General features: G+C 44.8%; 3 protein-coding genes across 5 annotated transcripts; 2 read left to right on the top strand and 1 right to left on the bottom strand.

The window, feature by feature from the left end:
• The first annotated feature begins 11,171 nt into the window (after positions 1-11,171).
• LOC121538602 (mothers against decapentaplegic homolog 5) lies at positions 11,172-39,078 on the top strand. 2 transcript variants are annotated; one of them, XM_041846779.2, is made up of 9 exons: positions 11,172-11,359; positions 16,876-17,552; positions 20,839-21,054; positions 24,479-24,757; positions 27,988-28,092; positions 36,271-36,492; positions 38,013-38,269; positions 38,588-38,733; positions 38,778-39,078. In XM_041846779.2, the coding sequence occupies exons 2-8, from the start codon at positions 17,366-17,368 to the stop codon at positions 38,729-38,731; spliced, it is 1,410 nt and encodes a 469-aa protein (XP_041702713.1). In that variant the 5' UTR covers positions 11,172-11,359; positions 16,876-17,365; the 3' UTR covers positions 38,732-38,733; positions 38,778-39,078. The 2 variants fall into 2 exon arrangements, with proteins under 2 accessions (XP_041702713.1, XP_041702720.1); XM_041846786.2 differs by having other exon boundaries at positions 11,174-11,359; positions 24,479-24,751; positions 38,588-39,078.
• A 2,668-nt stretch (positions 39,079-41,746) lies between these two features.
• Positions 41,747-58,177, top strand: LOC121538596 (E3 ubiquitin-protein ligase synoviolin). Its single transcript, XM_041846757.2, has 16 exons — positions 41,747-42,211; positions 45,692-45,843; positions 45,942-46,034; positions 46,364-46,516; positions 46,680-46,728; positions 50,229-50,332; positions 50,494-50,620; positions 54,468-54,567; positions 54,735-54,800; positions 54,965-55,081; positions 55,283-55,443; positions 55,644-55,793; positions 56,083-56,220; positions 56,426-56,609; positions 56,705-56,808; positions 56,961-58,177. Exons 2-16 carry the CDS (start codon positions 45,712-45,714, stop codon positions 57,155-57,157), a joined length of 1,875 nt encoding a protein of 624 aa, XP_041702691.1. The 5' UTR covers positions 41,747-42,211; positions 45,692-45,711; the 3' UTR covers positions 57,158-58,177.
• Positions 58,178-59,903: 1,726 nt separating this feature from the next.
• On the bottom strand, positions 59,904-68,918 carry gpr137 (G protein-coupled receptor 137). 2 transcript variants are annotated; one of them, XM_041846734.1, is made up of 8 exons: positions 68,830-68,918; positions 64,682-65,324; positions 64,385-64,440; positions 64,030-64,270; positions 63,297-63,446; positions 60,770-60,898; positions 60,498-60,613; positions 59,904-60,287 (listed from the first exon to the last, which is right to left on the bottom strand). In XM_041846734.1, the coding sequence occupies exons 2-8, from the start codon at positions 65,060-65,062 to the stop codon at positions 60,188-60,190; spliced, it is 1,173 nt and encodes a 390-aa protein (XP_041702668.1). In that variant the 5' UTR covers positions 65,063-65,324; positions 68,830-68,918; the 3' UTR covers positions 59,904-60,187. The 2 variants fall into 2 exon arrangements, with proteins under 2 accessions (XP_041702668.1, XP_041702676.1); XM_041846742.1 differs by having other exon boundaries at positions 60,773-60,898.
• Between the last annotated feature and the right edge of the window lie 2,442 nt (positions 68,919-71,360).

The following is a 71,360-nucleotide window of genomic DNA, read 5'->3' as shown; positions in this document are numbered from 1 at the left end:
CCACTGCTTCTAGTGGGGGTGAGCCTGATGTTCCACATGTTCCACTGCTTCTAGTGGGGTGAGCCTGATGTTCCACATGTTCCACTGCTTCTAGTGGGGTGAGCCTGATGTTCCACATGTTCCACTGCTTCTAGTGGGGTGAGCCTGATGTTCCACATGTTCCACTGCTTCTAGTGGGGTGAGCCTGATGTTCCACATGTTCCACTGCTTCTAGTGGGGTGAGCCTGATGTTCCACATGTTCCACTGCTTCTAGTGGGGTGAGCCTGATGTTCCACATGTTCCACTGCTTCTAGTGGGGTGAGCCTGATGTTCCACATGTTCCACTGCTTCTAGTGGGGTGAGCCTGATGTTCCACATGTTCCACTGCTTCTAGTGGGGTGAGCCTGATGTTCCACATGTTCCACTGCTTCTAGTGGGGTGAGCCTGATGTTCCACATGTTCCACTGCTTCTAGTGGGGTGAGCCTGATGTTCCACATGTTCCACTGCTTCTAGTGGGGTGAGCCTGATGTTCCACATGTTCCACTGCTTCTAGTGGGGTGAGCCTGATGTTCCACATGTTCCACTGCTTCTAGTGGGGTGAGCCTGATGTTCCACATGTTCCACTGCTTCTAGTGGGGTGAGCCTGATGTTCCACATGTTCCACTGCTTCTAGTGGGGTGAGCCTGATGTTCCACATGTTCCACTGCTTCTAGTGGGGTGAGCCTGATGTTCCACATGTTCCACTGCTTCTAGTGGGGTGAGCCTGATGTTCCACATGTCACGCCTCATGTCTAGAACATGAGGAAAAGAGGACATCAAGTCAAAATTGATAAGGGGATTGTCTGAAAGGGACTGATATGCAGGGATGTAACATAAGCAAGTGGCGACCCGTCATTCGTGGGGCCTGTTTTGAATGTTATTTTGGCATAAAAAAAAGTTGCCTGTTTTGAAAGTTATTTTGGCATTAATACGTGTCACATATCAGTTTGTGAACAATGTTTTTATTTTTTTATTACTGAGTTAATAAAGTAGTCTATTTTTTGCTTTCTTGAGTAAGGCAGCTCCAAAATGCAGGTGTTTCAGCCTAGCTCAGTGCTTTCTGTGGTGGAGGGGCAGCCAGCGGAAAATACAGTGAGTACGGGTTGGTAATCTTCTCTAGTTGTGCCGTGATTGGCTCAGTGTTCTGTCACTCATGGGGACACTAAGTCACCGCAAAATCTACATGGAGAGCTAGAAAGTTCAACCCCCCTTGGGTGCTGCCATAGATTTACATTAGAAGTGCCCATCCAAGAAGGCTCAAGGTCATTGGCCACTGATAAATCTACCGTAGCTTTGATTGGACTGATCAAGTCAACATCATACTTTCAAAACCTTAGCTAGCAAGCTAGACAAGCAGTCATCATCATAAATCACGTCGACAATCTACTGGCAAATCCTTTTCAATCCTTGTCATATGAAGAGAAATTATAGATAAAACGTATCGGTGCTCATCGGCCATTGGACATAAACATTACAAAACAAGTGGGAAATTGCAAATTCAACAATGAGTGGTTTGGAAGGAATCAGTGTCTAACTGCAAGCGTTGCAAAGTCATCACTATTTTGCTTCCCCTGCTATTCGGTGGAGAGGGTGTGTGGTCCCAGTCTGGGTTTAAGGGTCTCTTTTCCAAGCTCTAAAGGATAAACATTCACACGCAACACCATGGGCCAGAAAAGGTTGAATACATTGGCCATGCTGTCAATCCAGCATGACTTCTGCATGTTCAAAACAACTGGGAACTCTGAAAAAAACGAGCTCCGACTGGGAAAATACGTTTTGAAAGGTCATCCAACTCGGAATTCCAAGTCGGGAACTGGGGCCTCTTTCTAGAGCTCCGACCTGAAGATCACTGATGTCATGATTCAAACTTGTTTTTTTCAGAGTTTCCAGTTGTCTTGAAAGCACCATAAATCCAGAGAATCCCAGACTTTAATGACAAAGTTTCATGACAAAATTTGCTGTCACGCCCTGACTCAGGTGACTCGCAGGGGCGGTGTGTTCATTAGGGCGATATGGGCGACGCACTGCCAAACGGGAAAAGGAAGGGATTTTTTTTCTAATAAATTATATCACGGCAACAGTAGTTATCAGTGTTCTAATCTAGACGTCTGATCTGCCACTAAATGTCCAATCAGGCTAAAGTCGTGCTTCAAATGGCCCCGCCCCTTTTGGGGCGATTTCAGTCAGGTTGAAAATCGCCCAGGGGTCTCTCATAGCCTGTCATGTAAAATCTATTTTTTTCAAATATCAGAGCTTTCAATACAATCTCTATGGGTTTCTGAGGGCTTGCACTTACGCGCTTTCGTCATACGTAACATAACCATGAACGTAACTAAGAAAAGAGCGGGTAGCAGCGTCAATCAATTCACGTACTACTATCAACATGGCTAGCGTTCAGTGCAACTCGATTGTCTCTTTGAAAGAAGTTCACATCAAAGACCATTCAAAACGAGCTTCTGGAGTGTATGCTAGCGGTCATGAGGGAACATATTGTGGAGGAGGTGAAGTCGGCGAACTTCGTAGCTATCCAAGCTGACGAGACCACGGACGTTTCTACACAGACACAGCTGGTGCTTGTGCTGAGGTACATAGATAGCAACCACATAGTGCAGGAGCGCTTTTTGAGTTCCTTCCCATCTCGGAATCAACCTCAGTCTCAATCGCCAGTGTGCTTTTGGAGAGACTGAACGGTCTTTTGCCGACGACGTGAAAGTCAAACTGTGGTGCACTGGCACTGTACCAGGTTCTCATGAGCTACAACCTCCAGGAGACGTTCTCTGAGACTGTGACTCTGTTGAACATCCTCATAACTACTCCCATGACAACAGCTGAAGCTGAGAGATGTTTCTCAACTTTGACACGAGTTAAGACATTCCTGCGAAATTCAATGGGCCAGGAACGTCTGAATGCACTGGCCATGCTTTCCATGGAGAGGGAACTAGTCCTCAGCATGCCTGATTTCAATGAGAAAGTCATTGACCGCTTTGCTGCATTGAAAGAGAGAAGAGAACAGTTTCAGTACAAGTAATGTAGCCTCTCTCTCTCTTTGTCCCTCCCTGTCTGTCTCTTTAACACACACACGCCCAAATCAGTTCACAGTTGATGTTGTTTAAAATAGTTATTTTTCATTTTAAAAAAAGTAAAAAAAAAATAATAATCTGTTCATGTTCATTTTTACAAATCTATACAATTGGCCAGAATATGGTTGTTCATATTTACAAATCTATACAATTGGCCAGAATATGGTTGTTCATTTTTACAAAGCCATACAGATAGCTGTGTTTACCTTTTCTATAAATTATTTTCAAATTCTGTTTTCAGGCAAAATGTCTATCACTGTTCATTTTCACAAATCTATACAAGAGGGCAGAATATGGAAGTCTATAAAAATTTCTTATTACCAATAACTTGCATCAATGTTTTCAGTAGCCTCTATCAAAAGCTCCTGCTTGCTTGTTGTGAATTATGCTCAGGTGCACATATTTCCAATTCAACCATGAGGCAAAAAATGTGGTAAAAGCTCTTGTTGATCCTGCAATCTGAACAAATACCAAGATGCTGTATTTTCAGCTGATATTTCATTTGTTTATGGAAATGCATATTGTTTATGCAGTGTTGAGGAATGTGAAAGAACACCCTTGATTATTTTTACTGTGATAACTTATTTTGCTTTTGTAAGCCAACACTTTTGAGATCAGTCAATAAATGCTTCTGGCATTGACTTATATGCTGCCCCTGTCTTCATGTTGTTGCTGGACATATCTTTTTTTAAATGTGTAGGTCACCTAAATCATCAGAAAAATTGCCCCCCCTGAGAATTTTTTCAGGAGCCGCCACTGGGGACTCGTATATGTTGAGTCAGGGTGTGTATGTTCTATGGTGTGTATTTCTATGTTGATTTTCTAGTATGTCTAGATCTATGTTGGCCGGTGTGGTTCCCAATCAGAGGCAGCTGTCGCTCGTTGTCTCTGATTGGGGACCATACTTAGGCAGCCTATTGGCACTAGTGGGTTGTGGGATCTTGTTCCGTGTTAGGTATGTTTGTTTTGTGTACCTTGGACTTCACGTTTCATTTGTTGTTTTGTCACTGTGTTTATTCGGAAAAATAAACATGTACGCATATCACGCTGCGCCTTGGTCCGTCCCGTCTGTAAGCGTACGTGACAGAAGATCCCACCTAACGAGGACCAAGCAGCGTGCCCAGGAGGAGCGAATAGCCATGTCCCAGGTGGGCGGCCTGTTCCTGCCCCTCGTACAAAGCCAGTGGTGCGCGTCGCCAGCCCGGTCCGGCCTGTTCCTGCCCCTCGCACCAAACCAGTGGTGCGCGTCGCCAGCCCGGTCCGGCCTGTTCCTGCCCCTCGCACCAAGCCAGTGGTGCGCGTCGCCAGCCCGACCCGGCCTGTTCCTGCCCCTCGCACCAAGCCAGTGGTGCGTGTCGCCAGCCCGGTCCGGCCTGTTCCGGTCCCTCGCACCAAGCCAGTGGTGCGCGTAGCCAGCCCGGTCCGGCCTGTTCCTGTCCCTCGCACCAAGCCAGTGGTGCACGTCGCCAGCCCGGTCCGGCCTGTTCCTGTCCCTCGCACCAAGCCAGTGGTGCGTGTGTCCAGTCCGGCACGGCCCGTGCCTGTTCCACCGGTGAGGCACTGGCACCGGTCAGCTGCTCCACTCCGGAGCCAGAGCAGTCCGCTACACCGGTGCTCAGTTCAGCTCCGGTCAGCTGCTCCACTCCAGAGCCAGAGCAATCCGTTCCACCGGGGTCCAGTCCGGCTCCGGTCAGCGGCTCCACTCCGGAGCCAGAGCAGTCCGCTCCACCGGTGCCTGTTCCAGCTCCGGTCAGCGGCTCCACTCCGGAGTCAGAGCAATCCGCTCCACCGGGGTCCAGTCCTGCTCCGGTCGGCGGCTCCACTCCGGAGCCAGAGCAGTCCGCTCCACCGGTGCCTGATCCAGCTCCGGTCAGCGGCTCCACTCCGGAGCCAGAGCAATCCGCTCCACCGGGGTCCAGTCCAGCTCCGGTCAGCGGCTCCACTCCGGAGCCAGAGCAGTCCGCTCCACCGGTGCCTGATCCAGCTCCGGTCAGCGGCTCCACTCCGGAGCCAGAGCAGTTCGCTCCACCGTCGTCGGGTCTTGCTCCAGTCAGCGGTTCCAGTCCAGACCCAGACGTCAGCCCCTCTCCAGGTTCGGGGTCTCCCACACCAGGGTCCAGACAGGGCTTGGTACTTTGTGGGAGGAAGGAGAGGGGAAGCAGCGCGCCGAGGTCCAGACCAGACCAGGGACGCAACAGGGCGGCGGAGAGTAAGAGGTCGTCACGCCCGGAGCCGGATCCGCCTCCGAGGCGGAATGCCCACCCGGCCCCTACCCTGTTATGTTTATGTTGCGCGGTCGGAGTCCGCACCTTTGGGGGGGGGTACTGTCACGCCCTGACTCAGGGGACTCGTATATGTTGAGTGAGGGTGTGTATATTCTATGGTGTGTATTTCTATGTTGGTTTTCTAGTATGTCTAGATCTATGTTGGCCGGTGTGGTTCCCAATCAGAGGCAGCTGTCGCTCGTTGTCTCTGATTGGGGACCATACTTAGGCAGCCTATTGGCACTAGTGGGTTGTGGGATCTTGTTCCGTGTTAGGTATGTTTGTTTTGTGTACCTTGGACTTCACATTTCGTTTGTTGTTTTGTCATTGTGTTTATTTGGAAAAATAAACATGTACGCATATCACGCTGCGCCTTGGTCCGTCCCGTCTGTAAGCGTACGTGACATTTGCCCACAAGAAGGACCGCCGTGCCACCTTCCTGTTCAAGTGAGCACAGCACAACGGTGAGTGTCTTGTATGCTGCTGCATACATTATGTAATATGACAGGGAGATATGTATACTGTAGCTAAGAAAGTAATACTAAGTGTATGTTGTGTAGTAAGCTGTTAGTAGCCCATGTGCCTTATCCTAATCATTCGGTCCCTTTCCCCCTCATAACTTAGCCTACTGTTCAGACTTGGTGGTGCACATGTAGCCTATAGCCTGTTTTAGAGAAATGTCATCATCGAATATTGTAAGAGCTTTCATTGTCTGCTTATATGCCCCCTTTATTTATCCTACGGTTCTGACTTGGTGTACAGGGAGAATACTGTAAGAATTCTGTCGTTGTACATTTCAAAAGTGCTAAACAAATAGTTATATTGACTACGTCCATCTTAGCTCACTCATTAATGTCTTAATCGAAATTACGGATTGCCTCTTAGCCGCACATCGTTCACTTATGCCATAGTTTCAAGTCTCCGCTGATAGCCAGGAGTAGCAGTGGTAAGGTGTTGGGACTCTGCTGTTGGGACGGCTTTATGTAGGACCTAACAGTTTGTGGGCACCGTTTGTCACCGTTATAGTGCAATTAATGTATTGTTTGGTGTTGTGTAGTGGCTTTGCTGGCATGCATCAACAACAAAAAATATTGAGTTTGCCCTACCAAGATTTACATGCTAAAATCACCACTGAAGATAAGGAATTTGGCCACTGGCCAGCAGACCACGATTTCTACATTCAGGTCCTAAATCTGTGGCATGCGATGTTTGTAAAGGCAAAATGTCATTGCTGTGTCAGGCTAGTTTGGCACATTTTCTACTAGCCCAGTCTGAAAAGTACTATACTCGGACTAGCTCAATTCCCATCCCAGCTGACATGTATAACTGACTTCACAGGTCATTTGACTAGTCATGTACAACAGATTAACTTGTGGAACAAAACCATTCGTGTTTTGTATGGGAAAAGTCCTTTGTGAGCTAGCTAGCCAACTTTAGCTAATGTAGCTAACTAGCCAACCAAGGTGCTTAACTAGCTAGCTAGTTAACATTAGCTCACCGTTTGTGTAGTTAGACTTTTCGAAGTGGTGACATGCTAGCTAACCAACTATCCTTGCCATGGCGCCGGCCTGACGTTAGCTAGCAAGTCTGACTACACAAACTGTGAGTTAAGGGCGGCAGGTAGCTTAGTGGTTAGTGGAGTTTAGTGGAGTTAAGGGCGGCAGGTAGCTTAGTGGGTAAGAGCGTTGTGCCAGTAACCGAAAGGTCGCTGGTTCTAATCCCCGAGCCGACTAGGTGAAAAATCTGTCGATGTGCCCTTGAGCAAGGCACTTAACCCTAATTGCTCCTGTAAGTCGCTCTGGATAAGAGCGTCTGCTAAATGACCTATTTATAGTTAACGTTAACTAGCTAGCTAAAGATCCCTTCCATGGTGGGCTAACGCTAGCTAGCATGTCACCACGTGAAAAGGTAGTTGGCTAGCTTACTAAAACTTGTCAATAAAAAGGTCACAATAATCATAATGCTAGCCTATGCTGGTTTTCTTTTTACTTGTAAGGAAGGTATCGTGCGTTATACACTTAACTACAGTCGGTGGGTATCTAGCTCATTTTCATAAGCACCTAGCTAACCACAGATCTTTGACCTAATCAAAATTGCTCGTTAGCAGCTAGCAAACAGGGCTTACCCTATCACACGGCTCCAGCGACGCATCTCGCTTACAGAGGTCAGAAAACAAATAAAAGGCACGTGTGCTTATCGGAGTAGTGGTTACAATCCGGTACATAGCACAGAACCATCCTTGCTTCTGATCGAAGGTGAGACCTAAGAGACAATTTATGCTTATCCGAAAATGTGGTCAGATGGTGTGACAAAATTGTGAAGCCACCGGAAGCACGCAAAGGCCAAATTGAACTCCGTACCATATCGCTGTGCGCCTCTCAATTTTTTTAACAATGTGGAGAGCTCTGTATAGCTCCGCATCGACATGATTGGTTGACGGTAGGTGAGGCGGGCGGGAGGTCCTGTATAAACACAAATTCACTTCCTTTACAACTTCCTTGACAACAGCTCTGCGCTGCTCGGCGAAGCGCTAGAAGTATGAATGCACTGACTTCTGCAGAGGCCATATGACGTCACGCCAGGGTAAGCCTACACGAAACACAGACCATATATGAAGTAGTTCTAAAATCCCCTACGCAAAAATGAATGGGGGAACCATTTCCGGGTTTTACAGCTAGGTTTTATGGGTATTATGACTCATACTGTGGTACTCAATAGTCTGCCTCAACATCGTTGGTGATCAGTCCTACCACCGTTGTGTCGTCAGCAAACTTGATGATGGTGTTAGAGTCGTGCGTGGCCACACACTTGTGGGTGAACAGGGAGTACAGGAGGGGACTAAGCATGCACCCCTGAGGGGCCCCCGTGTTGATGGTCAGTGTGGCGTATGTGTTGTTGCCTACCCTCACCGCCTGGGGGCGGCCCGTCAGGAAGTCCAGGATCAAGTTGCAGAGGGAGGTGTTCAGTCCCAGGGTCCCTAGCTTGGTGATGAGCTTGGAGGGGACTATGGTGTTGAATGGTGTTCCTTTGTCCAGGTGGGTGAGGGCAGTGTGGAGTGCAATAGAGATTGCGCCATCTGTGGATCTGTTGGGGCGGTATGCGAATTGGAATGTGTCCAGGGTGTCTGGGATGATGGTGTTGATGTGAGCCATGACCAGCCTTTCAATGCATTTCATGGCTATAGATGTAAGTGCTACATTTAGGCAGGTTACGTTGGTGTTCTTGGGCACGGGGACTATGGTGGTCTGTTTGAAACAAGTTGGTATTACAGACCGGGTCAGGGATAGGTTGAAAATGTTTGTGAAGACACTTGCCAGCTGGTCAGCGCATGCTCTGAGTACGCGTCCTGGTATTCCATCTGGCCCCGCGGCCTTCCGAATGTTAACCTGTTTAAAGGTCTTACTCACATCGGCTACAGAGAGCAAGATCACACATTCGTCCGGAACAGCTGGTGCTCTCATGAATGGTTCAGTGTTGCCTGCATCGAAGCAAGCGTAGAAGGCATTTCGCTTGTCTGGTAGGCTAGCGTCGCTGAGCAGCTCGCGGCTGAGTGTCCCTTTGTAATTTCGTGGTAGTTTACAAGCCCTGCTGAAAGAGAGCGACCCGGCTCTAGACTCACTGACACCGCCCCCGGATAGAGGGGAATAAAGCAGCCCAAAAGTTAACACACACAGGAACTTTAATCACACACAGGTGAAGATCAACATGGGTATGTACATGGGTATGGTTCTGTAAAGGTACAGAAATTGAGAGAATTAAATGACTAGAGAAGGATGAATGTATGCATATCAAATGGCCTACAACAGAGAATAAAATGGAACAGAACTGCAATTGTCACGATCGTCTAACAGAGATGAGGACCAAGGCGCAGCGTTGCAGGCAAACATACTCTTTATTAGAGACACGATCAAAACCAACAAAACGAAAACGTGACAGTTCACGGTCTAACACAACAGACTAGAAACAAGATCCCACAAACTCTGTGGGGAAACAGGCTGCTAAAGTATGGTTCTCAATCAGAGACAACAAGCAACAGCTGAATCACGTTGCCTCTGATTGAGAACCACACTGGCCAACATAGAACAACAATACTAGAATGTGAAACCTAGAACAAAACACATAGACTTTACACACCCTGGCTCAACATATTAGAGTCCCCAGAGCCAGGGCGTGACAGCAATAGCACAATAGGTAAGGATGGAGAGTTAATGTAAACATCTTACCTAATACCATACAATGAGGCTATACAAATGGGTAACATAAATAACAAGCATTACACTAAAGGTAATAATAGCCAATACTAATAACAACTTCAGCATATAACATTGTAATAGCTACGCAGTGATATACTCTGTGTTCACGCATCTCATGCACATACTGTATGTCCACATACTGTATGTGCACCCACACTGACAGACTGGAATAACACTGTTCAGGTACGGCAATATTTATTACCTTGGAGCGTCTGGGTCAGGCTGGCTAGCCAATCAGGACCTGGAGAGACTGCACGGCTAGAGCGTGCACATGGGTGAGACACATGGCTATTGTCCAGTTGACTGAAGCCATGAGCTGGAGGATATATCAATCTCTCAGGTGAGGGGGGAAAAGGGGTGTGGATGGGTGAGAGTCAGACAGCGTGGCTCCAGAAAGCAAATAAACAAACGCTCACACAAACAGTGATATAGCGTCCTGTAGCGCCCTCGGCAGGGGGATTCTGTAACACCTGCCACATCCATGGAACATCAGAGCCGGCATATTCAATCTTAGTCTTGTATTGATGCTCTGCCTGTTTGATGGCTCATCGATGTACTTATTGATGACTGATGTGGTAAACTCCTCAATGTTATTGGATGAATCCCAGAACATATTCCAGTCTGTGCTAGCGAAACAGTCCTGTACCGTAGCGTCCGCTTCATCGGACCACGGATCACAGCATCTGCTGATGTACGATTATGATCATTTTTCTTTACAATATATTTATTTACACAAACTGCTCATGGGCAATTCCACGGCAATAGAGTGATGCTGAGACTCAGATTTTTCTTTTTTAAAAGGTATGTCAAACAAAGACTAATGATTGTTTTTAAAAAGGTATATCAAACAAAGACCAATGATTGCAAAGTTAAACAAATCATACAACTCTATGCACAAGGGCTGCTTTTAATTATTTCCACAGAAAATTTTACAAAAACACATTTTTATTTTATTATTTATTATTATTTTTTCTATTTTGTTTTTATTTTTTATTTTATGAGCTTTGAGATTATTCTGTATAATGAAAAGCAGTTTACAAATGTAATTAATAATAATTATTATTATTATTTACTTGAAGAGCAGTGCAGATGCAAAGTTTGGTAGCAGAATGACAGCACAAACAGTCATTCTGTTACCAAACTTTGCATCTGTACTGTTCTTCATGTAAATGTGTTTTTGTAGAACCTTCTGTGGAAATTGTTGAAAGTAGTCATTGTGCATAGAGTTGTATGGTTGCAATCATTGGCTTTTGTTTGACATAATCAAAATGTTCACTTTAAAATGTATCAGCATCACTCTGTTAACGTGGAATAGCCCTCATTTGAAGAAGATTCATGACAAAGTGTAAAATAGAAGAAGAAGAAGAAGAAGAAGAAGAAGAAGAAGAAGAAGAAGAAGAAGAAGAAGAAGAAGAAGAAGAAGAAGAAGAAGAAGAAGAAGAAGAAGAAGAAGAAGAAGAAGAAGAAGAAGAAGAAGAAGAAGAAGAAGAAGAAGAAGAAGAAGAAGAAGAAGAAGAAGAAGAAGAAGAAGAAGAAGAAGAAGAAGAGTAAAATCTGTCATTTAGCGGAGGGATATACGCTCCGCCTCCCAGTCTTCTTGACGCTAGGACAGGGGAGTCGGGAGAGCGGGGGAAAGGCATTGGGGGAAAAAAGTACAAAATAAAAAAAACTGCTTCATGTCGGACTGCTTTAAATAGACAAAAGTAATAAGGAAGCGACCAGCCTGCCTCAATTCTTCAAAGGTATGCGATGAAATGATATCTTATCCACTACATAAGCATGTTTCCATGGGTAGGCTACAAAATTACCAAGTTTTAATCAGTGAAGTTAGGCTTGGGTACTTTGCCAGAGGGGGTGGGGTGTAGCTTGCTAGCTAGAGCGAGAAGTGATTGAAAAAGTTATCTCTGGAATGGTGGAGAGGGAGAAGGTAGCTAGCTAGCTAGCTAGAATTGGGGGGGGGGAGTAAAGACGAGATTTGTGGTCAAAATAGGACGTGTTCTCGTTAACGTCAGCCTTGTAAAACCACACGAGGAATTTTGATTGTACCATCAATTTGGTTCAACTTGATAACCAACTGGCTAACTTAATTAACTTGTAGCGTGTTGAGCTAGCTAGCGGTAACGGTAGTTACTTGGCTAGGTTTAGCCAACTAGCTAACGAGCTAGCTAAATTAGCGAAATGAATGAGTTGATTTTCCACTCCTATAGCCATAATCACATAGCTACATACGTAATTATAGATATAGCTCTGTGACACAAAATACGTAGCTAGCTATGTGTATTTCATCAAACGGAATACTTACTAGTTAACTATACTTGCTAGCTAAGCATGCCATGTTATTGTGTACCTTGGAAGTAAGCTACTTTGTCACATTGTTCAATATAATTTTTTTACATTTTAGTCATTTAGCAGACGCTCTTATCCAGAGCGACTTACAGTTAGTGAGTGCATACATGTTTTTTTCTTCAATGTAACTAGCTACGTCTATAAAGTTGTTTCTAGGGAATCGGTACATGTCTTTGTGTTGATTTCAAGCTTCAGTGGTATAATGGTTGTGATTATGGGTCAAGTACCATAACAAACTTTGAATAATGTGTTTTAAGAAGATCCACAAGATGAAAGTCAATAGATTATGTATTCAACCCCATTGCTGAGTTGTTGCCACCCAGTTTAATCCAGTATTCAGGCATTTTGATTTGTCATCCTGCAGTAATGATGATGTCAGACCTCAGGGATAGTGTGGGTGTCTGGTGTCAGATAAATGATCAGCCATTTGGCAATTAGGCAATATTCTCTTGAGGATCACTTTGGTTGGGGATGGGGAGACATCTCATGCTTAGTTATCTAAACCATCCTTTGTCTTCCCCTTCACTTTCACCCTGTAGCCAGAGCATACCATGTCAGAATTGTCTCAACATGATTTAGTATTTTCTCAATCTGTTGAATGTTGCTATACATTTCGCTAAACTTCTTCTCAGCTTAATCTCAACAACATTCTGTTTTTCTGCCCAATGTTTATTGAATTGAGGCACTCTCAACCTGGTACCCATGGTGACTGTCAGACCCTAAAGCCAGACACTGTTTGTGTTGTTGCTTCCTGACCCTGCTACAGGACAGCCAGGCAGGGAAATACTTAGGTGTGAAGTGATGTTATCAGTCGCTGGACTCTGGGATCTGTGCACCTTGTTTCCTGTCGTTAAGGTTATTGCATTGCTGTCATCGCTCACATGGCATTACAGCCTCACAGCAACAGAAACAAGCAGATGATTTAGTCAGGCTGTGTCCAGAGAGCTTGCTTACCTACCTTTAACCTACAGGCATCTTCTAGCATCTGCTACATTTTGTTATCCTTGTATGCCCTGCCGTCTCACTTCATCATCACACATACAAAGCCCCCTCCATTGTAAAACTGAAGCATGAAGCTGTAAACTGCCTGGTACTGTTGGACAGGTGTGTGCTGTAAGGGAGGGATATGATGGGAGACGGGAGAAGGCAGCATTCAGTGGCCTCACATCCTCTCTGCTAGGGCTGTTTTCAACAGCTGTGCGGCCATGCCTGTGTTTCTGTCTCTGTCTTCTTTCTGTCTCTGTCCACCCAGTATGGCTGTCCCCCGACAACAACAAAAAATCTTGGCCGACCGAGAGTCGTCTGTTCTTTCGACCAATCGATTGGTTGAAACTTTTAAAAAGTATTTTTCCATATGTAGACACACCCTATGTTTTGAATAAAATCAACTAGATGTAGGCTACTGAGCTAGTCTGATGCTTTAAGCACTGCGATTTAAAAAATGAAGACCCAAATTACTAAAGAGGGAGCCAGAGATCAATATAGCAAAAATGCCTGTCCCTGACCTGACCCCCCTCCCCCCCGCTGCTGCTGGCCTTTGCAGATTCTGCCGTTACGCTCCTGAAGTTGTCGGTAATAGGCTACACCAACGGTTGGCAACCTTTTCCATTTGAAGTGCCAAGTTATCGTACCATTCCTACTGATCTGCGTGCCCGTTGTGATTTTCACATGCACATTTTCTTGGAACAGTTTAATTTCATTTATAATAGTCTTCCTAGCTCAAAATCAATGTCATGTGGTTAATCAAAATTCTATCTAAATGAAAATGATACAGATCTAAAAGTAACTTCTGTTGCCATGGCCAATATGTAAAAATTTCCAACAAATAAAAACCATTGCAGCCCGCAGGTAGAAAATATCCTGATTTTAAAAATAAATATCCTATAAATCACCTTGGCTACACATGGCCTGTCTTCAAGGAACGTGAAACATTGCATGAACTGTTAATGCCAGTGAGCTCCAGACAGACACACAGCTGTAGGCCGCCTGTGCACCGGATAGTAAGCAATAAGGCCGGCCTATTTTATGACGTTTTCCCCCCGTTTTCTAATGCTGAGTGGTTGTCGAAAGGGAGAGAGCTGGAAAGATTTGTCAAATAGGCTACATTGAGGAACTGTTGTCATTCTCAATGGATGTAAAAAAAAAAAAACATACTTAGTTTACTTGCTGTTTTGAGGCGAAGAACAAATTACTTTGAGAAGCTCCACGGTGATGGTGAGTTAAGACAATCCAGAAATACGATCAGATCCTCAAATGGCCACATTTTATAGGCCTACATCTGCGCGCAGGCCAGGTAGCCTATAGGCCTACTTCTATGCGTAATCAGGTGCGTGTCCTTACTCAAGATTGACAGGAGCGCTCCGAACAAAAGAGGACTAAATTGACAACTCGTAAATGGATGAAATAGACCAAAACTTTTTTTCTCAAAAGTGTAGCCTTAGGTTGTGCGCTCCGCAAACAACTTGTCCACTCCTACAATGACAACGGTCAGACTGTAATCATTATTTATTGAATGCATTAACAGAAATGACCTTAACCAAACAAACATTGTAGATGATAAATGATGGTAATTTAAGGGTAAATGTACTACAGGTGATACTGGTGTGCCTCCACTCAGACAGGTGTGAATCACAGGCGTCTCGTGTGCCATAAATTATAAACTGGGTGGTTCGAGCCCTGAATGCTGATTTGGCTGAAAGCCATGGTATATCAGACCGTATACCACGGGTATGACAAAACATTTATTTTTATTGCTCTAATTTTATTTTTATTTTTATTTTATTTCACCTTTATTTAACCAGGTAAACCAGTTGAGAACAAGTTCTCATTTACAACTGCGACCTGGCCAAGATAAAGCAAAGCAGTGCGATAAAAACAACAACACAGAGTTACATATGGGGTAAAACAAAACAAAGTCAAAAAAATAAATAAAAAATACAACAGAAATACATATATATACAGTGTGTGCAAATTTAGCAAGTTATGGAGGTAAGGCAATAAAATAGGCTATAGTGCAAAATAATTACAATTAGTATTAACACTGGAATGATAGATGTGCAAGAGATGATGTGCAAATAGAGATACTGGGGTACAAATGAGCAAAATAAATAACAATATAGGGATGAGGTAGTTGGGCGGGCTAATTTCAGATGGGCTGTGTACAGGTGCAGTGATCGGTAAGGTGCACTGACAACTGATGCTTAAAGTTAGTGAGGGAGATAAGTGTCTCCAGCTTCAGAGATTTTTGCAATTTGTTCCAGTCATTGGCAGCAGAGAACTGGAAGGAATTGCGGCCAAAGGAGGTGTTGGCTTTGGGGATGACCAGTGAGATATACCCGCTGGAGCGCAGACTACGGGTGGGTGTTGCTATGGTGACCAATGAGCTAAGATAAGGCAGGGATTTGCCTAGCAGTGATTTATAGATGGCCTGGAGCCAGTGGGTTTGGCGACGAATATGTAGTGAGGACCAGCCAACAAGAGCGTACAGGTCACAGTGGTGGGTATTATATGGGGCTTTGGAGACAACGGATGGCACTGTGATAGACTACATCCAATTTGCTGAGTAGAGTGTTGGAGGCTATTTTGTAAATGACATCGCCGAAGTCAAGGATCGGTAGGATAGTCAATTTTACGAGGGCATGTTTGGCAGCATGAGTGAAGGAGGCTTTGTTGCGAAATAGGAAACCGATTCTAGATTTAACTTTGGATTGGAGATTCTTAATGTGAGTCTGGAAGGAGAGTTTACAGTCTAACCAGACACCTAGATATTTGTAGTTGTCCACATACTCTAGGTCAGACCCGTCGAGTGTAGTGATTCTAGTCGGGTGGGCGGGTGCAAGCAGCGTTCGGTTGAAAAGCATGCATTTAGTTTTACTAGTGTTTAAGAGCAGTTGGAGGCTACTGAAGGAGTGTTGTATGGAATTGAAGCTCGTTTGGAGGTTTGTTAACACAGTGTCCAATGAAGGGGCAGATGTATACAAAATGGTGTCGTCTGCGTAGAGGTGGATCTGAGAGTCACCAGCAGCAAGAGCGACGTCATTGATATACACAGAGAAAAGAGTCGGCCCAAGAATTGAACCCTGTGGCACCCCCATAGAGACTGCCATAGGTCCAGACAACAGGCCCTCCGATTTGACACATTGAACTCTATCTGAGAAGTAGTTGGTGAACCAGGAGAGGCAGTCATTTGAGAAACCAAGGCTATTTAGTCTGCCAATAAGAATGCGGTGGTTGACAGAGTCGAAAGCCTTGGCCAGGTCAATGAAAACGGCTGCACAGTACTGTCTATTATCGATTGCGGTTATAATATCGTTTAGGACCTTGAGCGTGGCTGAGGTGCACACATGACCATATTATGACCAGCTCGGAAACCGGATTGCATAGCGGAGAAGGTACGGTGGGATTCGAAATGGTCGGTGATCTGTTTGTTGACTTGGCTTTCAAAAACTTTTGAAAGGCAGGGCAGGATGGATATGGGTCTGTAACATTACATTGGTAACCAGTTTATAATAGCAATAAGGCACCTCAGGGGTTTGTGGTATATGGCCAATATACAACGGGTAAGGGCTGTGTCCAGGTACTGCACATTGCGTCTTGTCTAAGAACAGTCCTTAGCCGTGGTATATTGGCCATATACCACACCCCCTCTTACCTTATTGCTTAACTATTTGCCGATGCTCGACTACAAAAATCTCGATCTACCAACTCTTCGGTCCTTAAAAAGCTGCTTAATGTGAAATATTGTCTGCTATAGCTTGGGAAATAAGTAAATGACATACATTAGGGCTGTTTTTGTTTCCTTGCCACGATACTAAGGAGTATGGTGATACTGGTATCGTCCTAGATGTCACCTAACCTGATGATTCTGTTGTGCAAAATATTTCTAACACAGCTTCTCTTCTTCTTTCCCCAGGTTCCACACGAAACCTTTACCCAGGCTCTGGCCACCTAATCATATGGTATGGACTAAACCAGAGACTCATTGCTCGTGAGTGAGAGAGACAGAACGAAAGAGAGATAATAGGTCCTTTCCTAGTTATATCTGCCTATTGACGACCTACATTTGTAAATCCTCTGGGCTGTTGTGTCCCAGAGGCCTGATCTCAGCTGAACTTGTTCCCCAAACTGCACTCCCCTCAGTGGGGGTTGGTTGTGACCCAGCTCCAGGGTACATCCCACCTCACGGCAGGCTTTCCTTTCCTGAGCGGCTGCGTCCTGCCTGCGTCCTGCCTCTATTTCCTGTCCTTGGTGTGCAAGGCTAAGCCTCCTCTCTCCACTCCCCTACCACCTCCCCACACACACACACACTCCCTCCCTGTTATACGCGATCCAAGAAGAAGAGGACTCCTCAATCCCCTAACTTCCTGGGTACATTTCTCCCTCTCACCCTGGACAGCAGCACCATGACCTCCATGTCCAGCCTGTTCTCCTTCACCAGCCCAGCTGTGAAGCGTCTGCTGGGGTGGAAGCAGGGGGACGAGGAGGAGAAATGGGCTGAGAAGGCTGTTGACGCCCTGGTCAAGAAACTGAAGAAGAAGAAGGGAGCCATGGAGGACCTGGAGAAAGCCCTCAGCAGCCCAGGACAGCCCAGTGAGTGACCCTGTCAGTAGTGTGTGGGTGCGGCGTCATACTTGGTAAAGTCCAGGCCAGGGGTGTGTGTGTGACTGTCTCTCTGGATCAGAGCGTCTGCTAGATGGCTAAGATATAAAGTACCAGTCAAAAGTTTGGACATACCTACTCATTCAAGGGTTTCTTCTTAATTTTTACTATTTTCAATGTTGTAGAATAATAGTGAAGACATCAAAACTATGAAATAACACATATGGAATCATGTAGTAACCAAAAAAGTGTTAAACAAATCAAAATATATTTGAGATTCTTCAAAGTAGCCACCCTTTGCTTTGATGACAGCTTTGCACACTCTTGGCATTCTCTCAACCAGCTTCATGAGGAATGTTTTTCCAACAGTCTTGAAGGAGTTCCCACATATGCTGAGCACTTGTTGGCTGCTTTTCCTTCAGGGGATTGTGGAGCCCAGGTCATCTGATGCAGCACTCCATCACTCTCCTTCTTGGTCAAATAGCCCTTACACAGCCTGGAGGTGTGTTGGGTCATTGTCCTGTTGAAAAACAAATTATAGTCCCACTAAGCGCAAACCAGATGGGATGGCGTATCGCTTCAGAATGCTGTGGTAGCCGTGCTGGTTAAGTGTGCCTTGAATTTTAAATAAATCAATGAGTGTCTACAGCAAAGCACCCCCAAACCATCACACCTCCTCCATGCTTCACGGTGGGAAATACACATGCAGAGATCATCCGTTCACCCACACTGTGTCTCACAAAGACACGGTGGTTTGAACCAAAAATCTCAAATTTGGACTCCAGACCAAAGGACACAATTCCACCGGTCTAATGTTCATTGGTCGTGTTTCTTGGCCCAAGCAGGTCTCTTCTTCTTATTGGTGTCCTTTTAGTAGTGGTTTCTTTGCAGCAATTCGACCATGAAGGCCTGATTCACACAGTCCCCTCTGTACAGTTGATGTTGAGATGTGTCTGTGACTTGAACTCTGTGAAGCATTTATTTGGGCTGCAATTTCTGAGGCTGGAAACTCTAATGAACTTATCCTCTGCAGCAGAGGTAACTCTGGGTCTTCCATTCCTGTGGTGGTCCTCATGAGAGGTGGTTGATGGTTTTTGCGACTGCACCTTCATGTCTTAAAGTAATGATGGACTGTTGTTTCTCTTTGCTTATTTGAGCTGTTCTTGCCATAATATGGACTTGGTCTTTTACCAAATAGGGCTATCTTCTGTATACCCCCCCACCTTGTCACAACACAACTGATTGGCTCAAACGCATTAAGAAGGAAATAAATTCCACAAATGAACTTTTAAGAAGGCACACCTGTTAATTGAAATGCATTCCAGTTGACTACCTAATGAAGCTGGTTGAGAGAATGCCAAGAGTGTGCAAAGCTGTCATCAAGGCAAAGGGTGGCTATTTGAAGAATCTCAAATATAAAATATATTTAGGGTTAAACAAATCAATCTTGGTTACTACATGATTCTATATGTGTTATTTCATAGTTTTGATCTCTTTACTATTATTCTACAATGTCAATTAAAAAATAAATAAAGATAAACCCTTTTGACTGGTAGTGTGTGTGTGTGTGTGTGTGTGTATATATATATATATATATATAGATACAGTGAGGGAAAAAAGTATTTGATCCCCTGCTGATTTTGTACGTTTGCCCACTGACAAAGACATGATCAGTCTATAATTTTAATGGTAGGTTTATTTGAACAATGAGAGACAGAATAACAACAACAAAATCCAGAAAAACGCATGTCAAAAATGTTATAAATTGATTTGCATTTTAATGAGGGAAATAAGTATTTGACCCCTCTGCAAAACATGACTTAGTACTTGGTGGCAAAACCCTTGTTGGCAATCACAGAGGTCAGACGTTTCTTGTAGTTGGCCACCTGGTTTGCACACATCTCAGGAGGGATTTTGTTCCACTCCTCTTTGCAGATCTTCTCCAAGTCATTAAGGTTTCGAGGCTGACATTTGGCAACTCGAACCTTCAGCTCCCTCCACAGATTTTCTATGGGATTAAGGTCTGGAGACTGGCTATGCCACTCCAGGACCTTAATGTGCTTCTTTTTGAGCCACTCCTATGTTGCCTTGGCCGTGTGTTTTGGGTCATTGTCATGCTGGAATACCCATCCACGACCCATTTTTCAATTCCCTGGCTGAGGGAAGGAGGTTCTCACCCAAGATTTGACGGTACATGGCCCCGTCCATCGTCCCTTTGATGCGGTGAAGTTGTCCTGTCCCCTTACCAGAAAAACACCCCCAAAGCATAATGTTTCCACCTCCATGTTTGACGGTGGGGGTGGTGTTCTTGGGGTCATAGGCAGCATTCCTCCTCCTCCAAACACGGCGAGTTGAGTTGATGCCAAAGAGCTCCATTTTGGTCTCATCTGACCACAACACTTTCACCCAGTTCTCCTCTGAATCATTCAGATATTCATTGGCAAACTTCAGACGGCCCTGTATTTGTGCTTTCTTGAGCAGCGGTACCTTGCGGGCGCTGCAGGATTTCAGTCCTTCACGGCGTAGTGTGTTACCAATTGTTTTCTTGGTGACTATGGTCCCAGCTGCCTTGAGATCATTGACAAGATCCTCCCGTGTAGTTCTGGGCTGATTCCTCACCGTTCTCATGATCATTGCAACTCCATGAGGTGAGATCTTGCATGGAGCCCCAGGCCGAGGGAGATTGACAGTTCTATTGTATTTCTTCCATTTGCGAATAATCGCACCAACTGTTGTCACCTTCTCACCAAGCTGCTTGGCGATGGTCTTTTAGCCCATTCCAGCCTTGTGTAGGTCTACAATCTTGTCCCTGACATCCTTGGAGAACTCTTTGGTCTTGGCAATGGTGGAGAGTTTGGAATCTGATTGATTGATTGCTTCTGTGGACAGGTGTCTTTTATACAGGTAACAAACTGAGATTAGGAGCACTCCCTTTAAGAGTGTGCTCCTAATCTCAGCTCGTTACCTGTATTAAAGACACCTGGGAGCCAGAAATCTTTCTGATTGAGAGGGGGTCAAATACTTATTTCCCTCATTAAAATGCAAATCAATTTATAACATTTTTACATGCGTTTTTCTGGATGTTTTTTTTGTTATTCTGTCTCTCACTGTTCAAATAAACCTACCATTAAAATTATAGACTGATCATTTCTTTGTCAGTGGGCAAACGTACAAATCAGCAGGGGATCAAATACTTTTTTCCCTCACTGTATATAGATATGTATCATCATACTTGGTCCAGATATTGCCTAACCCCTCTCTCTATCTGCCCTGCCAGGTAAGTGTGTGACCATTCCTCGGTCTCTGGACGGTCGTCTCCAGGTGTCCCACAGGAAGGGTCTCCCCCACGTTATCTACTGCAGGGTGTGGCGCTGGCCCGACCTGCAGTCTCACCATGAGCTCAAGCCCCTGGAGATGTGTGAATACCCCTTCGGCTCCAAACAGAAGGAGGTCTGCATTAACCCCTACCACTACAAGAGGGTAGAGAGCCCAGGTATGTAACGTGTTCATTCCGACTACAGTATTGACTCGATCTAAGGCATTGCCGGACCCAGCCTATACATTTGTGGCTGTTGTGCACGTCCTTGTACAATAAATGTATATGACACAGTAAGGCTGAGCTGACTTAAGTTACCATTTAGCCAAGTGAGGGAGAGTACTGCATCCTTGACCATTTAGCCAAGTGAGGGAGAGTACTGCATCCTTGACCATTTAGCCAAGTGAGGGAGAGTACTGCATCCTTGACCATTTAGCCAAGTGAGGGAGAGTACTGCATCCTTGACCATTTAGCCAAGTGAGGGAGAGTACTGCATCCTTGACCATTTAGCCAAGTGAGGGAGAGTACTGCATCCTTGACCATTTAGCCAAGTGAGGGAGAGTACTGCATCCTTGACCATTTAGCCAAGTGAGGGAGAGTACTGCATCCTTGACCATTTAGCCAAGTGAGGGAGAGTACTGCATCCTTGACCATTTAGCCAAGCGAGGGAGAGTACTGCATCCTTGACTATTCATACTATATAGATTTAGAGTTTCCAAGAAATATATGCCTCAAGGTGATTTCACCAAAACAATATGGGAAATTCTGGCTGCTTCCCTGGAGATAGTTGTCTTGTCTCCTCTGAGTGACGTGATATCTGCCCTTGAATTGGTTAATACAGAGCCGTCGTCAGGGAGGAAGAGGAGGATAGGGGGAGGAGCAGAGTACAGGTCAAGGACTTTCAAAATGACCTGATCAATAGGATCTGCATCATATAGCACGTTTTTAGAATGTAGTGGGAAAAAACAACTGGTATTGAAAGCACTTTCGTTAAAATGTAAAGGCTAGAGGAAATCCTTGCAATTGACATGCACAACAGCCACAAATGACAACACAGGTCATGCAGATGAGAAGATTCCTTCATTAAATCAAATCAATCAAATTTTATTGGTCACATGCGCCGAATACAACAGGTGCAGACATTACAGTGAAATGCTTACTTACAGCCCTTAACCAACAGTGCATTTATTTTAAACAAAAAAAGTAAGAATAAAACAACAACAAAAAAAGTGTTGAGAAAAAAAGAGCAGAAGTAAAATAAAGTGACAGTAGGGAGGCTATATATACAGGGGGGTACCGTTGCAGAGTCAATGTGCGGGGGCACCGGCTAGTTGAGGTAGTTGAGGTAATATGTACATGTGGGTAGAGTTAAAGTGACTATGCATAAATACTTAACAGAGTAGCAGCAGCGTAAAAGGATGGGGTGGGGGGCAGTGCAAATAGTCCGGGTAGCCATGATTAGCTGTTCAGGAGTCTTATGGCTTGGGGGTAGAAGCTGTTGAGAAGTCTTTTGGACCTAGACTTGGCACTCCGGTACCGCTTGCCGTGCGGTAGCAGAGAGAACAGTCTATGACTAGGGTGGCTGGAGTCTTTGACAATTTTGAGGGCCTTCCTCTGACACCGCCTGGTATAGAGGTCCTGGATGGCAGGAAGCTTTGCCCCAGTGATGTACTGGGCCGTACGCACTACCCTCTGTAGTGCCTTGCGGTCAGAGGCCAAGCAGTTGCCATACCAGGCGGTGATGCAACCAGTCAGGATGCTCTCGATGGTGCAGCTGTAGAATTTTTTTGAGGATCTGAGGACCCATGCCAAATCTTTTTAGTCTCCTGAGGGGGAATAGGCTTTGTCGTGCCCTCTTCACGACTGTCTTGGTGTGTTTGGACCATGATAGTTCGTTGGTGATGTGGACACCAAGGAACTTGAAGCTCTCAACCTGTTCCACTACAGCCCCGTCGATGAGAATGGGGGCGTGCTCAGTCCTTTTTTTTTCCCCTGTAGTCCACAATCATCTCCTTTGTCTTGGTCACGTTGAGGGAGAGGTTGTTGTCCTGGCACCACACGGCCAGATCTCTGACCTCCTCCCTATAGGCTGTCTCATCGTTGTCGGTGATCAGGCCTACCACTGTTGTGTCGTCGGCAAACTTAATGATGGTGTTGGAGTCGTGCCTGGCCATGCAGTCATGGGTGAACAGAGAGTACAGGAGGGGACTGAGCACGCACCCCCTGAGGGGCCCCCGTGTTGAGGATCAGTGTGGCAGATGTGTTGTTACCTACCCTTACCACCTGGGGCGGCCCGTCAGGAAGTCCAGGATCCAGTTGCAGAGGGAGGTGTTTAGTCCCAGGATCCTTAGCTTAGTGATGAGCTTAGAGGGCACTATGGTGTTGAATGCTGAGCTGTAGTCAATGAATAGCATTCTCACATAGGTGTTCCTCTTGTCCAGGTGGGAAAGGGCAGTGTGGAGTGCGATAGATATTGCATCATCTGTGGATCTGTTGGGGCGGTATGCAAATTGGAGTGGGTCTAGGGTTTCTGGGATTATGCTGTTGATGTGAGCCATGACCAGTCTTTCAAAGCACTTCATGGCTACAGACGTCAGTGCTACGGGTCGGTAGTCATTTAGGCAGGTTATCTTAGAGTTCTTGGGCACGGGGACTATGGTGGTCTGCTTGAAACATGTTGGTATTACAGACTCAGTCAGGGACATGTTGAAAATGTCAGTGAAGACACTTGCCAGTTGGTCAGCACATGCTCGGAGTACACGTCCTGGTAATCCGTCTGGCCCTGCGGCCTTGTGAATGTTGACCTGCTTAAAAGTCTTACTCACATCGGCTACGGAGAGCGTGATCACATAGTCATCCGGAACAGCTGGTGCTCTCATGCATGCTTCAGTGTTGCTTGCCTCGAGCGAGCATAGAAGTGGTTTAGCTCGTCTGGTAGGCTTGTGTCACTGGGCAGCTCGCGGCTGTGCTTCCCTTTGTAGTCTGTAATAGTTTTCAAGCCCTGCCACATCCGACGAGCGTCCAGAGCCAGTGTAGTATGATTCAATCTTAGACCTGTATTGACTCTTTGCCTGTTTGATGGTTCGTCGGAGGTCATAGCGGGATTTCTTATAAGCGTCCGGGTTAGAGTCCCGTTCCTTGAAAGCGGCAGCTCTACCCTTTAGCTCAGTGCGGATGTTTCCTGTAATCCATGGCTTCTGGTTGGGGTATGTACGTACGGTCACTGTGGGGACGACATCATCGATGCACTTATTGATGAAGCCAGTGACTGATGTGGTGTACTCCTCAATGCTGTCTGAAGAATCCCGAACATGTTCCAGTCTGTGCTAGCAAAACAGTCCTGTAGCTTAGCATCTGCGTCATCTGACCACTTTTTTATTAACCGAATCACTGGTGCTTCCTGCTTCAGTTTTTGCTTATAAGCAGGAATCAGGAGGATAGAGTTATGGTCAGATTTGCCAAATGGAGGGCGAGGGTAGTACCTATGTGTAGTACCTATGTTTTCACTGGTTTCAGATGAAATACTGTACAGTGTCCCAATGTTTCTTTAAAGGCTCTTCAAATCCAATGTATATTTATTTAATAATCTCTTCTCCACCAGTTCTCCCTCCGGTGTTGGTGCCTCGCCACAGTGAGTTCAACCCACAACACAGTCTCCTGGTCCAGTTTAGGAACATGACTCACAACGAGCCCCACATGCCCCTGAACGCCACCTTCCCAGAGTCCTTCCAGCAGCACAGTGGGGGCAGCGGTACCTCCTTCCCCATCTCCCCTAACTCCCCCTACCCCCCCTCCCCAGCCTCCAGCGGAGGGGTGGGCACCTACCCCAACTCTCCTGCCAGCTCCGGACCCTCCAGCCCCTTCCAGCTTCCAGGTAGATGTCAGTATACACTTCTATCATATATCATGCACCTATGTGTTTATTGGTAGTCAGTTACCATGGCTGCTATTACAATATCATATACTGTTAGCCTATGTCATATATTCCCACTGGGTTTTCACATTTGTACACTTCACCTGGTCACACACTGCCTTTGGCCTCTATGTGAGAATGTAAAAGGGAAGTAACATTGCCATTAAAAGAAAAGTGTTTTCCTGATGAAAAATGGGATTCGAAATTAGTGGAGGACAATTTGGTTTGATTTCTAACTATATGGAATGATAGTCCATGATACAAACCAGGATTTTCTGACAGCCAGGGGGGACAATCAAAATGCCAACTAAAGAGTGTACCAAAGCCCTGCATCAGGGTGACTGGTGAGTGCCAGTCAGTGTGCCCATCGCTGGGCACAGCATAGGCCTGGCCTGGCCTCCGGCTCCTATTCTGGTGGATATATCCCCAGTCAGTGTGCCCATCGCTGGGCACAGCATAGGCCTGGCCTGGCCTCCGGCTCCTATTCTGGTGGATATATCCCCAGTCAGTGTGCCCATCGCTGGGCACAGCATAGGCCTGGCCTGGCCTCCGGCTCCTATTCTGGTGGATATATCCCCAGCCAGTGTGCCCATCGCTGGGCACAGCATAGGCCTGGCCTGGCCTCCGGCTCCTATTCTGGTGGATATATCCCCAGCCAGTGTGCCCATCGCTGGGCACAGCATAGGCCTGGCCTGGCCACCGGCTCCTATTCTGGTGGATATATCCCCAGCCAGTGTACCCATCGCTGGGCACAGCATAGGCCTGGCCTGGCCACCGGCTCCTATTCTGGTGGATATATCCCCAGCCAGTGTACCCATCGCTGGGCACAGCATAGGCCTGGCCTGGCCACCGGCTCCTATTCTGGTGGATATATCCCCAGCCAGTGTACCCATCGCTGGGCACAGCATAGGCCTGGCCTGGCCTCCGGCTCCTATTCTGGTGGATATATCCCCAGCCAGTGTACCCATCGCTGGGCACAGCATAGGCCTGGCCTGGCCTCCGGCTCCTATTCTGGTGGATATATCCCCAGCCAGTGTACCCATCGCTGGGCACAGCATAGGCCTGGCCTGGCCTCCGGCTCCTATTCTGGTGGATATATCCCCAGCCAGTGTACCCATCGCTGGGCACAGCATAGGCCTGGCCTGGCCTCCGGCTCCTATTCTGGTGGATATATCCCCAGCCAGTGTACCCATCGCTGGGTACAGCATAGGCCTGGCCTGGCCTCCGGCTCCTATTCTGGTGGATATATCCCCAGCCAGTGTACCCATCGCTGGGTACAGCATAGGCCTGGCCTGGCCTCCGGCTCCTATTCTGGTGGATATATCCCCAGCCAGTGTACCCATCGCTGGGTACAGCATAGGCCTGGCCTGGCCTCCGGCTCCTATTCTGGTGGATATATCCCCAGCCAGTGTACCCATCGCTGGGTACAGCATAGGCCTGGCCTGGCCTCCGGCTCCTATTCTGGTGGATATATCCCCAGCCAGTGTACCCATCGCTGGGTACAGCATAGGCCTGGCCTGGCCTCCGGCTCCTATTCTGGTGGATATATCCCCAGCCAGTGTACCCATCGCTGGGTACAGCATAGGCCTGGCCTGGCCTCCGGCTCCTATTCTGGTGGATATATCCCCAGCCAGTGTACCCATCGCTGGGTACAGCATAGGCCTGGCCTGGCCTCCGGCTCCTATTCTGGTGGATATATCCCCAGCCAGTGTACCCATCGCTGGGTACAGCATAGGCCTGGCCTGGCCTCCGGCTCCTATTCTGGTGGATATATCCCCAGCCAGTGTACCCATCGCTGGGTACAGCATAGGCCTGGCCTGGCCTCCGGCTCCTATTCTGGTGGATATATCCCCAGCCAGTGTACCCATCGCTGGGTACAGCATAGGCCTGGCCTGGCCTCCGGCTCCTATTCTGGTGGATATATCCCCAGCCAGTGTACCCATCGCTGGGTACAGCATAGGCCTGGCCTGGCCTCCGGCTCCTATTCTGGTGGATATATCCCCAGCCAGTGTACCCATCGCTGGGTACAGCATAGGCCTGGCCTGGCCTCCGGCTCCTATTCTGGTGGATATATCCCCAGCCAGTGTACCCATCGCTGGGTACAGCATAGGCCTGGCCTGGCCTCCGGCTCCTATTCTGGTGGATATATCCCCAGCCAGTGTACCCATCGCTGGGTACAGCATAGGCCTGGCCTGGCCTCCGGCTCCTATTCTGGTGGATATATCCCCAGCCAGTGTACCCATCGCTGGGTACAGCATAGGCCTGGCCTGGCCTCCGGCTCCTATTCTGGTGGATATATCCCCAGCCAGTGTACCCATCGCTGGGTACAGCATAGGCCTGGCCTGGCCTCCGGCTCCTATTCTGGTGGATATATCCCCAGCCAGTGTACCCATCGCTGGGTACAGCATAGGCCTGGCCTGGCCTCCGGCTCCTATTCTGGTGGATATATCCCCAGCCAGTGAGGTTTGCTGATGCACAGATCCACAACAGATCCACAACAGATCCACAACAGATTCATGGGCTGCTGTAGTCAGTCAGGGATAATGGCAGCAGGGAAAAGAGGCTTGAGACTTTTGTCTTTTTTAATTGTGCTGAATTGCCCCCAGGCTTGAATCACTGTAGTGCTAGTGCCATCACTTCTATGTGGTCTATCTTGGTGTAACCGGAGGAAAGCCGAGTTATTATTCAGAAATAGGGATACATCTCCAGAGAAATCCCTCTAAGCAAGGTAGTAACCTGTAAATGTTTGGTCTGTAGGAAGACCAGTCTTCTTCATAAAAAAAAAACATTACCAACTGTCCCCACCCACACCCCACTTGAAATGTTTCTCCATTTCTCTGTAATACAACACTTATAGGACTGGCCATAGATTAGTGTTCCATTTGATGGATGTGTGTGAAACCCTACACCTGTTTCCGGGTAGAGAAAGATCCTGTGGTGGTGGAGGGGTTTTAACTCCTCTTGGGAGTTGTGTATGTGTCCATCCGCTGTGAGTGTGTGTGTGTGTGTGTCCATCCGCTGTGAGTGTGTGTGTGTGTGTGTCCATCCGCTGTGAGTGTGTGTGTGTGTGTGTGTGTGTGTGTGTGTGTCCATCCGCTGTGAGTGTGTGTGTGTGTGTGTGTGTGGACAACCATTTGTCATCAGCAGCAGCAGCTGGTCTCCTAACTATCCGTCCATTGTGGTGTTTTCTCCTCCAGCTGACACCCCACCCCCGGCCTACATGCCCCCTGACGAGCAGATGGGACAGGAGGGGTCCATGGAGACCACCAGCAGCAGCGGGCCCAGGAACATGCCTAGTGGGGGTGAGGAGTCTGACCTTCAATTTTACACTTTATTTTACCAGGGATTATTTTTTTCCCCCACCCTAATCAATCAGGAATTCCTGCTTTCCGACATTATCCTCCATTAATTGGAACTGATTTTTATCCTAATTGTCTACGTTGTCCTGATCACATAGCAGTCAATACTAACTGAAATCGTAACGTTATGACTATAACTACTGTTCCCTGAAGGAGGGAAACGAGGTACAACATACTATGGGGAGTTCGGATGGAGGATCTATACTGAACAAAAATATAAATGCAGCATGTAAAGGGTTGGTGCCATGTTTCATGAGCTGAAATAAAAGATCCCAGAAATGTTCCATACGCACAAAAAGCTGATTTCTCTCAAATGTTGTGCACAAATTTGTTTACATCCCTGTTAGTGAGTATTTCTCCTTTGCCAAAATAATCCATCCACCTGACAGGTGTGGCATATCAAGAAGCTGATTAAACAGCATGATCACCTTGTGCTGGGGACAATAAAAGACCACTCTAAAATGTGCAGTTTTGTCACCCAGCTGGAAAAGGGACAGACCGCTTTGAAAAACAGACCAATGCAGTAAAGAGGTAAATTGAACTTGACCAAAACAATGGAATTGCCATGGAAACGCGTGGGGGACATGGACAAGTTTACAAATGTGAGACTGTATAGCCTGGATAAGCCAGACCCCTTATAGATGCAGTAAAGAGGTCTATCGAACTAGACCAAAACAATGGAATTGCCATGGAAACGCTTGGGGGAAATATCCAGAGTCTCCTCATTGCCCCCCAGCAAAACGAGCCTACATGTAGGCTATTGTTTGTGTATTTCACACTATGTTGAGGTAAAAATCTGAGTATAATGCTTGTATGGATGTCAACCCCAACACATGTTCATGTTATCGTCACCAATCAACTGCATTACAGTTAAAAATGACTTTGACTACCACCACAGAGGTCTGTATGCTAGCTATGCTAACCAGTTTATACGAACGGGAGTTAGCATTTAGCAGCCACTTCTTCTAAACCTGAAAAGGGATAACACCTACATTAGGGGGTGTGCTGAGTAGTTGGACAAAACTAGTATCGTAACGGATATGGGCAATTTTCTGTATACGATTATGATCACTGATAATTACAAAAAAATACTCTGATCGGGGGGGAAAAAGTCATTTTCGGGTGCCAGCATGCATCTTTCTCATGTCTGTCAGTCGTGCAAGGTTTTACGTGGTCTAAATAACTCAACTGGCTAGTTTGCCTGTCTGTAAAGAGAAGGGTGGGCTGTACGTTGATCCTATTGCTCTGGTTGGGTAGAGTGAAGCTGTATTTCTCCATCCACTCGCTTCATAATTTCACCCGATCACTTTTCCTTGCATGTTTTCGGGTCTGATCATTTAGATTGCTGCTGCCTGCTACTATGATAAATCACATGGCGAGGATGTTTGCTATCAAGCGATCAATATGCATCATATCTAATAAGCATGGGCAAGGGTAGGAAAAAAAAAAGATGAAACGCTGATGTGCAATCTGACTGAGTGACAGCAAACTTGTCTGCCCGCTGCAAATTGAGGACACACAAAGACCCACCCCTCCGCGTGCTGCTCCTAATCTGCAGCTGTTTTGCAGTGAGAATGTGCAGGGAGGTATTTTGCCAAAATCTATTTAGGCATATTATATTATAAGTATCATCCTATCCGACTCAACTTTCAATTTACTGATATGAGTACGGGCATGTCTGCACACCCCTATTCTAAATGTTATGCAGCGAAAACTCGGATTTAAGTAACCACATTGTGGGCCTGTTACAACGTCTGCGTTCCATTGACTCCTTTGCCGCTTCTATGGACACGGGGCTCCGGCAATGGCTGACGTAGCAAAAAAAGTGGCCATAACCAAAGTGGGGGCACTGACGTAACCGTAATGTTTTTGTGGAGAGGCTCACCCGTCGCTCAGATCCGTGCTAAGGCCCCTCGCTCCGGGGGTTACCACAGCCAAGCGCTCGGAGGCTGCTTCCTCATTGGAGGTGCCCGCAAACCCCGCTTCCTCCACTCCCTCCAACTCCAGGAATTGGAAGTAGAAATGTGATTGCCATAACGCCGGGGGAAAGCTTGTAAGCTGCAATCGCCGGGAGTTATGTATGCCAGCTGATGTTAGCCATGATAAGGCTTCTAGTCTAAGCTAGGCTAGCTAGCCTCTTTGACCGCAGCACGGTCCGTTTAGAATAACCAAGCAATTTAACGCTAACTATGTATACTAAACAAGGGAGCTACCCAAGCAATTCCACCGATAGGAATAGCAGCAGTAGCTAGCTTGCCTCGGCAAGTTGGCTAACCTGGCTAGCAAGCTATGCAGCGCTTGTTAGCTAGCTTGGTCTCAAATCTACGTAGGACCGGATCACCAAGGTGGGATCCGGACCCTTACATTTACATTTACGTCATTTAGCAGACGCTCTTATCCAGAGCGACTTACAAATAGGTGCATTCACCCTATAGCCAGTGGGAGAACCACTTTACAATATCTTTTTTTTTTTTTTTTTTTTTTTAGGGGTGGGGGGGTAGAAGGATTACTTTATCCTATCCCAGGTATTCCTTAAAAAGGTGGGGTTTCAAATGTCTCCGGAAGGTGGTGAGTGACTCCGCTGTCCTGGCGTCGTGAGGGAGCTTGTTCCACCATTGGGGTGCCAGAGCAGCGAACAGTTTTGACTGGGCTGAGCGGGAACTATGCTTCCGCAGAGGAAGGGAGCCAGCAGGCCAGAGGTGGATGAACGCAATGCCCTCGTTTGGATGTAGGGACTGATCAGAGCCTGAAGGTACAGAGGTGCCGATCCCCTCACAGCTCCATAGGCAAGCACCATGGTCTTGTAACAGATGCGAGCTTCAACTGGAAGCCAGTGGAGTGTGCGGAGGAGCGGGGTGACGTGAGAGAACTTGGGAAGGTTGAACACCAGACGGGCTGCGGCATTCTGGATGAGTTGTAGGGGTTTAATGGCACAGGCAGGGAGCCCAGCCAACAGCGAGTTGCAGTAATCCAGACGGGAGATGACACGTGCCTGGATTAGGACCTGTGCCGCTTCCTGTGTAAGGCAGGGTCGTACTCTCCGAATGTTGTAGAGCATGAACCTGCAGGATCGGGTCACCGCCTTGATGTTAGCGGAGAACGACAGGGTGTTGTCCAGGGTCACGCCAAGGCTCTTCGCACTCTGGGAGGAGGACACAACGGAGTTGTCAACCGTGATGTCTTCCCTTCTGGGAAGAGAGTCAAGCGGTGCTTAACCAAGGCAGACACAGGCAGCGGGGGGGATACCCACAGAACCTGGTCGCCCTCTCTCTTCGAGTAGCCTCCCCGTAACCGGAGACAGAACATACAGGAGCCTGGGAGGCGTCCCTCAATTTAGACTCAACTGAGGTATGGACACCTGGGAACAGTGTTGCCAACTCCTCAGTAAGGAAAGTAGCTATTGGCTGTCCTAAAAGTCGGAATAACATTTTACATTTACATTTTAGTCATTTAGCAGACGCTCTTATCCAGAGCGACTTACAGTTAGTGAATACATATTTTATTTTAATTTTTATACTGGCCCCCCGTGGGAATCAAACCCACAACCCTGGCGTTGCAAACGCCATGCTCTATCAACTGAGCTACATCCCTGCCGGCCATTCCCTCCCCTACCCTGGACGACGCTGGGCCAATTGTGCGCCGCCCATGAGTCTCCCGGTCGCGGCCGGCTGCGACAGAGCCTGGATTCGAACCAGGATCTCTAGTGGCACAGTTAGCACTGCGATGCAGTGCCTTAGACCACTGCGCCACTCACTGCGCCACTGCGCCACGTTGTGGGAGAGACAAAAAGTGAGTGAAAAACACCCTACATTTACATGAATGTAAGCCAGGGCGGGTTCAGCCAGTGGTGGCTTCCCGCATGCGAGATTCATTTGCAGTCTGGACCCGGAGTGGTGAACATCTCCTGCTCTGACTGCAGCTGGGAGGGAGTGCTGCGCGAGGGCCGCCTGTGAGTGCTTTGGGACGGGGGTGCCCCGCTGCTCGTTGAGAAGAGTAAGAACGATAGGTGATTTCATGTCAGTCTCCAATAACACCAGAAAAAGTAGCTAGATTTGTCGCTAGTCTCTTTTTTTGAAAATGTGTCGCTAGAGGGGTCTGAATATTCGCTAAATATAGCGACAACGTCGCTAAGTTGGCAACACTGACACCAAGCCCCCTAAAGAATGCTACACGATTGTCAAGAGAACCTGCGTCGCGGACTAGTATGGGAACAGTGCCAGCCGTCCCCTAGTCTCGCACACTAACTGATTGGAGCGAGGGCAGCCTGAGCATGCGCCGAGACATACAAGATGACAAACGTGAGTGTCTTTTAATTCATAGGGGCATGGTTCCGAACCCAGTTTATTAGTGTAACCCCTCGATTCTTGGCTGTCGCTACTTTGCAGGACTGATACGCACACACAGGATCATCGGGTTCAGGCAAGTGCCCCGTTTATTATAGTCTGGCAATAAAGCACACAACGTAGGTGTCCGCCAGACTCATAAATGAAAGGGAACTAAAATATGACTATAATAAAACAATGTGATCGTATAGTTTTACATAATAATTTCAAAGAATACACATCAACTTTGTCTTGACCGTTCGTGGTGACGTTAGCCATTTGACGCTTCATTAGCTAGCAGAGTAAACATTCAGGATATTGCTATTCATAGCAGACTTCAAAAAGGCATTTGATAAAAGTACGAATGGGGTTTATATATAAATGCCTGGAGCATTTCAATTTTGGAGAATCTCTTTATAAATTGGGTTAAAATCATGTATAGTACACCCTAGGTGTAAAATAGTAAATAATGCCTATTTCTCAGAAAGTTTTAATCTGTCGAGGATTGAAACAAGGTTGTCCTCTATCGGCATATCTATTTATTATGGCCATCGAGATGTTAGCTATTAAAATCAGATCCAACAATAATATCAAGGGATTAGAAATCCAGGGCTTAAAAACAGAGGTGTCATTGTACGCTGATGATTCATGTTTTCTTTTAAATCCACAACTTGAATCCCTAAACAGCCTCATAGAGAATCTAGATACATTTTCTAACCTCTCTGGATTACAACCAAATTATGATAAATGTACAATATTATGTATGGATCACTAAAAAATACAATTTTTACATTACCATGTAGTTAACCAATAAAATGGTCTGATGGTGATGTGGATATACTCGGAATACAATACAAATTACAAATTATCTCACTCCAATACATTTTTATAGGAAGTTAGCAAAAATAGATAAGATCTTGCTACCATGAAAAGGTAAATAAATACCTGTCAATTTGTGGAAAAATCACCCTGATTAACTCTTTAGTATTATCCCAGTTTACTTATTTGCTTATGGTCTTGCCTACGCCTAGCGAACAGTCTTTAAAAAAAAATTATATGCGAGAAAATATTCAATTTTATTTGGAACGGCAAGCCAGACAAAATTAAACGGGCCTATTTATATAATGAATATGAATTCGGAGGACAGAAATTATTCAATATTAAAGCATTAGACATATCACTAAAAGCTTCAGTCATACAAAAGTTATACTTAAATCCGAACTGGTTCTCTAGCAAATTAGTAAGATTGTCTCACCCGATGTTCAAGAATGGCCTTTTTCCCTTTATTCAGATTACAACCTCTCACTTTCAGTTATTTGAAAAAGAAATAATCTCCCAATTATCACTATTTCTAAAACAAGCCATAGAAAGTTGGTTGCAATTTCAATTGAATCCTCCAGAAACGACAGAACAAATAATGCAACAAATATTGTGGTTAAACTCAAATATACTAATTGATAAAAAAACAAATGTTTTTTGACAAAATGTTTAGAAAAGGTATAATCTTCATAAATGATATCATATGTAGGACTAGTGGAGTTATGTCGCACATGCAGCTAACAAAAACATATGGAAATATCTGCTCTACCCAAAATTACAACCAAATAATTGCAGCATTACCGCAAAAATGGAAGAGGAAAGTGGAAGGGGGGAAAAGTAAGGAACTTGTCTGTCGGCCTTGCATTAAAGAACATAATTGGTTAAAGAAAACTGTGATAAATAAAAAAGTATACCAGTTTCATTTAAGGACCAAAGGATTGACAGCTGTCCCATATAGATTGCAAAATAGTTGGGAAGAGATTTGACGTACCAATTCCATGTCATAGTGTTTATGAACTGATACGCAAAACGACGCCGGATTCAAAACTTTTAAAATTATTATATACAATTCTTGCTACCAATAGAATATTATTTATATGGGGGATACAATCTTCCCAGCTCTGCAGATTTTGCTGCGAAGAGACAGAATCATTAGATCATTTGTTTTGGTACTGTCCATTTGTAGCTTGTTTTTGGACACAGGTCCAGGAATGGCTAAAGGATTGCAATATTTACCTGGAGCTAACCCTGCAGATAGCATTACTGGGTGATCTGAAAAGTCATAGTCAATCGATCAATAATATAATAATACTTTTAGCAAAAATGTTTATTTTCAATTTACAATCTGTAGAAACAATGAGAATAGAAAGGTTCAGAACTTTTGTAAAACATCACAGTACAGTTGAAAAATATATGGCAAATAGAAATCCTATTTGGATGGTGTTAAGAGATAGATGGGTGGTATTGAATGGAGTTGAAGGATGGGACTAACAACAACTAATAACAACAAGACAACTAATAATGTAAGCATACTGTGTCCATAATAAGTATATAGGTTATAGGTTGAGAGCTTTTGTGAAAGAGCACAGTTAGAAAGATATGGCATATAGAAGCAAACCGGATGGACATCATGAAAATGATCGGAGAGGTTGAGGGTAGAGGAAGTTCAGGAGTAAAAACAAACAAAATAGAATTATTGTAAAATTGACTGTGTCCATAAAATGTATATAGTATGTATAAGCTGGAAGTAGAGGCCTAAGCATTGTTGTTCACTAGTTTACTCCAATTAGGGAAGGGGTGGTGGGGTTGGAAAGTAATAAAGGCAAATATATTTTTTTAAAGGATGTATGTGTGTATATATATATGTGTGTGTGTGTGTGAAAAAACAAACATATGGGGGATTGCAAGTGATGCAGACAATTACATTGATGGAAGTTACAATCTATCTGCAATATTAAAGCTGATCTACCCCCTAAGAAAACCAAACCAAAAAATAAACATTCATAATATTCGTTTAGCACCAAGTAGTTAACATCACGATACAAAATACATCAAGATATTAAAATATCTGAGTCTGATCTTCACACTGTTTTATCCATATACATTCATAAGGCACTTTACACAGTTAGACTAGACAGTGTAAAGGATCGTGACATGTTATATCACAAAAAAAAGGAGCGGAGCTCAACATTCTACGTACCGTCTTCGCCATAATCATAAATGAAAGGGAACTCAAATAGGGCGACAACGGTGTACTTGGACACCAGCCCAATGGCCGCTTTATACCAGGAGAGAACCATGCACACGAGCCTTGAATAGAGGCATAACATATTTTGTTACTTATTCTCTTTAGAATGAGAATATCATATTTTGACCAACTTCATACAAATACATGCAGGTGTGAACAGCTCCAGCTACATTAGCCTTCGTCGTTTCGGTCGCGTTAGCCATCTAACGTGTTGCTATTCTCATACGTTTCCTAATCACAAACTTTAGCGTCCAGGGGGTACGCACGCTCTCTACCACTAAGGGACAGTTTAGACGGTCTCGTTTTCCAGTTTTGTTTTAGTAGCGTGAATCGTTCCTGTTCACATCGAGGTGGAAAAGCTGAATAATTGAAGGAGTGAATCCGAGCCTCACGCTTATCACCTGTGGAAGGCTGGGCTCCCAGCGAGGCGCTGATTTCATTTGGCTCATCAGGCGTGATTACGCAAGAGTGCGACTCTCCATAGTATGTTGTGCCGAAGTTGACTGAAAGGGAACTATGGGCACTACAAATGCACAACATCATTCATGAATTGAACAAAATTAAATTGTACATTTTCAAGATTACGCATCCATTTTCCTTTAGAACATAGAAGGATCCCTGTAGATGTGCAGCCAGTGGAGTATGAGGAACTTAGCCACTGGTGCAGTATTGTGTACTATGAGTTGAACAGCCTCCTCTCATCCATCTCTCCTCTCCACCTTCTCCCTGTAGATGTGCAGCCAGTGGAGTATGAGGAACCTAGCCACTGGTGCAGTATTGTGTACTATGAGTTGAACAACAGAGTGGGTGAGGCCTACCATGCCTCTTCTACCAGCGTCCTGGTGGACGGCTTCACCGACCCCTCCAACAACAAGAATCGCTTCTGCCTGGGGTTGCTCTCCAACGTCAACCGCAACTCAACCATAGAGAACACACGCCGCCACATCGGCAAAGGTGAGCATAAACACTCATGGTGCCACATCGGCAAAGGTGAGCAGGGCAACACATTGAGATTAATAGATTAGTTGATGAGGTCGTGAAAATGGAAATTAGATGAGGTTTAGAGAAAGTGTAGGGATCATGGTTTACTGCACTGTTGGAGCTAGAAACACAAGCATTAGGGTTTACTGCACTGTTGGAGCTAAAAACACAAGCATTAGGGTTTACTGCACCGTTGGAGCTAGAAACACAAGCATTAGGGTTTACTGCACCGTTGGAGCTAGAAACACAAGCATTAGGGTTTACTGCACTGTTGGAGCTAAAAACACAAGCATTAGGGTTTACTGCACCGTTGGAGCTAAAAACACAAGCATTAGGGTTTACTGCACTGTTGGAGCTAAAAACACAAGCATTAGGGTTTACTGCACTGTTGGAGCTAGAAAACACAAGCATTAGGGTTTACTGCACTGTTGGAGCTAGAAACACAAGCATTAGGGTTTACTGCACTGTTGGAGCTAGAAACACAAGCATTAGGGTTTACTGCACTGTTGGAGCTAGAAACACAAGCATTAGGGTTTACTGCACTGTTGGAGCTAGAAACACAAGCATTAGGGTTTACTGCACTGTTGGAGCTAGAAACACAAGCATTAGGGTTTACTGCACTGTTGGAGCTAGAAACACAAGCATTAGGGTTTACTGCACTGTTGGAGCTAAAAACACAAGCATTAGGGTTTACTGCACTGTTGGAGCTAGAAACACAAGCATTAGGGTTTACTGCACTGTTGGAGCTAGAAACACAAGCATTAGGGTTTACTGCACCGTTGGAGCTAAAAACACAAGCATTAGGGTTTACTGCACTGTTGGAGCTAGAAACACAAGCATTAGGGTTTACTGCTCTGTTGGAGCTAAAAACACAAGCATTAGGGTTTACTGCACTGTTGGAGCTAAAAACACAAGCATTAGGGTTTACTGCACTGTTGGAGCTAAAAACACAAGCATTAGGGTTTACTGCTCTGTTGGAGCTAAAAACACAAGCATTAGGGTTTACTGCACTGTTGGAGCTAGAAACACAAGCATTAGGGTTTACTGCACTGTTGGAGCTAGAAACACAAGCATTAGGGTTTACTGCACTGTTGGAGCTAGAAACACAAGCATTAGGGTTTACTGCACCGTTGGAGCTAGAAACACAAGCATCAGGGTTTACTGCACCGTTGGAGCTAGAAACACAAGCATTAGGGTTTACTGCACTGTTGGAGCTAAAAACACAAGCATTAGGGTTTACTGCACTGTTGGAGCTAGAAACACAAGCATTAGGGTTTACTGCACTGTTGGAGCTAGAAACACAAGCATTAGGGTTTACTGCACTGTTGGAGCTAAAAACACAAGCATTAGGGTTTACTGCACTGTTGGAGCTAAAAACACAAGCATTAGGGTTTACTGCACTGTTGGAGCTAGCTGGAAACACAAGCATTAGGGTTTACTGCACTGTTGGAGCTAAAAACACAAGCATTTTTCTCTCTGTCTCTCTCTCCCAGGGGTCCACCTGTACTATGTAGGAGGTGAGGTCTATGCAGAGTGTCTGAGCGACACCAGTATCTTCGTTCAGAGTCGTAACTGTAACTACCACCACGGTTTCCACCCCACCACGGTGTGTAAGATCCCTAGTGGCTGCAGTCTGAAGATCTTTAACAACCAGGAATTTGCACAGCTACTGGCCCAGTCTGTTAACCACGGCTTTGAGGCTGTCTACGAACTCACCAAGATGTGCACCATCCGCATGAGCTTTGTAAAGGTGATATACAGTTACATTTTGATTTGAACATTTGTTTTAGTTTCAGTACTATGTACAATTCACCGCTTTAAGATCTTGTCCATTGCTATATAAAAAAAAAAGAAAGTTGTGGAAATAACTGTTTTGAATTAACTTAATTTCATTGAAAGAGTAACTCTGCAATGTTGAGAATAATGTTAGGGCAGACCGTAGCAAAACACTGTGCAATGGAAAACTAGCATCTCTTATTGGGCAAGTTGTTTCACTCCTTTTCTGACCATGTACTTCCTTTGGTGAATATGACCCCTCACTCTCACACACACACACATCTATCTACAGGGCTGGGGAGCTGAGTATCACCGACAAGATGTCACCAGCACCCCCTGTTGGATAGAAGTGCACCTTCACGGCCCTCTGCAGTGGCTGGATAAAGTGCTGACACAGATGGGCTCTCCTCTCAACCCCATCTCTTCAGTGTCCTAATGGTTGCCGACCACACTCTCAACCCCATCTCTTCAGTGTCCTAATGGTTGCCGACCACACTCTCAACCCCATCTCTTCAGTGTCCTAATGGTTGCCCCCCGACCACACTCTCAACCCCATCTCTTCAGTGTCCTAATGGTGCCCCCCCCAGACCAGACTCTCAACCCCATCTCTTCAGTGTCCTAATGGTGCCCCCCCCCCGACCACACTCTCAACCCCATATCTTCAGTGTCCTAATGATGCCCCCCCCCTCCCAGACCAGACTCTCAACCCCATAATAATAATAAATAATATGCCATTTAGCAGACGCTTTTATCCAAAGCGACTAAGTCATGCGTGCATAGTTTTTTTTTGTGTATGGGTGGTCCCGGGGATCGAACCCACTACCTTGGCGTTACAAGCGCCATGCTCTACCAGCTGAGCTACAGAGGACCACCACCATCTCTTCAGTGTCCTAATGGTGGCCCCCCCAGACCAGACTCTCAACCCCATCTCTTCAGTGTCCTAATGGTGCCCCCCCAGACCAGACTCTCAACCCCATCTCTTCAGTGTCCTAATGGTGCCCCCCAGACCAGACTCTCAACCCCATCTCTTCAGTGTCCTAATGGTGCCCCCCCCCAGACCAGACTCTCAACCCCATCTCTTCAGTGTCCTAATGGTGCCCCCCAGACCAGACTCTCAACCCCATCTCTTCAGTGTCCTAATGGTGCCCCCCAGACCAGACTCTCAACCCCATCTCTTCAGTGTCCTAATGGTGCCCCCCCAGACCAGACTCTCAACCCCATCTCTTCAGTGTCCTAATGGTGCCCCCCAGACCAGACTCTCAACCCCATCTCTTCAGTGTCCTAATGGTGCCCCCCCAGACCAGACTCTCAACCCGATCTCTTCAGTGTCCTAATGGTGCCCCCCCAGACCAGACTCTCAACCCCATCTCTTCAGTGTCCTAATGGTGCCCCCCCAGACCAGACTCTCAACCCCATCTCTTCAGTGTCCTAATGGTGCCCCCCCAGACCAGACTCTCAACCCCATCTCTTCAGTGTCCTAATGGTGCCCCCCCAGACCAGACTCTCAACCCCATCTCTTCAGTGTCCTAATGGTGCCCTCACCCTTCTCAGTGTCCTAATGTCCCCCAGACCAGACTCTCAACCCCATCTCTTCAGTGTCCTAATGGTGCCCCCCCAGACCAGACTCTCAACCCCATCTCTTCAGTGTCCTAATGGTGCCCCCCCAGACCAGACTCTCAACCCCATCTCTTCAGTGTCCTAATGGTGCCCCCCCCCACACCAGACCGGTCAGGCTGGGAGGTTCTTTTACACTTCATAATTTTATTTTATTTTATTTTTTTTGAATGTTTAATGTGCAAAAAGAGGTCTTAAAAGGCTGAAGTGTTTACACTATCTGGCTGCAGAAGGGATGTTGAACCCAGAGCAGCAGAATTAAAGAAAGAAAGAAACTGAGTCTACAAGCAGAAGATAGAAGTAAAACCTACAGAAGAATATTCAGAGTAGGGCACAAAATAATGGACCAACTACTGCTCTGGGTCGTCACTACCAACCATGTGCTTCTTCTATTGAGAGTTGTAGGACTGGAAAGCATGTACCTTTTTTTAAAATATATATATATATTTTGCATAAAAATGTTTCAAAATGTTGGTGAATGATTTTATCTTTCGATATGTTTTAGTTTTTAAAAGAAAATTATGAAATGTATATCACTACTACTACAAATGTACGACAGTCGAACTACTTGTAATTTTACTTTGAGAACTTTTTTCTTTCTTCCCATCTTGTTTTCTAATGCATAGATATCATTATGTTTACTATTAGACTCAGATCTCATAATGTTTCCTTTTTAGAGTTTCTATCCCTAGGAGAAAAAAAAACTGTTACTGCCTTTTTAAATAAAGTATGTCTAACTGATAACTATGATATGGGGGATCCAGTAATGAATGCTTTGAACAGGTGACAAGCTAGAAACTTCTAATCAGATTAGAACTCTCATCAATAAAGTTATCAATGTCAACGATAGTTGTCGATTCTCTGTACATGCATTTTACATTTTAGTCATTTAGCAGACACTCTTATCCAGAGCGATTTACAGTTAGTGAGTGCATAAGTTTTTTCATACTGGCCCCCCGTGGGAAACGAACCCACAACCCTGACGTTGCAAGCGCCATGCTCTACCAACTGAGCTACATGGGGCAGTATATGTTCAAGTGACAGAATTACTTTCTGTATTCATTAACCATTTTGTGTCTTTTTTTGGATCTTGTGGAGGCAAGGTAAGTTTATGTGTAGGGTACAGTTAGTGGCGTTATTCTGATATGACAGGATCAACTTCATTAGCACAAAGTTAACTAGTAATGGGTAACACTGACTACATTTCATTCACCAGTTTTTTGTTTGTAAAAAATTTTTGGTCCGTACTTGTCTGTTGTCAGGACAATTTCTAGGGGAAAACAAGCATTGGTGGGTACTTTTTAGTTGCGATGCTGACATTTTAATGGTGCGGCACTACAATTATTACGGTAAGTAAAACCCATCATTTGATAGGCGGTAGTACGTGGTAGGAAATTAACTTGCCAGACCACCATTGTTGAAATATTGATCCCTGTTCAACTATTGGTCCGCGTTGGGTTGTTACCGCATGTCTACTAAAATATGGTCTTACTGTCACCAGGGCACAAATTTACATTTCCGTCATTTAGCATACGCTCTTATCCAGAGCGACTTACAGTTAGTGAGTGCATACATTATCTTTTTAATACTGGCCCCCCGTGGGAATCGAACCCACAACCCTGGCGGTGCAAACGCCATGCTCTACCAACTGAGCTACATCCCTGCCGGCCATTACCGCCCCTACCCTGGACGATGCTGGGCCATTGTGCGCCGCCCCATGGGACAGAGCCTGGATTCGAACCAGGATCTCTAGTGGCACAGCCACTATGCAGTGCCTTAGACCACTGCGCCACTCAAATCCAATGCCAAAATGAGCCGGGGTACGCCGGTGTGGAAACCAATGCGCTCCCATTGAGAACAGTCCGTTAGCTAACGGTAGCTAGCTATTAGTTACAACACTGACGGGAAAGTTGAGTTTCACGGTTTATATTGGAATGCTACGTCAGTTAGCTTGCTATCCAATTGCTTTTCTTCGTTTAACAGTTGACAAACGGTTTCCATCGAACGCATATTTCCTTGAATCGCTTGTTAGTTAGCTAGTTTGAATTTCCCCGGAAGTGAGGTGGCCACTTGGAGCAGCAAGCCAAAGATAAACACGTATCAGAGACTCAGGCGTCTTTGGGGCTGGGGTATACATGTTAGTAAAATAGACCGTGAAACGCTTGAAGAAGTAAAAAAGTAATTGGTCGTAATATAGTTAGTTGAGGGACCTGATACATGTTGTAATCATACTGAACGCCCCAATCAAGGCGTTGGAACAAGCTCAGCAAGTGCATTCCGTGACGAAAACGACATCGAATCCGTGAGTAGCTAACGTTAGCTAGCTATCTGGCTGTCCATATTAGTTTCGCACTGCAGTGACATTACTGTACAGCTAACTACTAAGATAGCTGGCTATTCAGAGAAAGAGCAGCCTAGCTAGCAATCTCTTCCAGCCCAGATTAGCTAACACATCCCCTCAACTATAATCGTGCATTGTTAGCTAGCTAACTAGCTAGGTATTAGCTTTGTGTGGCTGAGTTGAATAGGATGTTAGCATAATGTCAAACTAAGCAAGCTGTCTTGTTAGCTATCTTGTTATTAACTTGCCATCTGATACATCTACCTAGCTTGATAGATTACATGTGGCATTTCAACAATGCAGTTTTAGTTTGGACGAAATGAAGGCTTGATTAAATTGAATGAAGATGTCAATCTACACTGAACAAAAATGTAAACGCAACATGTAAAGTGTTGGTTTCATGAGCAAAAATAAAAGATCCCAGACATTTTTCATACACACAAAAAGCTTATTTCTATGAAATGTTGTGCTCTAATTTGTTTACATCCCTGTTAGTGAGCATGTATCCTATGCCAAGATAATCTATCCACCTGACAGGTGTGGCATATCAAAAAGCTGATTAAACAGCATGATCATTACACAGGTGCACCTTGTGCTGGGGACAATAAACGGCCACTCTAAAATGTGCAGTTTTTTCACACAACACAATGGCACAGATGTCTCAAGTTTTGAGGGTGCGTTCAATTGGCATGCTGACTGCAGGAATGTCCACCAGAGCTGTTGCCAGAGAATTTGAATGTTAATGTCTCTACCATAAGCCGCCTCCAACGTTGTTTTAGATAATTTGGCAGTACGTCCAACCGGCCTCACAACAGCAGGCCATGTGTATGGCGTCGTGTGGGCGAGCGGTTTGCTGTTGTGAACTGAGTGCTCCATGGTGGTGGTGGGGTTAGTATGGGCAGGCATAAGCTATGGAAAAACGAACACAACTGCATTTTATCGATGGCAATTTGAAATGCACAGATACCGTGACGATCCTGAGGCCATTGTTGTGCCGTTCATCTGCCGCCATCACCTCATGTTTCAGCATGATAATGCACAGCCCCATGTCGCAAGGATCTGTACACAATTCCTGGAAGCTGAAAATGTCCCAGTTCTTCCATGGCCTGCATACTCACCAGACATGTCCCCCATTGAGCATGTTTGGGATGCTCTGGATCGATTTGAACGACAGCGTGTTCCAGTTCCTGCCAATATCCAGCAACTTCGCACAGCCATTGAAGAGGAGTGGGACAACATTCCACAGGCCACAATCAACAGCCTGATCAACTCTATGCGAATGAGATGTCACGCTGCATGAGGCAAATGGTGACACTAGATACTAACTGGTTTTCTGATCCATGCCTACCTTTTTTTTTATTTCAATTGAGTTATTGACTTATATGAACTAACTCAGTAAAATCTTTGAAATTGTAGAATGTTGCGTTTATATTTTTGTTTAGTATAGTTCAAACATTGCTCTGTTTACACTTGCCCCTAGGCAGCTGTCAACATACATGTATTTATTCACTGGTTGTTACTTGTTAGCTAGCTAGTGAGGTATAAGGAAACAATTGGATACCTTCCAAATTATGAAATGACAAGGGCTGCTCTACATTCTGATTGCCTGACTGTGTTGCCCTGTCTTCCTACCACACAGCTGTAGATAGTGTCTGACTGTTGTTGCCCTGTCTTCCTACCACACAGCTGTAGAGAGTGTCTGACTGTTGTTGCCCTGTCTTCCTACCACACAGCTGTAGATAGTGTCTGACTGTTGTTGCCCTGTCTTCCTACCACACAGCTGTAGATAGTGTCTGACTGTTGTCCTGTCTTCCTACCACACAGCTGTAGATAGTGTCTGACTGTGTTGTCCTGTCTTCCTACCACACAGCTGTAGATAGTGTCTGACTGTTGTCCTGTCTTCCTACCACACAGCTGTAGAGTGTCTGACTGTTGTCCTGTCTTCCTACCACACAGCTGTAGAGTGTCTGACTGTTGTCCTGTCTTCCTACCACACAGCTGTAGATAGTGTCTGACTGTTGCCCTGTCTTCCTACCACACAGCTGTAGATAGTGTCTGACTGTTGTTGTCCTGTCTTCCTACCACACAGCTGTAGATAGTGTCTGACTGTTGTTGCCCTGTCTTCCTACCACACAGCTGTAGATAGTGTCTGACTGTTGTTGTCCTGTCTTCCTACCACACAGCTGTAGATAGTGTCTGACTGTTGTTGCCCTGTCTTCCTACCACACAGCTGTAGATAGTGTCTGACTGTTGTCCTGTCTTCCTACCACACAGCTGTAGATAGTGTCTGACTGTTGCCCTGTCTTCCTACCACACAGCTGTAGATAGTGTCTGACTGTTGTCCTGTCTTCCTACCACACAGCTGTAGATAGTGTCTGACTGTTGTCCTGTCTTCCTACCACACAGCTGTAGAGTGTCTGACTGTTGTCCTGTCTTCCTACCACACAGCTGTAGATAGTGTCTGACTGTTGTCCTGTCTTCCTACCACACAGCTGTAGATAGTGTCTGACTGTTGTTGCCCTGTCTTCCTACCACACAGCTGTAGATAGTGTCTGACTGTTGTCCTGTCTTCCTACCACACAGCTGTAGATAGTGTCTGACTGTTGCCCTGTCTTCCTACCACACAGCTGTAGAGTGTCTGACTGTTGTCCTGTCTTCCTACCACACAGCTGTAGATAGTGTCTGACTGTTGTTGTCCTGTCTTCCTACCACACAGCTGTAGATAGTGTCTGACTGTTGTCCTGTCTTCCTACCACACAGCTGTAGATAGTGTCTGACTGTTGTTGCCCTGTCTTCCTACCACACAGCTGTAGATAGTGTCTGACTGTTGTTGCCCTGTCTTCCTACCACACAGCTGTAGATAGTGTCTGACTGTTGTTGCCCTGTCTTCCTACCACACAGCTGTAGATAGTGTCTGACTGTTGTTGCCCTGTCTTCCTACCACACAGCTGTAGATAGTGTCTGACTGTTGTTGTCCTGTCTTCCTACCACACAGCTGTAGATAGTGTCTGACTGTTGTTGCCCTGTCTTCCTACCACACAGCTGTAGATAGTGTCTGACTGTTGTTGTCCTGTCTTCCTACCACACAGCTGTAGATAGTGTCTGACTGTTGTCCTGTCTTCCTACCACACAGCTGTAGATAGTGTCTGACTGTGTTGCCCTGTCTTCCTACCACACAGCTGTAGAGAGTCTGACTGTGTTGCCCTGTCTTCCTACCACACAGCTGTAGAGAGTCTGACTGTGTTGTCCTGTCTTCCTACCACACAGCTGTAGAGAGTCTGACTGTTGCCCTGTCTTCCTACCACACAGCTGTAGAGAGTCTGACTGTGTTGCCCTGTCTTCCTACCACACAGCTGTAGAGAGTCTGACTGTGTTGTCCTGTCTTCCTACCACACAGCTGTAGATAGTGTCTGACTGTTGTCCTGTCTTCCTACCACACAGCTGTAGATACTGCCTGCACCATGGTGCGTGCGGCCCTGGTGACTGCCACCAGTCTGGCTCTGACTGGCGCAGTGGTTGGCCACGCCTACTTCCTGAAACACCAGTTCTACCCCACTGTGGTCTACCTGACCAAAAGCAGCCCCAGTATAGCGGTGAGTACACACCGTTCTCTACATTCCCCTTTCACATGTTTATCAGATGTGTGGTCTGTAACGTGGCTTTCCCTCCTCTCCTCTCCTCTCTGCGGCAGGTGTTGTACATCCAGGCCTTTGTGCTGGTGTTCCTGTTGGGAAAGTTCATGCGTAAAGTCTTCTTCGGACAGCTGAGAGCTGCAGAGATGGAGGTGTGGACCAACGATGTGTTATTTCAGCGTTTTGTTTACTTCCTGTTTGGTTTACTAGAGTACCAGATCTGTATTGCTTGACAACTGGCACTGGACTTCTATGTGATGCTGTTGTTGCTTAGGCCTGTGATGCAACCATTATACCCTCTTCACGCGGCTGAGCTGAGCCAAGCTGTACTGCGTTGTCTTGGTTACACATCCACCATATTTGTTAGACTCATGCTGGAAAGGAACATTTTGAAAAGAAAATATCAAAGCCAGTACAGGTTGGGTAAGTATGATTAAGTGTAAAAAGTTTATAACTAATATTCAACTTGCTCTCCCTTCAGCATCTGATCGAGCGGTCCTGGTATGCTGTCACAGAGACGTGTCTGGCCTTCACAGTGTTCAGAGATGACTTCTCTCCCCGCTTCGTAGCACTCTTCACCCTGCTGCTCTTCATCAAGTGCTTCCACTGGCTGGCCGAGGACAGGGTGGACTTTGTGAGAGGCTATTACATGGCTGTTACATTTCTATAGATATTTCACATAGTTAAGACATTTTAGTTACTATACAACAAGCATGTTTACCATCTATAAAGTGGCAGTGAATGTGAAAGGAAAGCAAGTGTCTGTCCTGATGGTATTTTTCCACCTTCTCACTCAGATGGAGAGAAGTCCTAATATATCCTGGATCTTCCACTTCAGGGTGTTATGTGAGTATGGGTTATACACTGCTCAAAAAAAATAAAGGGAACACTTAAACAACACAATGTAACTCCAAGTCAATCACACTTCTGTGAAATCAAACTGTCCACTTAGGAAGCAACACTGATTGACAATAAATGTCACATGCTGTTGTGCAAATGGAATAGACAACAGGTGGAAATTATAGGCAATTAGCAAGACACCCCCAATAAAGAAGTGGTTCTGCAGGTGGTGACCACAGACCACTTCTCAGTTCCTATGCTTCCTGGCTGATGTTTTGGTCACTTTTGAATGCTGGCGGTGCTTTCACTCTAGTGGTAGCATGAGACGGAGTCTACAACCCACACAGGTGGCTCAGGTAGTGCAGCTCATCCAGGATGGCACATCAATGTGAGCTGTGGCAAGAAGGTTTGCTGTGTCTGTCAGCGTAGTGTCCAGAGCATGGAGGCGCTACCAGGAGACAGGCCAGTACATCAGGAGACGTGGAGGAGGCCGCAGGAGGGCAACAACCCAGCAGCAGGACCGCTACCTCCGCCTTTGTGCAAGGAGGAGCAGGAGGAGCACTGCCAGAGCCTTGCAAAATGACCTCCAGCAGGCCACAAATGTGCATGTGTCTGCTCAAACGGTCAGAAACAGACTCCATGAGGGTGGTATGAGGGCCCGACGTCCACAGGTGGGGGTTGTGCTTACAGCCCAAGACCGTGCAGGACGTTTGGCATTCGCCAGAGAACACCAAGATTGGCAAATTCGCCACTGGCGCACTGTGCTCTTCACAGATGAAAGCAGGTTCACACTGAGCACGTGACAGAGTCTGGAGATGCCGTGGAGAACGTTCTGCTGCCTGCAACATCCTCCAGCATGACCGGTTTGGCGGTGGGTCAGTCATGGTGTGGGGTGGCATTTCTTTGGGGGGGCCGCACAGCCCTCCATGTGCTCGCCAGAGGTAGCCTGACTGCCATTAGGTACCGAGATGAGATCCTCAGACCCCTTGTGAGACCATATGCTGGTGCGGTTGGCCCTGGGTTCCTCCTAATGCAAGACAATGCTAGACCTCATGTGGCTGGAGTGTGTCAGCAGGTCCTGCAAGAGGAAGGCATTGAAGCTATGGACTGGCCCGCCCGTTCCCCAGACCTGAATCCAATTGAGCACATCTGGGACATCATGTCTCGCTCCATCCACCAATGCCACGTTGCACCACAGACTGTCCAGGAATTGGCGGATGCTTTAGTCCAGGTCTGGGAGGAGATCCCTCAGGAGACCATCCGCCACCTCATCAGGAGCATGCCCAGGCGTTGTAGGGAGGTCACACAGGCACGTGGAGGCCACACACACTACTGAGCCTCATTTTGACTTGTTTTAAGGACATTACATCAAAGTTGGATCAGCCTGTAGTGTGGTTTTCCACTTTAATTTTGAGGGTGACTCAAAATCCAGACCTCCATGGGTTGATAAATTTGATTTCCATTGATAATTTTTGTGTGATTTTGTTGTCAGCACATTCAACTATGTAAAGAAAAAAGTATTTAATAAGATTATTTCATTCATTCAGATCTAGGATGTGTTATTTTAGTGTTCCCTTTATTTGTTTGAGCAGTGTATATTTTTAAGCTGTTCAAGGCCCACTCAGTGATATACAATATCTTGTCATGGGCCCTTCAGTGGTATATATTTACATTACAGTATGGGTTATAGAGTCTTTTAAAAGACCCTACAGTGTATATCAGTACTGTAATCGTGTTACTGATTTAGTCACATACACTACCAGTCAAAAGTTTGGACACACCTACTCATTCAAGGGTTTTCCTTTATTTTTATTTTTATTTTTTACATTGTAGAATAATAGTGAAGACATCAAAACTATGAAATAACAGTAGTAACCAAAAAAGTCTTAAACAAATCAAAATATATTTTATATTTGACATTCTTCAAATAGCCACCCTTTGCCTTGATGACAGCTTTGCGCACTCTTGGCATTCTCTCAACCAGCTTCATGAGGTAGTCACCTGGAATGCATTTCAATTAACAGGTGTGCCTTCTTAAAAGTTTAATTTGTGAATTGATTTCCTCCTTAATGCGTTTGAGCCAATCAGTTGTGTTGTGACAAGGTGGGGGGTATACAGAAGATAGCCCTATTTGGTAAAAGAACAAGTCCATATTATGGTAAGAACAGCTCAAATAAGTAAAGAGAAACGACAGTCCATCATTACGTTAAGACATGAAGGTCAGTCAATACTGAACATTTCAAGAACTTTGAACGTTTCTTCAAGTGCTGTCGCAAAAACCATCAAGCGCTATGATGGAACTGGCTCTCATGAGGACCGCCACAGGAATGGAAGACCCAGAGTTACCTCTGCTGCAGAGGATAAGAACATTAGAGTTACCAGCGTCAGAAATTGCAGCCCAAATAAATGATTCACAGAGTTCAAGTCACAGACACATCTCAACATCAACTGTTCAGAGGGGACTGTGTGAATCAGGCCTTCATGGTCGAATTGCTGCAAAGAAACCACTACTAAAGGACACCAATAAGAAGAAGAGACCTGCTTGGGCCAAGAAACACGAGCAATGGACATTAGACCGGTGGAAATTTGTGCTCTGGTCTAGAGTCCAAATGTGAGGTTTTTGGTTCCAACCGCGTGTCTTTGTGAGACGCAGAGTAGGTGAACAGATGATCTCCGCATGTGTGGTTCCCACCGTGAAGCATGGAGGAGGTGTGATGGTGTGGGGGTGCTTTGCTGGTGACACTGTCAGTGATTTATTTAGAACTCAAGGCACACTTAACCAGCATGGCTACCACAGCATTCTGCAGCGATACGCCATCCCATCTGGTTTGGGCTTAGTCCCACTATCATTTGTTTTTCAACAGGACAATGACCCAAAACACACCTCCAGGTTGGGTAAGGGCTATTTTACCAAGAAGGAGAGTGATGGAGTGCTGCATCAGATGACCTGGCCTCCACAATCCCCCGACCTCAACCCAATTAAGATGGTTAGGGATGAGTCGGACGGCAGGGTGAAGGAAAAGCAGCAACAAGTGCTCAGCATATGTGGGAACACCTTCAAGACTGTTGGAAAAGCATTCCAGGTGAAGCTGGTTGAGAGAATGCCAAGAGTGTGCAAAGCCGTCATCAAGGCAAAGGGTAGCTATTTGATTTGTTTAATACATTTTTGGTTACTGCATGATTCCATATGTTATTTCATAGTTTTAATGTCTTCACTATTATACAATGTAGAAAATAGTAAAAATAAATAACCTTTTGAATGAGTCCAAGCTTTTTACTTGTACTGTATGTGAAACGGGTGTTTCTTAAATTAAAGCTATATGCAAATATATCAGACTGCTGCACCTGGTGCACACCAGTAAAACGAAACATCGACCTTGTAGCTTGATAACGCAACTGGCATATCTGGCCAAGAACCTCTAGACCTTTACTAGTGTGTTCAGTCAAAATGACTGGTAGGCGTGAACAGATGATCTAAAATCATTGCGTCTCTCTCTCTCTCATAGCTCTGATGGTGTTGCTGGGAGTTCTGGACTTCCTGTTCGTCAACCATGCCTGTCACAGTATCATCACACGGGGGGCCTCTGTCCAACTGGTCTTTGGATTTGAGGTTCGTAAAACTATTTGTGATTTATTTTAAATCTGTCATGTGACACTTTATTCCTATATACCTGCCACATTGTTTGGAAGTAATCTATTGTCTTGATGAATCAAAGCAGTTGGTTATGCTTCAGTACACCTCCTCTAAATATTAACACTGTTGTTGTTTAGTACGCCATCCTGATGACTATGGTGCTCACCGCCTTCATCAAGTACACCCTCCACACTGTCCACCTCCAGAGTGACAGCCCCTGGGACAACAAAGCAGTCTACATGCTGTACACTGAGCTCTTCACTGGTAGGATACCTTTATCACTAAAGATCCTCTTTACACTGAGCTCTTCACTGGTATGATACCTTTATCACTAAAGATCCTCTTTACACTGAGCTCTTCACTGGTATGATACCTTTATCACTAAATATACTCTGTACACTGAGCTCTTCACTGGTATGATACCTTTATCACTAAATATACTCTGTACACTGAGCTCTTCACTGGTATGATACCTTTATCACTAAAGATCCTCTTTACACTGAGCTCTTCACTGGTATGATACCTTTATCACTAAATATACTCTGTACACTGAGCTCTTCACTGGTATGATACCTTTATCACTAAAGATGCTCTTTACACTGAGCTCTTCACTGGTAGGATACCTTTATCACTAAAGATCCTCTTTACACTGAGCTCTTCACTGGTATGATACCTTTATCACTAAATATACTCTGTACACTGAGCTCTTCACTGGTATGATACCTTTATCACTAAAGATCCTCTTTACACTGAGCTCTTCACTGGTATGATACCTTTATCACTAAATATACTCTGTACACTGAGCTCTTCACTGGTATGATACCTTTATCACTAAAGATGCTCTTTACACTGAGCTCTTCACTGGTAGGATACCTTTATCACTAAAGATCCTCTTTACACTGAGCTCTTCACTGGTAGGATACCTTTATCACTAAAGATCCTCTGTACACTGAGCTCTTCACTGGTATGATACCTTTATCACTAAAGATACTCTTCACTGGTATGATACCTTTATCACTAAAGATACTCTTTACACTGAGCTCTTCACTGGTATGATACCTTTATCACTAAATATCCTCTGTACACTGAGCTCTTCACTGGTATGATACCTTTATCACTAAATATCCTCTGTACACTGAGCTCTTCACTGGTATGATACCTTTATCACTAAATATCCTCTGTACACTGAGCTCTTCACTGGTATGATACCTTTATCACTAAAGATGCTCTTCACTGGTATGATACCTTTATCACTAAAGATACTCTTTACACTGAGCTCTTCACTGGTATGATACCTTTATCACTAAAGATCCTCTGTACACTGAGCTCTTCACTGGTATGATACCTTTATCACTAAATGTCCTCTGTACACTGAGCTCTTCACTGGTATGATACCTTTATCACTAAAGATCCTCTGTACACTGAGCTCTTCACTGGTATGATACCTTTATCACTAAAGATGCTCTTCACTGGTATGATACCTTTATCACTAAAGATCCTCTGTACACTGAGCTCTTCACTGGTATGATACCTTTATCACTAAAGATACTCTACACTTGCTGTACAACTTTAAAGGTCCAGTTTCTTGGATCCACATTAAGCCACATTTCTTAGCATGCTCAATGAACATGCTTTTCATTCTATTTTAGTCCAGGACTAGGCTTGTTTTGGGTCCAGGAAACTGGTCCTGTGTGTGTGTGTGTGTGTGTGTGTGTGTGTGTGTGTGTGTGTGTATATATACAGCTCTGGAAAAAATTGAGACCACTGCAAAATTATCAGTTTCTCTGGTTTTACTATTTATAGGTATGTGTTTGGGTAAAAATAACATGTTTTTTAAAATTCTATAAACTACTGACAACATTTCTCCCAAATTCCAAATAAAAATATTGTCATTTAGATCATTTATTTGCAGAAAAAGACAACTGGTCAAAATAACAAAAAAGATGCAGTGTTGTCAGACCTCGAATAATGCAAAGAAAATAAGTTCATGTTCATTTTTAAACAACACAATAGTAATGTTTTAACTTTAGGAAGAGTTCAGAAATCAATATTTGGTGGAATAACCCTGATTTTCAATCACAGCTTTCATGCGTCTTGGCATGCTCTCCACCAGTCTTTCACATTGATGTTGGGTGACTTTATGCCACTCCTGGCGCAAAAATTCAAGCAGCTCGGCTTTGTTTGATGGCTTGTGACCATCCATCTTCCTCTTGATCACATTCCAGAAGTTTTCAATGGGGTTCAGGTCTGGAGATTGGGCTGGCCATGACATGGTCTTTATCTGGTGGTCCTCCATCCACACCTTGATTGACCTGGCTGTGTGGCATGGCGCATTGTCCTGATGGAAAAACCAATCCTCAGAGTTGGGGAACAATGTCAGAGCAAAAGGAAGCAAGTTTTCTTCCAGGACAACCTTGTACATGGCTTGATTCATGCGTCCTTCACAAAGACAAATCTGCCCGATTCCAGCCTTGCTGAAGCACCCCCAGATCATCACCGATCCTCCACCAAATTTCACAGTGGGTGCGAGACACTGTGGCTTGTAGGCCTCTCCAGGTCTCCGTCTAACCATTAGACGACCAGGTGTTGGGCAAAGCTGAAAATTGGACTCATCAGAGAAGATGACCTTACTCCAGTCCTCTACGGTCCAATCCTTATGGTCTTTTGCAAACCTCAGCCTGGCTCTTCTTTGCTTCTCATTGATGAAGGGCTTTTTTCTAGCTTTGCACGACTTCAGCCCTGCCCCTAGGAGCCTGTTTCGAACCGTCCTCGCCGTGCCCTTCACCCAGCTGCAGTTTGCCATTCTTTTTGTAGGTCACTTGATGTCATCCTACGGTTGTTGAGTGACATTCGAATGAGTTGGTGGTCATCCCGGTCAGTAGAGTCGTTTTCGCCCTCTGCCGGTCTGTAGCTTTGTTGTCCCCAATGTCTGCTGCTTGACCTTGTTCTTATGAACCGCCGTCTTTGAAATTTTAAGGACAGAAGCAACCTGACGCTCACTGTATCCCTCTGCCAGTAAAGCCAGAATTGAGCCCTTCTTTTCCTCACTCAACTTTCCTTTTCAAGTCTTTTGGCATGGTCAATAGTTATTTTTTTAATTAATATTACTTTTGAGGTACTATTAGCACTGTTTTTGCCATCCAGCTGGTCCTATTGCAAGAGGATAGTGATGACCACAGCAGTGGTTTTTATACTTTTCCTCATCAAATAAGATTTGGTTCATGTGATCACCTAATCAGTACCTAATTCAGTAGAATGAGGTGTGCCTGTGTTGGAATTCAACAGACACTGGAATGGAATGGCTGTCATACATGTAGAGATGCTGATAAAAAAAATTTTTTGCAGTGGTCTCTTAATTTTTTCCAGAACTATGTATGTGTGTGTATGTATGTATGTATATATATATATATATATATATATATACACACACACACACACACACAGTGTTCCCCTGCTGATTTTGTAAGTTTGCCCACTGACAAAGAAATGATCAGTCTATAATTTTAATGGTAAGTTTATTTGAACAGTGAGAGACAGAATTACAACAAAAAAATCCAGAAAAACGCATGTCAAAAATGTTGCTCAAGAAGAAGCCCATTAAGGTCCTGGAGTGGCCTAGCCAGTCTCCAGACCTTAATCCCATAGAAAATCTGTGGAGGGAGCTGAAGGTTCGAGTTGCCAAACGTCAGCCTCGAAACGTTAATGACTTGGAGAAGATCAGCAAAGAGGAGTGGGACAAAATCCCTCCTGAGATGTGTGCAAATCTGGTGGCCAACTACAAGAAACGTCTGACCTCTGTGATTGCCAACAAGGGTTTTGCCACCAAGTACTAAGTCATGTTTTGCAGAGGGGGGTCATACTTATTTCCCTCATTAAAAATGCAAATCAATTTATAACATTTTTGACATGCGTTTTTCTGGATTTTTTTGTTGTTATTCTGTCTCTCACTGTTCAAATAAACCTACCATTAAAATTATAGACTGATCATTTCTTTGTCAGTGGGCAAACGGACAAAATCAGCAGGGGATCAAATACTTTTTTCCCTCAATGTGTGTGTTTATATATATATGTATGTTTAAGACATTAAAATCTCCCCACTCTTCCCTCCCAGGTTTCATCAAGGTCCTTCTGTATATGGCGTTCATGACCATCATGATAAAGGTGCACACCTTCCCCCTATTCGCCATCCGGCCCATGTACCTGGCTATGAGGTGAGCAACCAACACAGCTACTCTGAACCCTAGAATAAAGATACCACTCTAAATTCTTGGACCTAGTCTGAATCCGGCCAACAGATTGTCTTCTCTATTGTTTAGTTGTTATTAGAGGCAGATGTAACCATTAGAACACTTGAATTTCTGGATTTTGTTCTTTTTAGGCAGTTCAAGAAAGCTGTAACGGATGCAGTAATGTCCCGGCGAGCCATCCGCAACATGAATACACTGTGAGTGTGCAATGCATCCGTTTCTTGGTTATTTTGTGTATCCACAATTTAAAAAATAAAAAAAAATCGTTCCTCTTACCATATTCATCATTTAGGATGAAAAACATTGACTAAACGTCAGTGGACTAGTCAATGTCCAATGAACTCTATTTGTATCTCTGCAGTTACCCAGATGCCACTCCTGAAGATCTGCTGGCTTCAGACAACGTGTGTATCATCTGTCGTGAAGAAATGGTGACTGGAGCCAAGAAACTTCCCTGCAACCATATCTTCCACTCAAGGTATTTTATGGGTACATCTACGCTATACTTATTTTAGACAGAACGGTATCAGAAAGTAGAAAATAAGATTTTTTTTATTTTTAATATTTGACTAGGCATTTTTGTCCCATTTATTGTTTGGGCTGATCCTGTTGGTTTTCTGCTGTTTAAGTCACCAACTCGGTGTAGCTAACTAACCTTTTCCTACATGTTGTATCCCAGTTGCCTTCGCTCCTGGTTCCAGAGACAGCAGACGTGTCCTACATGTCGTATGGATGTCCTCCGGGCCTCTAACCCCAACCAGCCCCCCGCCCCAGCCCCTGCCCAGCCCCCTGCTCCAGCAGCACCAGCCAACGCCCCTGTCCCTGGTCCACCTGGGAACGGTGGGTAGCGCCACACGGAGCAACACGTCTAACGTCAAATATCGCAACGGCTCAATCTGCACTGATTAGTTAAACTGAAACAGGTTCAATATTTAGATATCTGATAGTAACCTAGTAATAGTTTCATGAAGTTACTAGATATAAACTGGGTTGACTCCCAAGCAGCTGACTGACATGCGTCTCCCTCTTGTCTCCTCTAGTTGGTCCTGGAATGATGCCCCACTTCCCCCCAGGGCTGTTTCCTTTCTGGGGCCCCTTCCCTGGAGCGGCCCCCCCTGCTGGTGCTCCTGGCGCCCCAGGGGCCACAGACGCCCCTCAGGCCACAGAAGCAGCTCAGACTCAGGGAGCTGGTGAGTCTCATTTCTACTCTCTGGTACTTAAGACTGACATTTTGACAGATGCCTGTCTTTTCTGAATGGGAGGGTAGACGCAGACCAATCTCCACATTCTATATAGCCAATTAAAGTGGTATTTTCCCTGACCTAGATGACGAAATGGCACGTTCAATAGAGATTCTCAATTGAGCATGCTTTTTGGTCCAGGAGTATGTTTCCTCTGGGTCTGGGAGATCAGCTCTGAAGTGTCTGTCCTAACATTCTGTGAACATTTGAAGTCATAATTTCTCCTTGTGTGAATCAGGCACCAGTCAGTCCGCTGGGGCCAGTACAGTCGGTGCTGCTCCAGGAGGCCCTATGCCTGGGTTCCCCTTCTCCTCCTTCCCACCCCCACTGTTCCCCTCAGCTCCGTGGCTGACTATGCCACCACCTCCACCGTTTGGTAAGACCTGGAGTCATTCCCACTTACTCCTTCACATAAAATAGTACTGTAGATGGGCCACCATTTTTCAACATTTCTAGCAACAGTTCAGTTCTTATTTACCCTGTTGCCTATGGAGGGCTGTTGCAGAGGGCAGAGATGTTCACAAATCTGTATTAAGGCTGGAATCTTGAATAACCTTGTTACCCTGTGTGCTCCGTCTTAGTGTCAGCCATGCCCCCTCCTCCCCCGGCCCTGTCCACCATGTCAGAGGCTGAGCTGAGGGAGCTGGAGCAGGAGGGCCGTAGAGGCCTGGAGGCCAGACTGCAGTGTCTCCACAACATCCACACTCTGCTGGACGCTGCCATGCTCAACATCCACCATTACCTCACTACCGTCGCCACACTCACGTACTGAATGCCTTGTTTCATTTTTATGTGGGAAAACCACATCTTTCTTTTATTGTTTTAACATGTGACAATCATACTACTCCTTTCCTCCTCAGTCCTCCTCGGTCAGAAACCAGCAGCTCTGCTGGCGAGGCCAGTGGATCATCTCCTCCCTCCGCTAGTGCAGAAACCCAGGAGAATGACTGTCAGAGCAGTACAGGTGAGTCTTCCTATTGACTAACTGACATTGTGAAGTGAACCAGAATCATTCAGTTAGGAATCCGGACTAGCCGTTAGTGGGATTTTGAAGCGGCATGTTTTATACTGTAGACGCATTTCCTTTCTCACTTTTGTTTCTGTCCCTCTCTCCAGCCGCTGAAGCTGAACCTGAAGCTGAAGCTGTGAACGGGGCCACAGGTTTCTCCCAGCCAGACTCTACCACGTTGGGCGACAGTGAAGACCAGGGGGATGGAGAAGAAGTTGGGGGAGACGGAGAGCCCAACCCTTCGGAGCTGAGGCGCCGTCGTCTCCGCAAACTCGAGACTACACCCCCTCCTCCTGACCACTGATACATGCCCACTGATGCATTCTGGGAACGGACTTATCGATCAATGCATTATTATTGATTACCAATCAATAATAGCTGTATTTTATGTATCTTTCCCCCTCCTGGCTCTGTGTTCTGTTTAAACTCAGAGAGAGGAAGGAGGAACATGTTGTGTTCCTGTTGTTCCACAACCTTTTTTGTTGTTGTTGTTGGAACACATAAAAGCAAGATATTTTCTTTTTCTACTGCCTGACATCTTATGATCCATATGCAGGTGTTTTGTTTCCCCACTCTTCACCAATACTGAGGAGTGATATTCAAACACACAGACCTGACCTGACTTCTTCAAATACACAGACCTGACCTGACTTCTTCAAATACAGACCTGACTTCTTCAAATAGACCTGACCTGACTTCTTCAAATACAGACCTGACCTGAGAACGGAGTTCTTTAAATACAGACCTGACCTGACTTCTTCAAATAGACCTGACCTGACTTCTTCAAATACAGACCTGACCTGACTTCTTCAAATACAGACATGACCTGAGACCGGAGTTCTTCAAATACAGACCTGACTTCTTGGTCAGTGACAACAAAGTGGAGTGTTCTAAATCTCAGGTCACCGGTTCCTCTCCTTCTACCATGGAGTTGATCCAACTGAGGTTGCTTTCTCTTCTTCTTCTCCTGCTTGTCAGACCGTGTTACAGGGAGGTCTGACCCATCCAGTTAAAGGACGCCATGTTAAATTGCAGTCTGGCTTTGTCTGAAATGGCACCCTATTCCCTATATAGTGCACAGGTCTCTGGTCAAGTAGTGCACTAGCTAGGGAATAGGGTGTAGCCATAGTATCCCGAGTGATGGACAACGTTATACCTTTTCTTTTTGTAATTTCTTTCCCTAATTTCTGGCATATCAAGATTTTTCTGTGGGCGGGTGTATTATAACTGAATAGGAAAGTGGGTTGATTTAACCTGTACATACTGTAAAAATAGTTTTAATAGGATGATCTGTACATACTGCAGAATAAACCATTGAAATGAAGGTCTCAGGTCACGTCTTTGTTGGGATAATAATAATAATAATATGCCATTTAGCAGATGCTTTTATCCAAAGCGACTTACAGTCATGCGTGCATACATATTTTTTTGTGTATGGGTGGTCCCGGGGATCGAACCCACTACCTTGGCGTTACAAGCGCCGTGCTCTACCAGCTGAGCTACAGAGGACCACTGGGATGTACTACATGGATGGGTTCTCTATCGTGAGCTGAATATTCATCTCTGCTATCTAGGAAGGACAGACCAACACGAGCTGTACTCAGCTGGTGGCAAACCTATCGCCTCCGTGTTCACATTAACTATAGTGGTAGTGTAGGGGCATCGGGTGAAGAAGCCGGATGTGGAGGTCCTGACTGGCGTGGTTGTGAGGCCGGTTGGACGTACTGCCAAATTCTCTAAAAAAAGACATTGGAGGCAACTTATGGTAGAGAAATTAACATTACATTATCTGACAACAGCTCTGGTGGACATTCCTGAACTCAGCATGCCAATTGCACGCTCCCTCAACTTGACATCTGTGGCATTGTGTTGTGTGACGAAACTGCACATTTTTAGTGGCCTTTGATTGTCCCCAGCACAAGGTGCACCTGTGTAATGATCACGCTGTTTAATCAGCTTCTTGATATGCCCCATCTGTCAGGTGGATGATTATCTTGGCAAAATAAAATTGCTCACTAACAGGGATGTAAACATTTGTGCACAAAATTGGAGAGAAAAGCTTTTTTGTGCATATGGAAAATGTATGGGATCTTTTATTACAGCTCATAAAACATGGGAACAACACTACATGTTGCGTTTTATATTTTTATTCAGTATAATTACAAGATTAACAATCACACATTTTACACAGATCTGAGTATATTCTGTTTAGCTATGGATTCCCTTATAAAATGGATGCTGGTGCAAAGGAAGAGGTATTTGGTCCATAACTACTAAAATGACAGGTGATTATATGATTAAATAAGTTAGCTTACTTCAATGTACAAATCACAGAAAATGACAAACTAATCTACTGTTGTCTGCATTACTTACGGAAGTGGTCATACCGACGTTACGACGCCTTTTAGCTGGTCGGCAAGTAGGAAACAACGCCTTTACAAAATGACATTTGGTCCCGTCAGAAAAGTTTTCAATAAACTTTCTATAATGGAATGAATATAGCCTGAGTGCCAGTGTTTGTCTTCTTGCCAACTCCATCGCTCATTGTCAAGCCAAAAACGTGACAAGGAGCTGACATGAAATAGCACAAACAGACTGCAATCAGGCTAATGAATACACAGGACAAACACATTGTGACCAATCAAAGGCATTTGGAGATGTCAGTCATCTATTGATCAATTGAAAAGGTGCATAGTTACTCTAGTGATGACTTTCAGTCACTTTCAGAGTTTTTTTTTAGTGCAAAAACGCATCAGTCCATTGGAATGAGGTATTGACTGTCTGCAGCTGCAAGTGGTCAAAGCCAATTTATGCTTGATTTGAAAATGTGGTTTGAGGCTCCGTATGGAGGGTGTGACTCAATTGCGGCGCCTCCGGAGGCACGCAGAGGCCAAATTGAGCTCCGTACCACATCGCCGTGCGACTCCCAAATTTTGTAACAATGTGGAGGGCTCCGTTTAGCTCCGCATTGACGTGATTGGTTGACGGTAGGTGGGGGCGGGAGGTCCTGTATAAACACAAAAATCACTTCCTTGACAACAGCTCTGCGTTGCTCGGCGAAGGGCAAGAAGTATGAATGCCCTGACTTCTGCTGAGGCCATGTCACTGTAAATGCTGCACGGCCAATCCAGACGTCGGATTGACCACGCAGCGCCTTTAGCAACCTGAGAGAGCACTACAACATTTCACTGCAGGACAGACAGGATCAGGGCGAGTCCAAAATGGCATCCTCTACCCTATATAGTGCACTACTTTTGACCAGAGCCCTGTGGTCCTTGGTCAAAAGTAGTGCACTATAAAATAGAATATGGTGCCATTTCAGATAGAGGGTCAGTTAGTTCTGTGGCGTTGAGTAGAAGGTGTGGTGTTGGTTCTGGTCAGGAGGGTTACTGGCGAAGAGAAGAGGTGTCGTCTCCTTGATGGATCCATACCAGCTGGTGAAAAGAGACAACAGTGTGAACAGTAATCATTTGTTGTTGTACATTAACCGTACAGGTGAATTGATTCTCACACAATTAGGTAATGTCCAGGGTTAGGATCAATAAATACCATTTGAATTCAGTTTTCACATGGTTTTGAAATGGATTTGACCCCAACCCTAGTAACATCCAAATTCCAAGGCATCATTGAGACAAGTTTATTACCTTTGGTGTGGATGTGAGCTGTTGACCCAAGGAACACCCGAGTCAGCGTCTTCCCCTGCTGGGTCATCAAAGAAGTACGGCCGCGGGACTCTGTTGTTAATGGGCATATTACAGCCCTTGGAGAGAAGGAAGACACATCAGAATGGGGCTAGCAGCTGCTATTTACTGCACATACAAAGCCAGAAAGGGAAACCAAACATAAAGTGAAGTGAAAGGTCAGGATTGCGACCTTAAGAGGGCTGTTGAGGAAAAAAAGAGAACAGAAACTTAACAACTTCTTGAGGCGGTCGGCGGATTCTGAAGATGAGGATGAGGAGGCTGGTGGGAAGCAGCTCCCATATGAAGAGAATTGCCCCGAACGCCAAGTAACCCCTGTCTCCCAGTTCACTACGCAGGTCAGCCTGTGGAAAGACAAGCACAAGTGTTATTGTGCATGTTTGAGGTTGAGACTACATTGCAGTCGGACTCCACAGAATCACCGATCTAAAAATCACCTTGCATCCCCAATAACTACTGATGATCTGTCAACATAACTACTGATGATCTGTCAACATAACTACTGATGATCTGTCAACATAAGAGTCTGTGCTTTGCCTTGCTCAAAATGATCCCCTTAAAATACAGACAGTTTTCCCAGTGACATCTTGCCGATGTCGCTGAATCAATTTCAACCCTTTTGTATGTTAACTATACTGAACAAAAATATAAACGCAACATGTAAAGTGTTGGTCCCATGTTTCATGAGCTGAAATAAAAAAATCCCAGACATTTTCCATACGCACAAAAAGCTTATTTCTTTCAAATTTTGTGCACAAATTTGTTTACATCTCTGTTAGTGAGCATTTCTCCTTTGCCAAGATACAGTGCCCTCCACTATTATTGGCACCCCTGTTTAAGATGTGGTCGAGGACTTCCAAAAATTCTCCTTTTTTTTTTAAACAACATAGAACCCAAATGCAAAAAAAGAGAAAAATCCAACCTTTTATTTAAGTACATTACTTTGGTGGTAAAAAAAAAAATCACACATTTAGAAAAAAAAACTTGAAATCATGTGTCCCACAATTATTGGCACCCCTAACAATTCCGCTGAAAATTTTAATTGATTTTTTTTTAAATATATTTTTCTGTAGTTGCTAAAGTTGGTCAGGGTATCTAGGAACTTTTAATTAGTAATTCATGACTTCCTGTTTCCCTGGGGTATAAATATGACGTGACACAGAGGCCTAATTCTCTTACCCATTTGTCAACATGGCAAAGACAAGAGAACACACCATTCAAGTAAGGCAGATTTGTGTCTAAAATAGCCACTCGCCTTAACTTGCCCGTATCTACAGTCAGAGGAATCATTAAGAAGTTTAAAACAACTGGAACAGTGACAAACAAGGCTGGAAGAGGTCCCAAGTTTATCTTGCCACAACGCACAGTGAGGAGGATGGTAAGAGAAGTAAAAAAAAGTCCTAAACTCAATGTCACAGAATTGCATCAAAGAGTGGCATCTTGGGGTCACAAAGTCTCCAAAACAACCATCAGACGCTCTCTACATGCCAACAAGCTGTTTGGGAGGCATGCAAGGAAAAAGCCTTTTCTCACTAACACTCACAAACGTAAACGTCTGGAGTTTGCTAAGCGGCACTGGGACTTCAACTGGGATCGTGTGCTTTGGTCAGATGAGACTAAGATTGAGCTTTTTGGCAACAAACACTCTAAGTGGGTCTGGTGTAAAACAAAAGATGAGTATGCCGAAAAGCACCTCATGCCCACCGTGAAGTATGGTGGAGGATCTGTGATGCTGTGGGCCTGTTTCTCTTCCAAAGGCCCTGGGAACCTTGTTAGGGTGCATGGCATTATGAATGCTTTGAACTACCAGGACATTTTAAATAAAAACCTGATGGCCTCTGCCAGAAAGCTGAAGATGGGTCGTCATTGGGTCTTTCAGCAGGATAATGATCCAAAACATGTGGCAAAATCTACACAAAAATGGTTCAGCAGTCACAAACTCAAGGTCCTCCCATGGCCATCTCAGTCCCCAGACCTCAACCCAATCGAAAACCTGTGGGGCGAGCTAAAGAGGAGAGTGCATAAGAGAGGACCCAGGACACTGGATGATCTAGAAAGATTGTGCAAATAAGAATGGTCAAAGATCCCTCTCTCTGTGTTCTCCAATCTTGTGAAATGTTATAGGAGGAGATTAAGTGCTGTCTTGTTGGCAAAAGGGGGTTGTACAAAGTATTAACATCAGGGGTGCCAATAATTGTGGGACACGTGATTTTAAGTTTTTTTTTTTCTAAATGTGTGATTTTCTTTTTTTTACACCAAAGTAATGTACTTAAATAAAAGGTTGGATTTTTCTCTTTTTTTTGCATTTGGGTTCTATGTTGTTTAAAAAAAAAAGAGAATTTTTGGAAGTCCTCGACCACATCTTAAACAGGGGTGCCAATAATTGTGGAGGGCACTGTAATCCATCCACCTGACAGGTGTGGCATATCAAGAATCTGATTAAACAGCATGTTCATTACACAGGTGCACCTTGTGAGAAGTATTTATGTCTGTAATAAAGCCCTTTTGTGGGGAAAAACTCATTCTGATTGGTTGGGCCTGGCTCCCCAGTGGGTGGGCATATGCCCTCCCAGGCCCACCCATGGCTGCGCCCCTGCCCAGTTATGTGAAATCCATAGATTAGGGCCTAATTTATTTATTTCAATCGACTGATTTCCTTTATATGAACTGTAACTCAGTAAAATCTTTGAAATTGTTGCGTTTATATTTTTTTGTTCAGTGTACATGAGTGAAGCTCTTTACCTGGTCAGAGATGTTGTACCAGTCAAAGTCAAAGGACTCCACTCTGTGATTCTGGGACAGTATGAGGACAGCCAGGTTGTAACATGCTCTACTAGCAAAGAGCAGTATTACACCCGCTCCTAGAAGTGCAGTCCGACCCACTGTTGTTCCCTGGGGGGGAAGAAGATGCATACCAATCTCCACGTAGTACTGATTGAATTGGAACTACTCATTCATTCTACTCCAAAACGAATGAAAAATGAAAATGCTGACACCATCTAAAATATAATTTCCACCTCCAGAAATAAGCCCAATAACATTTTGGTAAAATGATTTTAACATATAGCCTATGCATGGTCCATATTACCAGGTACGTTATTATCAATAAGCACTTTTTCCATCACTGTGACTAGATAAATAGATGAACTATTCTACTATGGGGTTGTCTGATTTTTCTATTCATTACTCATTTTGTTTGCAGAGATTTTGCCGTGGCACGGCACCACAGTTAAATGAGTGCAGCCGATAACCTATCCCCTAGCCAAAATCCAGTGTATCTGGATTTTGCTAGGGGACAGGTCAATCTCATTCACCAGACACTTAGGAATAGCTAGGTCAGTTACAGTAAGTGGAGAATGAATGTCATAAAAGCACGAATTCCTTCAGGAAGAACCACATTCCTGAATAGAGAATGCAAGATTATTTGTTGAATTCCCTTTTAAGGAATAGCTGATGAACTCCAGTCGGGACTCACCTTACTGTGCAGGTAAGGGCTGGTGGATGTGGAACGTCGGGTTAAGAGGAGCAGTAATGCAGCTAGACACACAGCCTCGAAGATGAACAGCAGGTCATTGACCAGTACTCGTATCAGAACCAGACTCCATGTTTTAGCTCCTGCTCCTCCACTGCCCCCGTTCCAGCCAAGCGCAGCACACACCACGTTGACACACAGGAACACACCACTCAGGGTGGCGTATAAGCACCGCGCCCAACATCTGAGGAGAGAGAGAGAGACTTGTCAATTCAAATGATTTAAATAAAGCTTCTTCAAAAACATCTCTAAAAAGGACACAAACAGCTGCAAGTCGTTTGAGGGAAGTGGAACTCACAGTCCATTGCTGGGCTCAGTGTTAGGGCTGTACTTCTCTCTCACTTTGAGTAATACCTGTACAAACAATGGAGAACAGAAACCAGCCAATAGTTTAAGTAAACACATACTAGTCTTTAACAAATACTTTCATAGTCTCTGAACTTCGAACCAAATCTTGCATGCGGCTGGCCAGCTAATCGATTTAACAATCTGTCACGAGTGTCAAGACTAATGCTTTCATAACAAATCATAACTCAGAAACACGTGACATACTTGCAGGACAGGTTATCTAAAGATATAAAATGTGTGTCTTAACCTGAGTGAAGTAGAGGTTGATGAGACTGAGGGTGAAGAACTGCAGACAGACAGGGAAGCAGTAGAGGAGCCAGTAAAACACTGTGGCCAGGCGGTTGGCTTCCAGGGCGTTATGGAAGTAGAAGGAGAACAGAGTGGTGCGAAGAGCCGCCCAGAGAAGACAGAGGAACAGAAACACACTCTGGTAGCTCCAGCGCTTGTGTCGGCAGAGCAGGAGGAGCCAGAGCTGAACGTAGACGACCAAGAAGAGACTTCCGTAGAGAGCAGTGTAGAGGATGGTGATTCCAAGCTGGACTGATGGGGCCACTGCCGGGTGCAGAGGGAAAGGTGTAGGCAGGGTGGAGTTGGAGGGTAGAGGAGTTGGTGTGACTGGAGCTTCCATTGAGGTGAATGGGAATATACCGTGTCACTCACTTTCTGGCAATAAGAAAGTGCATTCCTTGTATATAAAATGATATATTGATCACAAAATGATCAACATCGTCACATTTATTAGCATTCAAAATAAACACTGGAGGATTTCAGTGTGTCCATTTTAAAAAGAGCGATTAAAACACCATCTTCGGTTAGCGTGGTTTGAATAACATGGTCCTCTGTCTCAGCACGTGTCACTTGGCATGGTGGTAGAGGAAGCAGAGAGACAACTGTAAAGAGAGACAACAGAAAAGGTGTTGTGAAAAGACAGAAAACCAACCCTACAGTAGACTGCATTGTGACTTCTTGGCTAGCTTTATAAAGGAGGTCGTTATGCAATACATGGAACTCAGTGTACAGAACAAGTTGACACAAGAAACAAGTTGTACAGCTGACTCTTAACTTAACGCGATTACAGACGGGCAGCGGTAAACGGCAATTGAACCGCGAGGAAAACCGCCTACCGTGTGTAGTGACAAACGGTCCCGGTTGTTGTCAGCTCGAATGTTGTCATTAAAACATTGTTTGATTGGTTGACATGATGAACGACGCTCATTGGTTTTACCAATGCCGCTCAAGACATCAGCTAATTTCATCTTTTGGCGCCTCGAGCGCCGAGCCAGCGGCACCACAAACCGCGCTGCTTGCAAAATTGCTTGCGTTTTGCCGCCTGCCGCCCTACTCCCATTGAAGAGACCTTCGCGGCCCATCTGTAAGTGCCTTGATAGTAAACATCAAAAACTAGCGCAATACGTAGCTAGCCACAAGCCAGAGGTAGGCTACTTGGTAGGAGAGTTTGAGACATAGCTAGCTAGCTCAGTAACAGTCCAAGTTATTCTGATTAATCAGGTTGTAATACACAATTAATTGGTATACACAGCCTGAAACTAATAACTGCAAAATCGTGTAAATGTTACTTACAAGCCCAAATGTTGAATACAATTACTTTTTAACTTACTCTACCGGTTTTCTGTGCGATTTGTCCTTCAGCCGCTCGAAATTTGAGACAAAATATCCACAGGAAAGTATTGTTCACCCGACTTTTTAGAGCGCTGGTACTGAAGTGGACAGTTCTATCACCTCTCACATGCGCAAAACCATGTAAATACAGTGTCTTCAGAAAGTATTCACACCCCTTGGCTTTTTCCACACTTTGTTGTGTTACAGCCTGAATTTAAAATGTATTACATTTAGATTTTTTGTCACTGGCCTATGCACAATACCCCATAATGTCAAAGTGGAATTATGTTTTTTGAAATGTTTACAAATTAATTTAACATTTAAAGCTGAAACGTCTTGAGGTAATAAGTATTCAACCCTTTGTTATGGAAAGCCTAAATAAGTTCATGAGTAAAAATGAGCTTAACAAGTCACATAAGTTGCATGGACTCTCTGTGCAATAATAGTGTTTAACATGAATTTTGAATGACTACCTCATCTCTGTGCCAAACACATAAAATTATCTGTAAGGTCCCTCAGTCGAGCAGTGAATTTCAAACACAGATTCAACCACAAAGACCAGGGAGGTTTTCCAATGCCTTGCAAAGAAGGGCACCCATTGGTAGATGGGTCCCCCCCCCAAAAAAGCAGACATTGAATATACCTTTGAGCACGGTGAAGTTATTACACTTTGGATGGTGTATCAATACACCCAGTCACTACAAAGATACAGGCATCCTTCCTAACTCAGTTGCCGGAGAGGAAGGAAACCGCTCTATTACAGAGTTTAATGGCTGTGATAGGAGAAAACTGAGGATGGATCAACAACATTGAGGTTACGCCACAATACTAACCTAATTGACAGAGTGAACAGAAAGAAGCCTGTACAGAATACAAATATTCCAAAACATGCTTCCTGTTTGCAACAAGGCACTAAAGTAATACTGCAAAAAATGTGGCAAAGCAATTACATTTTTGTCCTGAATACAAAGTGTTATGTTTGGGGCAAATCCAATACAACACATTACTGAGTACCACGCTCCATATTGTCAAGCATTGTGGTGGCTGCATCATGTTATGGGTATCATGTTACTGGGGACTTTTTTCAGGATAAAAAATAAACGGAATGGAGCTAAGCACAGGCAAAATCCTAGAGGAAAACCTGGTTCAGTCTGCTTTTCACCAGACACTGTGAGATGAATTCACCTTTCAGCAGGACATTAACCTAAAACACATGGACAAATCTACACTGGAGTTGCTTATCAAGAAGACAATGAATGTTCCTGAGGGGTCGAGTTACAGTTTTGACTTAAATCTGCTTGAAAATCTATGGCAAAACCTAAAAATGGTTGTCTAGCAATGATCAACAACCAATTTGACAGAGCTTGAAGAATTTTGAAAAGAATAATGGGCAAATATTGTACAATCCAGATGTGCAAAGCTCTTACAGATTTACCCAGAAAGACTCACAGCTGTAATCGCTGCCAAAGTTGATTCTAACATATATTGACTCGGGTGTGAATACTTATGTAAATGAGATATTTCTGTATTTCATTTTCAATAAATTTGCTAACATTTCTAAAAAACGTGTTTAATATTTTTCATTATGTGGCATTGTGTGTAGATGTGTGACAGAAATAAAAAATCGATTTAATCAATTTTGAATTCAGGCTGTAACACAACAAAATGTGTAATAAGTCAAGGGGTATGAATACTTTCTGAAGGCACTGTACCTGCTTACTTCAGTTAGTATGCATGCATCTCGTGCACCTGCGTTTGCTCATGACCAGAGGCATGTGCACGAGACAGAAGTACATGCACACAATGGCATACTAACTGGGTTGTGTTTATTATTGCTCAGTCTAACTGAAGTCAGCAGGTGTTTACATGGTTTTGCGCATGTGCCAGGTAATAGAAATGGCAACTTCAGTATAGGTGTGGTAATACTGATGATTTGTCAGCACCGATGGTTTGTTTTCATAGCAGGTTAGGTGAATTAACGTGGCAGGTTAGGAAAACTAACGCATCAGGTTAGGAGAATGAGGTTAAGGTTAGGACAAAAAGTTAGGGTTAGGCTTAGCTACAGTTGTCAACAACTGACGCGACCACTAGACAGAGCTGTAGGCCTACTCCATCTAGACAACGGTAGAAACGTACACAACCCATCTATGTCAATAACGCCAGCGCTCTAACAAGTCAGGTTAACAATGTGTATGTTTTGTCTCAAATTTCGACCATCGGAAGGACCAACACCACGAGCAACCGGTAGAGTAAGTTCAAATGTATTTTTATTCAACATTCTAGCTTGTAGTAAAACATTTAAACGATTTTCCAGTCATTAGTTTCAAGCTGTATATACCAATTAATTGTGTATTACAGCCTGATTAAACAGACTGTCCAAGTCGGTGTTGTTTACTTTTTACATTGGGATTTCCCACTCCAACTAGGCGACTTTGTCCCCCTCAATGTAACCCCCTGCATGTCAAAACAACTTCACTAGCTAGCAGCTGACTCAGAAAATATAACTAGGAGACTAGCTAGCTAAACTAACCTAATATTTAGTGTTGACGGTGTGATTATCTGCGTAGCTAAAATAGCAGCTAGTTAATTACCGTTGGTTAGCCAGCTACAGTGGCTAACTAGATCAACTGGCTTTGTGAAAACTCACGTTATATGGGCTAGCTAACGTTAATTCTTTATTTTACTCTCTAGCTCAATAGTAATACATAAGCTCTCTACCTTGTGGCGATGTTAGTTTGATCAGTTACAAAATAAGTAAATACTAACGTTAGTTACCTTATTCGAAGATAAAATATCGCTCCGACAGGGAAGTTTACAAAAATGTAATCTCGATGTACTTCCTAGTAGTTGAGTTGTCAGACATGACGTGGTACAGTGGGGGCGGGGTTTACATTTTTAAAGCATCTATAGGACCAAACCTGTAGGGGTCAGCTTTGTTCCATTCCTTCTATATGATCGCTCTTTCGATCAACGTCGACCCCAGGGGGTGCGTAATGAGCCTACACACGTCATGTCTCCAGACATAGACCACCTGTGCTAATTAGCTATCTAGCGTGCTCTGAACACTGGTGTGTAAGCTAACTGGTGAGGAAGTGTAGTTCAACTGGAGGCACGCTCCGTAAGAAGCATCTCAAGGTCCTGGAGTGGCCTAGCCAGTCTCCAGACCTGAACCCAATAGAAAATCTTTGGAGGGAGCTGAAAGTCCGTATTGCCCAGCGACAGCCCCGAAACCTGAAGGTCTGTATGGAGGAGTGGGCCAAAATCCCTGCTGCAGTGTGTGCAAACCTGGTCGAGACCTACAGGAAACGTATGATCTCTGTAATTGCAAACAAAGGTTTCTGTACCAAATGTTAAGTTCTGCTTTTCTGATGTATCAAATACTTATGTCATGCAATAAAATGCAAATGAATTACTTAAAAATCATACAATGTGATTTTCTGGATTTTTGAGATTCCGTCTCTCACAGTTGAAATGTACCTATGATAAAAATTACAGACCTCTACATGCTTTGTAAGTAGGAAAACCTGCAAAATCGGCAGTGTATCAAATACTTGTTCTCCCCACTGTATATCCACAGTAAAACAAGTCCTATATCGACATAACCTGAAAGGCTGCTCAGCAAGGAAGAAGCCACTGCTCCAAAACCGCCATAAAAAAGCCAGACTACGGTTTGCAAATGCACATGGGGACAAAGATCGTACTTTTTGGAGAAATGTCCTCTGGTCTGATGAAACAAAAATAGAACTGTTTGGCCATGATGACCATCGTTATGTTTGGTGGAAAAAGGGGGTTGCTTGCAAGCCGAAGAACACCATCCCAACCGTAAAGCACAGGGGTGGCAGCGTCATGCTGTGGGGGTGCTTTGCTGCATGAGGGACTGGTGCACTTTACAAAAGATGGCATCATGAGGAAAGAAAATTATGTGGATATACTGAAGCAACATCTCAAGACATCAGACAGGAAGTTAAAGCCTTTTTCATTCCTGAAAGGAATGGGAGATTCGATATAGGCCGATAGTTTTTTACATTTTCCAGGTCAAGGTTTGGCTTTTTCAAGAGAGTCTTTGTTACTGCCACTTTTAGTGAGTTTGGTACACATCCGGTGGATAGGGAGCCATTTATTATGTTCAACATAGGAGGGCCAATCACAGGAAGTAGCTCTTTCAGTTTGTTTAGTTGGAATAGGGTCCAGTATGCAGCTTGACGGTTTAGAGGCCATGACTGTTTTCATGAATGTGTCAAGAGATTCAGGATTAAAAAACTTGAGTGTCTCCATTGATCCTAGGTCCTGGCAGTTCTGTGCCGTAATTTGCTTTCTAATGATCATGATCTTTTCATCGAAGAAGTTCATGAATTTATCACTGCTGAAGTGAAAGCTATCCTCTCTTGTTGAATGCTGCTTTTTAGTTAGCTTTGAGACAGTATCCCCCCCAAATTTTTTTGGGGGGATTGTTCTTATTCTCCTCAATTAGGTTGGAAAAATAGGAAGATCGAGCAGCAGTGAGAGCTCTTCGATATTGCACGGTACTGTCTTTCAAAAGACTTCCAGTTTGATGGAGCGTCATTTCCATTCCAATTTTCTGGAAGCTTGCTTCAGGGCTCTGGTATTTTCTGTATACCAGGGAGCTAATTTCTTGTGACAAATGTTTTTTGTTTTTAGTGGTGCGACTGCATCTACGGTATTACGCAAGGTTAAATTAAGATCCTCAGTTAGGTGGCTAACCGATTTTTGTACTCCGATGTCCTTGGGTAGGTGGAGGGAGTCTGGAAGGGCATCTAGGAACCTTTGGGGTGTCCGAGAATTTATAGCACGGCTTTTGATTATCCTTGGTTGGGGTCTGAGCAGGTTATTTGTTGCGATTGCAAACGTAATAAAATGGTGGTCCGATAGTCCAGGATTATGAGGAAAAACATTTAGATCCACAATATTTATTCCATGGGACAAAACTAGATCCAGGGTATGACTGTGGCAATGAGTAGGTCCGGAGACATGTTGGACAAAACCCACTGAGTCGATGATGGCTCCGAAAGCCTTTTGGAGTGGGTCTGTGGACTTTTTCATGTGAATATTAAAGTCACCAAAAATGTGAATATTATCTGCCATGACTACAAGGTCCGATAGGAATTCAGGGAACTCCATGAGGAACGCTGTATATGGCCCAGGAGGTCTGAGTAGGCTGCATAGATTTCATGACTAGAAGTTCAAAAGACGAAAACGCAGTCATTTTTTTGTTGTTGTTGTACATTGTAATTTGCTGTCATAAATGTTAGCAACACCTCCACCTTTGCGGGATGCGCGGGAGATAT

The sequence above is a fragment of the Coregonus clupeaformis genome, chromosome 3, assembly GCF_020615455.1.
Source record: "Coregonus clupeaformis isolate EN_2021a chromosome 3, ASM2061545v1, whole genome shotgun sequence".
NCBI classification, from domain to species: domain Eukaryota; kingdom Metazoa; phylum Chordata; class Actinopteri; order Salmoniformes; family Salmonidae; genus Coregonus; species Coregonus clupeaformis.
The sequence above is the reverse complement of the archived record's forward strand: the minus strand, read 5'-3'. Positions and strand labels throughout refer to the sequence as shown.

Bases quoted from the DNA above. Each gene is read 5' to 3' on its own strand.
- LOC121538596 (XM_041846757.2), top strand. From the start codon at position 45,712: ATGGTGCGTGCGGCCCTGGTGACTGCCACCAGTCTGGCTCTGACTGGC. The intron at 54,568-54,734 runs GTGAGCAACCAA...TGTTCTTTTTAG, and splicing joins CCCATGTACCTGGCTATGAG to GCAGTTCAAGAAAGCTGTAA. The intron at 56,610-56,704 runs GTACTGAATGCC...TTTCCTCCTCAG, and splicing joins ACTACCGTCGCCACACTCAC to TCCTCCTCGGTCAGAAACCA.
- LOC121538602 (XM_041846779.2), top strand. From the start codon at position 17,366: ATGACCTCCATGTCCAGCCTGTTCTCCTTCACCAGCCCAGCTGTGAAG. The intron at 21,055-24,478 runs GTATGTAACGTG...CTTCTCCACCAG, and splicing joins CAAGAGGGTAGAGAGCCCAG to TTCTCCCTCCGGTGTTGGTG. The intron at 36,493-38,012 runs GTGAGCATAAAC...TCTCTCTCCCAG, and splicing joins ACGCCGCCACATCGGCAAAG to GGGTCCACCTGTACTATGTA.
- gpr137 (XM_041846734.1), bottom strand. From the start codon at position 65,062: ATGGAAGCTCCAGTCACACCAACTCCTCTACCCTCCAACTCCACCCTG. The intron at 64,271-64,384 runs GTGAGTTCCACT...CTCTCTCCTCAG, and splicing joins ACTGAGCCCAGCAATGGACT to ATGTTGGGCGCGGTGCTTAT. The intron at 60,288-60,497 runs GTAATAAACTTG...TCTTTTCACCAG, and splicing joins AGCTCACATCCACACCAAAG to CTGGTATGGATCCATCAAGG.